This window comes from Cnephaeus nilssonii, assembly GCF_951640355.1.
Source record: "Cnephaeus nilssonii genome assembly, chromosome: 17".
Classification (NCBI taxonomy): Eukaryota; Metazoa; Chordata; class Mammalia; order Chiroptera; family Vespertilionidae; genus Cnephaeus; species Cnephaeus nilssonii.
The window spans coordinates 32445329-32506276 of NC_137088.1; the positions used below are offsets into that span (position 1 = coordinate 32445329).

At 53.2% G+C, this 60948-nt stretch overlaps 1 protein-coding gene across 1 annotated transcript; it reads left to right on the forward strand.

Moving 5' to 3' along the window:
* Positions 1 to 6252: 6252 nt before the first annotated feature.
* SPSB4 (splA/ryanodine receptor domain and SOCS box containing 4) lies at positions 6253 to 57072 on the forward strand (the record flags this gene model as incomplete). Its single annotated transcript, XM_079794617.1, has 2 exons — positions 6253 to 6946; positions 56945 to 57072. The coding sequence occupies 2 exons, from the start codon at positions 6253 to 6255 to the stop codon at positions 57070 to 57072; spliced, it is 822 nt and encodes a 273-aa protein (XP_079650743.1).
* Between the last annotated feature and the right edge of the window lie 3876 nt (positions 57073 to 60948).

The following is a 60948-nucleotide window of genomic DNA, read 5'->3' on the forward strand; positions in this document are numbered from 1 at the left end:
CTTTCTTCTCTCTTCCCTCTTACTCCTTCATCTCTCCCCCTCCCTCCACAGTAATGAATAGTAGCAAACCGGACACAGCACCTTGTTTGTTTGATTTCATCTATCGGTTGGATTTTCCATAGCAGTACCTTCTTTTCTACAGCTGCCTAGTATTTTCTTATATGGATTTGCCATAATTTATAGTCTTATCATTTACAGTCTTCAATGCAATAAAAGCAGAACTTCTTGCAAAAAAAATTATCCCGTCTTCATTTGGGGTTTCTCCCAATATTTTGCTATGACAAGCAATGCTGCATATTTATATATGTGACACATATAGTAATTTACATATACTTGTATTACATATTATATATTATATAATACATACATGGTGTATATAACATATACACACATATATGTATATATGAAGTTTTGCACATTTGAGAGCATATCTGAATAAATACTGGCAGTGGACTTGCTAGGTCAAGGGTATGTGCATTTGTAATTCTGAGAGAAGGTGCTAATTTGCCATTCACTGAGGTTATACCATTTAACCTTCCGTTTAGCAATGTAGGAACCTGCCTGCTTCTCCAGGAAAGTGTTGTCCAGCTTTTTGATCTTCACTAATACACCAAAAGGGCATTTCACTGTAGTTCTAGTTTGTTTCTCTTTTATTACGCATTTGGTAGAGAGATCATCTTTTCAAAGAAGCTGTTTTTTATGTGTGAACTGTTTGTAGTATCCTGTCACGTTTTGTATTGAGGTTGGTCTTCTCGGACTAATTTGTAGGAGTTTGTCATATTTATGATTTGTGTTGCACATATCTCCCCATTTTAAAACAAGTCTAACTTATTTTATGGGTGTTTTTTGCTATGCCATTTGGTTATTTCACATTTTCATTTCATATTTTATGTATTTGTGTCTTCCGCTCCTCTCTTTTAATGATTAAGTGGTTTACAAGGTTTATTATTTTATTTAGTCATAATGTCATGCATATGAAGTATATTTAGGCCCTAACTGGTTTGGCTCAGTGGATAGAGCATCGGCCTGGGGACTGAAGGGTCCCAGGTTCGATTCCGGTCAAGGGCATGTACCTTGGTTGCGGGCACATCCCCAGTAGGGAGTATGCAGGAGGCAGCTGATCCATGTTTCTCTCTCATCGATGTTTCTATCCCTCTCCCTTCCTCTCTGTAAAAAATCAATAAAATATATTTAAAAAAATAAAGTATATTTAGTAATATATGAACATGTTATTAAATTCTAGGTGAGATAACCTGAATAAAGTCCCATGATGCCAATTTTAAAAAAGAAAACTTACTAACATTTTATGGACAAGAAAGGAATAAAATGAAATACATCCAAATACTAACAATGTTTGTATCTGGTTAATGAGATAGAGTTGATTTCAAGTTTTTGTACATTTTTTTGGTATTATCTAAAATTTAGAAATTAATGTTTTTAGTAAATAGACTTTATTTAGACTAGATTTGGATTGATAGAAAAACTAAGTAGATGGTACAGAGAGTTCCATATACTCACACCCAGTGTCTGCTATTATTAACATCTTACATTAGTGTGCTACATTTATCACAACTAATGAGCCAGTATTGATTATTGTTATTAACTAAAGGCCATACTTCATTCAGATTTCCTTAGTTTTTGCCGAATGTCCTGTTTTGTTCCAGGATCTTATCCAGGACATCACATCATATTTGGTTGTTCTGTCTCCTTAGGCTCCTCTTGGCTGTGACTGTCTCTGATGGCCTTGACAGTTTGGAGGAGGACTAGTGGGGTGTTTTGATGGAATTTGTCCTATGTTTTTCTCATGATTAGACTCAGGGGTTTGTAGGACGACAACCATAGAGGTAATGTGTTACTTCATTACATCATATCAAGGGTACATACTCGTATTATCAACATGATAGATTAACAAAATAGATATAATGTAATAATAATATGATAATATAATATAGACTAAATGAGTAGATTAAGTGGTTTATATGTTTTATTGATTTGGTTTTTGTGGTACTGTATCCCCCTTTCCCCCCCGCCCCCCTCACCCCCCCCGCCAAAGAACCAGTGCTCAGATTGTTTGATTAGTTTTATTTTTTTCTATCTTATTATGCTTAATTCATGTATTCTTATGCTTTTTTATTTGCTAGTATAAGTAAAACAGGCATAATGGCCTCTGAGCACGATTTGAGTGAGATCCCACAGATTCTAATACATGGAATATTTATTATTCTTATTCTCTAGGTATTCTGCAATTTCTATCTAGATCTCTCTTTTTAAAATCTGAGTTGTTTAAAAGATAGTTTGTTTGTTTACTGCCATTTTACTGTTTATACCGTAGTCACATTTAAATTGGCAAAACTGCTCCATGACAGACAGGACAGAGACCTGTCACGCACAGAAAAATAAGGGGTGGTTTTCGGAAAGCTGGAGAAGCGCCGCAGTGACACAGGGCTGGCTGCAGCCGTCTGCCCGCAGCGCCGAGGGGCGCGCGTGGTCGGAAAGAAGGTGCTCGGGCAATAGTTGGCCTACTTCTGTTGGCCTGAGACCACTGCGGCCTCCTGGAATTTCCTAATACGCCTGGTAAGCCGGTCACTTGTAAATAACAGATATAAACAGAGGAGGGTGACTAAAGGAGCGTTTTTAAAAAGGTTCCATGTGGTAGAGTTTTGTGATCCATAATTTTGTGATTAATTTCTATTTTGCTTCTATGTTATCAGATTCTGTATTACTTCAGCTTTTTTGGCGAGGTTCTATTTGTGGCCTAAAATATGGGAATTTTTTTCGAAAGTATACATCAATTACAACCGTCTTATTAATTATGCAATTTTGGTTTTTCTGACTTTACCTAATGTGGTCTCTTGATCTTCATGAGCTAAAAGAGGTGAATGAAAATCACCTGCCTCTGCTGTGTATCTGTCTGTTCTTCCTTGTGTTTCCCGTTGCTATTGCTCTGAATTTTGGTGCTGTCATTTGGTGTGTTAGATCTTCAATTTTGGGTCATATTCATTATTATTATTATTATTTTAAAAACTGAAGTTTAGAGGAAGGGAGAGGGATAGAGAGTTAGAAACACTGATGAGAGAGAAACACCGATCAGCTGCCTCCTACACACCCTTTATTGGGGATGTGCCCGCAACCAAGGTACCTGCCCTTGACCGGAATCGAACCTGGGACCTTTCAGTCCGCAGGCCGACGCTCTATCCACTGAGCCAAACGGGTCAGGGCCATATTCATTATTATTATAAAGTGTTCTTCTTTGTCTCATTTGGAATCATTTATCCTGAATTCAACTTTACTTGACTATGTTAAGGTGATAGTGCCTGTTTAATTTGAGGTAGCACATACCTGCTATATATTTGCTCTTCCTTTATTTTCAAAATTGTCAAATCACTTTGCTTTGGGGATGTCTCTGGTAGGAAGCATCCTGTTGAGGGTTTTGTCTTGTTCCCCGATCTTAGGATCCTTTCTTTTTAGTAGTTTTCTTTTTAGTAGTTTTATGTCTTTTTGCTTCCATTGCTTTTTAAAACAAACCCTTTCATGGTATGGTTTTATTTTGTGTTGTGTTCCTTTTAAGAACTGGAAGGTTTGTATTTTTAGTTCTTTTGGAGGTAGCCTTTAGAACTACATAAAACGCATTAAAATTTTTTTAAAGACTAGACTAGTTGTCTCCCTTTTGAAAAAGTGATCATAAAATTAGTTTACAAATGTGATCATGATTTTCATGTGCTTTGTGCAGGTTTTTTTCTGGCGAGTTTTCTTGGTTTGCCATTTTTATTTTTTTTTCTGTTCTTTTCCTCCTTGATTCCTCCTCTAGCATCTTGGACTATATTGTGTGCTGGTTGCTCTTTGAAGGGGGCAAACCTTCTCAGATCAGCATTTGCAGGGGATGCAGGTAGAGGAGGTTCATGGGAGTATTCTAGGACAGCAGGGTCGCTCTCAGGTTCCTGGTAACTGTTCACAGGACGGTGGCAGTGATTTCTTTTAGCTTCTACCCAGACAGCAGAGACCTGCAGCTATAGCCTTCCCCCCATTCACGCCCCTCTCCCGCTCTGCCTCACCAACACACTGCTCCCTGTGAAGAGGGCTGGTCTGTGGTTTTCTTTGTTAGCCCTGTCCTCCTCCTTCCTCCTCTAACCCCCCGCCTCACACCGACCTTCCTATGAGAGCCCACCCCATCCCCAGGGGGTTGGCCTTGTGTTCACGTCCATGTTCCTGGGTGACCGGGGTGTCCCAGGCAGCTCCCATTGCCAGGCCACACGCCCTGTTCCCATTTTTTTCCTGGTTGGGAATCCTTGTTTTGTTTTGTTTTTTCCTTCAGGGAGTATCAGCCAAGAGCCATCAGGCAGCTTTATCCGAGCGTTGCAGCCACAGGTGGCTTGTGTAGGTGCTTCCTCACACCCCCTTGGATCCTCACCGCTTTTGGCAGCCCCTTGACTGTTTTTGGCAGCCTCTCCTTAGAAGTTGTGGCTCAGGTTACAACTGTGCTCTAGTTTTGCCGAAGATAGAATTTGCATTCCTGCGTCTCTTCCTCTTTTACTGTGGGTGATTTGGGATATCAAAAGGCGTACCTTTATCCTGCTAACTTAGAACAGTCTGGGGTGGTGAATTTTCCTTGCTATGTGTTCTGGTATTCCTCCAGATTCAACGTTAGCCAGAGCGCTCTGGATGGAGTCGGCGCGAGATGAAGCTGGGGTCTAACCATAGAAAGGAAAGGAAACGGGGGTTGAGAATAAAGTAGGAGGGTTAAAGGAGAAATCCACGGCATCTCTGCCTGTGCTGTGTGGCAGCAGGCGTCCCTCCCTCCCCGCCTGCACTCCGGCTGGGAGTCGTGCCCCTGTTTGGGTGGGAGGCCACGGCCCGCCAGAGCAAGGGATGAAAACCACCTGTCTCCTGGTCTGTCTCAGTGGGAGATTTTCTGAGCCCAGCAACTCTCAGGCCAGGGTGGGGAGGGCACATGCCCCTGCCCCGGACAGGCTGCAGGGCTCAGCTCCCCATCTCAACTCACGCCAGGGCCCATCCAAGCACCCTGGGTCTGGCTGGTCTCCTAGTGATGGTGGCCAAGTCCCCCTCCCTGAAAACTAGGATCCTGCCTCACAGGAGCTTTCCCAGAGTGAATGCTGTTGACAGCGTTTATATGCCCAAAGAAAGAGCTTGCCCCTCCAAAGGGAAAGCATTCACGTGGGATGCCCAGCGGATAGACCCAGAGAGGAAAGCCTGCCCACAGAGTCTCAGGCCAGCCCTTCATATTATTGTCTCTCGGACTCCCATGCCACCTGGAGGGAAGCATTTTATCTCCATTTTATAGATGAGGAAACTGGAGTCTCAGAGAGATGGAGGGATTTGGATGCAGTTCTGTTTGGGTCCAGAGCCTGGACACCAGCTCCCTTATCCCCCCGCTTCCTGCTCATCTTCCCATGGAGACCCCACCCCATCCTCAGGTGGCTGCCTTGTATCCATCTCCATGTCCCTGGGTGATTGTGCTGGATCCTCGCTCTGTATCTTACTTCTCAACACTGACTGTACTTCAGATGCTATGTAAGCTCCCCGGGGCAGCCAGGGACAGGAGATGAGGGGCCATCCATCGCCTCTGTGTCTCTGGCCCCCATGTCTTAGGCAGCTGTGCCCCCAGCCTTGGCACGGGGCGTGTCCTCTGGAATCAAAGGCACCTGGGCTCCTCTCCAGCCTCGGTGATCTTGGACAAGTCACTTAACTTCTCTGGGTTTCGTCCCTATTTCTAAAAGAAAACGACCTAGGATTGCGCCAAGTACAGACCATGGACGCTGAAGCCAGGTGGCCTGCGTTTGAGTCTTGGCTCAGCCCCTTCTTAGCTGTAGGACTTCGGTTACTTACTTACCCCGTCCGTCTCTTTTAGTTTTCTCATCTATAATTTGGGAGTCGTGTGTATGTCATGGGGAGGTTTAAGGATTAAATAAGCGAATAAATGTAAATCATTTAGAACAGTGTCTGGCATATGGCAAGTATTAGGTAAGTGCCAGATATATTAATTCATTATTATGAAGGCATGGTAAGGGCTCAGCCAAGGCATGGGCGTAAATGGCATCGATGCTGCTGTTATATAACCGGTGCCCTCTGCTTCCTTCCAGGAGCTTGGGCCCCTGCCCCAGCCCGGCAGAGGCTGTGGAGGTAGACCGTCCGGCAGCCTGGTCCCCAGGCCCCTGGCCCATCCCTGGCAGCGGGGAGCGGCAGGTCCCACGAGGTAGCGGCGGCCTGAGCCGGGGCCCCTCCTGGGAGTGAGCCATGGGCCAGAAGCTCTCGGGGAGCCTCAAGTCGGTGGAGGTTCGCGAGCCGGCGCTGCGGCCGGCCAAGCGGGAGCTGCGCGGAGCAGAGCCGGAGCGGCCGGCGCGGCTGGACCAGCTGCTGGACATGCCCGCGGCGGGGCCGGCGGTGCAGCTGCGGCACGCGTGGAACCCCGAGGACCGCTCGCTCAACGTCTTCGTCAAGGACGACGACCGGCTCACCTTCCACCGGCACCCGGTGGCCCAGAGCACCGACGGCATCCGCGGCAAGGTGGGCCACGCGCGCGGGCTGCACGCCTGGCAGATCCACTGGCCGGTGCGGCAGCGGGGCACCCACGCGGTGGTGGGCGTGGCCACGGCGCGGGCGCCCCTGCACTCGGTGGGCTACACGGCGCTGGTGGGCAGCGACGCCGAGTCGTGGGGCTGGGACCTGGGCCGCAGCCGCCTCTACCACGACGGCAAGAACCGGCCCGGCGTGGCCTACCCGGCCTTCCTGGAGCCCGAGGAGGCCTTCGCGCTGCCGGACTCGCTGCTCGTGGTGCTGGACATGGACGAGGGCACGCTCAGCTTCGTGGTGGACGGCCAGTACCTGGGCGTGGCCTTCCGCGGCCTCAAGGGCAAGAAGCTGTACCCGGTGGTGAGCGCCGTGTGGGGCCACTGTGAAGTCACCATGCGCTACATCAACGGCCTTGACCGTAAGTGCACCCCGAGTCTGCCTGACTCCGGGGGGGTGGGGTCGGCGAGGGAGGCTGGACGCAGGTGAGGCCCTGCCCTCCATCCGCACGTGGGGTGACCCCGCCGTGTGCAGAGTGTGATGAGAACGTGGACTCTCTGCGGACACGCTCTTGGGTTTGATTCTTGAACTCTCCTTTGCTGGCTGAGTGATCTCGCGCGGTGCCTCGGTTTCCCCAATGTTAGTAATTAGGGCTTAGGGCTGTGTTCTGTGTTGAAGATCGAATGAGGTAATGCCACAGGTGAAGGCATTAGTAGAGTGACTGGCACCTAATAAGGGCTGTGAGTGTGGATGCTGACTTGGAATCCTCGGGCCTGTATATAAAGGTTGTGCAAAATGAGGTCTCCCGGGTGCCCAGCCTCCTGCTCACAGCAGAAGGAGAGTGGCCAGGAGAAGGCACAGTCCCTGTACTTAAGTGCCGTGCGCAGAAGTTACTGATAAATAATAAGTAACGATCACAACTATCGTTTATTGACCACCTGCTGTATGCGGGGCTAAACACCCCAATTCCGGCTCTTCCTAGTGACCTGTCTGTTAAAGGGGCAGCCGTCTCTCCCCTCTGGCCGGTCAGCGTGGAGGAGAGCTGCACGTTGCGGAATCTTCTGGTTTTTCAAGAGGACCCAGAAATCTAGATTTTGTGTGAGCTATCCCGATCTTAAAGTTGGTCGCTGCTGAAAACAGCATGTGGGCCAACAAAACACCCTGGCAGGCTGCAGACGAGCCCGTAGGCTGCTGGGTTCGACCCCTAACGGTTCTAAGGTCTCCCTGCACTGAACGTACACAGTCATCCCTGCGAGGCCGCAGTCACAAACGTGGTTCCTGGTTTTAGGATGGCGTCACTCCTGGAGGCAGGGTGGCCTCTGGACAGCGGGGCACATGGATGTCTGTCCCATAACAATGCCAGGACCTTGTGGGCTCGCACACTCCTTGTCCAAACAGAGGTCCTGCCACACCCCTAAAAGCTCACCCCCCCCCCCCATAAAGCTCACAGAGGCGGGTGCTGAAAGCCAGAATTGCAGTTTTATTCGTTTTAAATGAGAGCCATAGTTGTCCCCATTTTAGAGATGAGAAAGCTGAAGAGTGGGGCTACAGAGAGCTGATACCAGGTCTCCCTGGGTGTGTGAGCCTCTGAAGCCCACTCTTTTTTTCATGCTTCCCCCATGAGTTGAGGGACTGAGGGTAACACTCAAGAAAAGCCAAGAACAAGGTTTCACTCAAGTAAGATTTATACTTAACGTGCAGGGTGGGTTGGCTTTTCAAGGGTTTCAAGCCAACAGACGTGGCTGGGATGCTCAGCTCCCTGGTGTAACCGGTGACATTCTTGCTCATATTTTGTTTTTCTAGTTGCTGGACTGAGATTGCCGTTGAATGGCACAGCGTTGTTCTGTTTGCTCTGATTAACTGGTTAAATCCAGGAGCAGATGAGTGTGTCCTGGGAAGGCTGGTTTAGTCATCCCAGTGCCTTGTGGAGAATGTTGGGACATGGTGACCAGGCACACGTCAGGGCTGAGAAAACCAGCACCAACAACACTCTGCTAAAATCAGAATTGGAAAACTTACTTGCCAGAATTGATCACTGGACTAGGCAGGTGGGCTTGGTGTACGGCTCTTGAGTCTGATCTGCCTTATTTCCAACCGCATCCGTAACGCTCGGTGCTTTTGTGTCTTTGGTGAGTCAGTCACCCTAATGCCTTGCGACTCATTTTACTCATCTGTAAATTGGGACAGTATCAGATCCTTTTCATAGCTACGGTGAGATCTGGTGTGGGGCTCCAATAATATGGTAGCTGGGATTAAAGGCTGACATTGATACCCTGTGGGAGCTACCTGAGCCGACAGTTGGGCCCCTGAGGTGGGCTTCCTCCTGGGCATTGATTCACCCTTGGGTATCATCTGGTGCTTGGTTTTCAGGTTCAAAGCTAAGGTGCTAGCAAGGTTGCAGCCAGTGGCTCTCCCACACATGATAGGATTGGAGCAATCTAGCCATGGTGTCCTCCTCGGTGTGCTGCTGGGGGTGGGGGTCTGCGTGGGGAAGAACAGTTGTGTTTGGGACATTTTGAACTCCTGGATCCTTCAGGTGACTAAAGAAACTCGAGACTGAAATTTGGAGTGTTCCATCCTCACACTGGCAGTGATTTTTTTTCAGGGTGGGCTGAAGCTGGAATGCCCATCCAGGACTCCAGGGGAGTCCAGGATGTCATGGGATGTGAGCCTATGGCGTCTCCCATTCGCTGACAGGATTGACTTGTCTGCTGTGCCACTGGCCTGTCCCCCCGATAGGGGTCATGTTCTCTGTCTCAGGCAGGGTATGCCTGCAGAAAGGGGAGCTCAGCTTCTCTGGGCTTCTAAAGGCCCATGGTCAGTGGGACAAGACCTGACTATGGGATGGGCCATCCAGGAGCTACTTGGGAAGGGACTCTGTGATGCCGATAGCTGGTGACCTGGGCTGAAGTCCACCTGTGGGTCCCTGGGCACTGGGAAGGGTTTGGCCCTCGGGAGTCGCTGGGCAGGGAAGGTGACCCAAGGTGGGATTCTGTAAACGAGAATCCTGAGCCCACAGTGGTCATGGAATGATGGCGGGTCCCCAAACTCAGACCCTCCCGGGATGTGGCCGCAGTTAGAGACAGGCTCAAGAGCAGAAAGGTGGGGCTGCTCTCTGGGGTTGTTTCCCCACAAGATCATGGGGCAGAACTCTGCCCAGGGCCCTCACAGAGCCCAGCGCCCACCAGGAGGCCAGGGACAATGATGACCTCCTCTCTCTGAACCCATTGATCTCCTTTGTAAAACGGGTATGACAAAGCTCGCCAGCACAGAGCAGGCGCACAGCGATTGGTGCTCACTGCTTTGATGAACTAGGTGAGCTGGGCCGGGTCCTGGGGTTCACTTATGGATGAAAACAGAAATGGCCTTGGTAGAGGCTTCTCCTCTAATGTGATTAAAGCAAGCTATCCCATTTTCTCAATTTTTGAATATTTATGACCGTAAAAGCAAGCCTTAGCAAGTGCTAACTGCATTGAACTCTGGAGCATGTGTTTGCTGAGGGAAGTGCTCTTTCCGTTGCAAATGCAGTTCTTCAGCTATGCCCTGGAGTGAAACCGCTCAGCACCTGGGGCTTGCTCTAAAGAGCTGCAGGCCTCTGGGGCCTCTGCTACCTGAGTGAGCTGAGAAAGGAAGCGAGGCCAGGCAAATGGGCAAGCTGTCTCCAGGTGACGGGGTCCAGGGCCCAAATAATGACAGCAGCAATAACGGATACGTATATAATAACAGCAAAAACTAATACAGTGCTTAGTCTGTGCTGGACTGTTATTCTAAGCACTTTACAAATTCTAACTCAGTCCTTGTGACAACTCTGTGGGCTAATACCTGTGTTATCATCTTTATTTTATGATGAAGAATGGAGGCACAGAGAGCTTGAGTAAGTTGCTCAAGGTCACACCGCTAGGAACTGGGGGAAGCAGGGTTCACCTTGGCAGGCTGGGCCAATGGGTCCCTGGTGGAGCTGTTTGCAGACAAGGCAGAAAGAGAGCAGACAGAAGAAGTTGCTTCAGGTGCAGCAAAGGGCGGGGACCCTTTCTTTTAGCTGTGAGTTTCGGGGAGGTCCTGAGATGCTGTCCCTGTGTTTCCTCCTCCCTCCCGGCACCCAAAGCTCTTGGCTCAGCACAGAGCTCCTCTGGGTGTTCCAAAAACGCTAGCTGCCTAAAGGCGGCCCCAGCAGTGGCCATGAATCGGGCATGCTTTGATTGCTGACGGGATAATGTCACTGAAAATGTCCCAACTGCTGTGAGGTTTGGCCCCTGGGATGGGCCAGGCCTTTGGAATCATCAGCTCTGGGCTGGTTTCAGGAATTGCTCCTGGGCTCATGCTCCTGGCTCCTCCTCCATGCTGGCTGCCAGGAGGGCTGACAGACTGGCTTTGTCTCCTGTCTTGGAGTTCTTGGGTGGTGCGTGGTACGTGAGTGACACAGGAAGTGGAGAGGAGACAAGCAGGCTTGGAGTCCTGAGCAGCTTTGATTTGGGGGTCACAATAATTATGCCTTTTAACAGATACCACCCATGTTCTGTGCCTTGGGCCAAGTATTGCACTCATTTTATTCTTTTTTCGTGTGTGTGTGTGTGTGTGTGTGTGTGTCACACAATAAACCTTGAGGCAAGGTGACTGTTATCATCCCCATTTTATAAAAGGAAACTGATTCTTGGAAAGTGAAGAATTTGCCTAAAGCCACACCGCCAGCAAGTAGCAGAGCTGTACTTAAACCCAGGTCATAACCGCTCCTGTGCCCGGCCCCGCGGCCTGGGCCAGCCCTGCTTCCATTCCGCCCACTGCGCAGGGCCTGATTCCACAGAGCAGGTGCTGGTGTCCCGGGCTGACTTTCTGAGGGTGGAGAGAGGGAACCGTAGGATCTCAGGCCTGACTGGCAGAGAGACTTGTCTGCCTGCATCGAGCCGGGGAAATTGTATTTCCAGACGTAGTTCCTAGATGGTTTAATTGATCTGCCAACAACTATTTATTGGCGCAATGGCTCAGCAGAGGAGGCTGGCGGCCAGCCAAGGTTCCCGGTATTGATGAAGGCCAGAGAGAGCTGTCTACCAGGATGACCACAAGGACACCATGCCCTCGCCAGAGCTTCCCTCCCAGTCTGCGCTGAACTCCTGACCTTCCTGCTCAGCTCCCCTGTGTCTCCTGGGTGGCGCGATCCTCACAACCCTGCTGACATCTGGACTCAGCTCCGCTTCCCTCCTAACCGGGTCCAGGCCTGGGCTCCCCGCCACCCCCTGCCCTATGATTCTGCCCTGAATCCAGCCCGCCCCCCAGCCCTCAGCCAGGGCTCTGTCCCCTGCACCCGCAATTCAGCACTGAGTTCTCCCCCTGTTCGCCCCATTCCCTCGCTTTCCATGTGGGTCTGCCTTCTTTCCCCAGATGGAGATGAAGTTGCTTGGGGCACAGAGGGTGACTCGGGAGGCATATGTGGGCAAGTGGACAGAGAGGGATTTAAAAATAGGATGCATTTACTTCTCAGAGGTAAACCATGTGCATGGCAGCACATTTAAACACTACCCAAGGGTAGCCAGTGAAATACCCCCACAACCCCCATAGCTCCCCAGTTCCTCTCCCTGCTGGCAACCACGGTTAGCAGTTGCTCATGTGTCCTGCCAGAATTTTATGACACAGACATTTTACACAAGTGTGATCACACTGCAAACATTGCTCTGCCTCTCATTTCCCCTCTTAATCCATCTTGGTGATTGTTTAATGTGATTGGCATGGAGCTGCTTCGTTCTTTGTTAACAGCTACATGGGTGTCCATGGTAGGGCTGTATTGTAATTTAATTATTCCATCCCCTATTTTTGGACATTAGACAGTTTCCAGACTTTGGGAATAAATTTTGATCTTGATTTGAATTCCATGTCTACCCCCTTCTGCCAAATCAACACCCTGGAGCCTTAGTTTTACCATCTGTGCAATGGGAATAATGATACGTACCTTGCAGAGTTGCTGTGGGTCTTAAAATCGATGCAGAAATGAAGCTTCTTCGGCATTACCAATCAGAGCATGCCCAGTGCCGAGCTCATCGTGGGCACCCGATGAATGCTTGTGAATGATTCCATTTCTAGTTTAAAATGCAGTAGAATAGCATCACTTTGTTATCAAGGAGGGTTTAAACACATGGTTGGACTCAGACCCTTTGAGGAGTATAATCCAGTCAGTCCTCACGTAAGGTGTACGTCAGCAGAGTAGGACTCCTGTGCCCCTGACCTGCCCAGAGGAGGCCACACTAAGTGTGTTCTGCTGCTGTTAGTGCTGTGGCTGCTCCTGCTGAAAGCGGCAGTTCTTTGAAGTGGAGACTGTATCCTTCTTGGCCAACCCCCACAGCACCCCTTGGAACAGAGTACATAGTAGGTGCTCAATAAATGCACATTCAGGTACTGGCCTCCCGTCCCTTGCACAGCTCTCTCTTTCCTGCATTGCAGCAAGACCTGAGCCACAGTTGGCTGGAGTAGAGGGGGCCTGGCTAGCAGCAGCTGCCGCCTTGAAAACCTGCCTCCTGAGTGACCCATTCCCACCTTGACTTGCGTGCCAGGCCGGGCACACCTGTCCCCACACCCAGGCCAAGCGGACGCTGCATTATGGTCCCTGCAATTCAATTCAGGATCTTGACATTCCAAGACAAAATGACTAGGCTGGTGCCTGATATATATAGTAGGTGTTGAGAAAGGTGGGTTTAAAAAAATGCCCATTATGACTTTCATAGCTCCCATAGATTGTAAAATTACTTAGTGTTGTTAAATGTGGAAACAATTACCGTTATTAAATTTGGGTCCACATTGTGAAATCTGAGGGATTTCACACCAGGGAGGATGTTGGTGTGGGAGGTTTTTGACCCTTTAGTGGCTATGATGGACATGCCATCTGAGGTTCAGAGGCCACTGTGAATGTGTTACAAATGAGCTGACAGTGCGTCGCCTTCACTCTGAGCCGTTTCAAAGTATCCGGCTTAATGCCGGGTTCAAGTGTTTTGTAGCTCCCGGTGGTGACTTGCCCGGTGAGTGTGTCAGCCAGGGTGTCCGAACAGGCAGTGTCCCCCCAGCTGTGCCCATGTGTGTTTGGGGGAGATGAGTGCTGAGGAGGTGGGTCTGAGGGCAGACTCTGCCTCCGAACAGATGTGTCTAGGCCGGGCTGCGGGCTGTCGGCTTCCGGACCTTTGGAAGAAAGAGAAGGGGAAAGAGGCCGTCTGTCTCCCGGTTTCAGGGGCTGGCAGGGCGGGGAGGGCCCCAGGCATCGGGGCTGGAACAGATGCGGTTCCTGCAGCCAATGCAAGGCCCTCACTTTACAGGTGGGCGCTGAATGGAGCAGGGAGCTGGGAGAACTTTTCCAAAGTTCCCTGCTGATTAAAAACATCCCCGGCCTCCGATCCCCCTTGAAAACACCTGGTCAGAAATGAGAGCGTGAGAATTCCGTGCAGTTTATAGGCCTGTCTTGAAGAACCCTGACACAAATGATGGAGGACATTGGAGTGCAGAAGGATTGGGGGGCGGGGGGGCTGAAGGGTTTCCTAGGGGGTGGCCTTGGGACGTGGGCAGGATTTAGATAGGTGCTCCTTCAGCCCCACGCACCCACACGAAGACCCTCTTTGGCTTCTCCATGCCTCCACATGCTCGAGGCCGTAGAACAATGAGGTTCAGCACATCAGAGACTGGAGATAACTGGTCTCTTCACTTACTCCTGGATGACCTGGGCCTAAGTTTCCTGCCTTCTCATACCTGCAAAGTGAGTATGGTGGTGGGACTCACCCCTAGGCCTGTCACCAGTGCTTCTCAAACCTCAATGTGCCTTGGAGTCAGCCGGGGGACGGGAGGGGGGGGGGTGGTGCGGTTCAGAGGGAGAGGTCTTGTTAAGTGCAGACTCTGACTCAGGAAAGCAGGGTGGGGTCCCAGGTTCTGCATTTCATCAGTTCCTAGGTGATGCCCATGATGCTGCCCGATGAAGGTGGGCAGAGGACCAGGCCACCACACTCGGTGGTGCCCCCTAGTCCCACGTTCCACCCGCCAAACCCCACTCTGATCCCGCAGCCACGTTAGTCTGCTTATCCCTCCGTGCCTTGGTCTGGGCTGACCTCTTTATTGGAAAGGGCCTCTTCCCCGTTCCAGCGAGGCCCGGCGTCGCCGAGCCTGGCTCTGCCACCGCCCCTCCTGGCTGGCTGACGTGAGGGCGGTTCCCGTGCCTTCGGCATCCATTCCCTTTCCCACCCAGCCCACTGCCCTCTTGTCCTACGACCACGTGACTCAGTCTATGTGTCCTGGAACCCAGGTCCTCACAGTTGCCAGCAAGGTCAACACAAGTCAATCCACACCATTATCCATGAATTTCCCACGAGGGCCACTTTGTTTGGGAAGGGATTATCGCCAATAGAGACAGCTCTTTGTTAAATATCATTGATTGAGCGCTTACAAAAGGCCAGACACCGCTCAGGGCTGCGGGCATCGTCCGATTTAAACCTCCACCAGCCAGTGCAAATGCTAGCCAGCTCCCTCTGCACATGAGCTCCCCTATCCCCCGCAGAGGAGGAGAAGGAGCTGTCTTCCCACTTCACACGCAAGGAGACTGAGGCCGAGGGCGATGAAGGGGCTGCTCACATGTGGCACATGCTTGGGAGGCAGCCATCTGCAGACTTGCACCCAGGCCTCAAACCCCAGTGCCCACGTCCCCAACCTCCACGCCACGCTTGTCACAGCGAGTGTTTACCGAAGCTAGCATTGGCAGGTCCCGTTTAAACACCCTTCAGTGCAGTATACAGTACAGTACAGCCAGGCTGCGTGCGCCCTCACCCTGCCGATTGGAATGGGTGCTGACGCTGATGGGTGCTGCTTGGGAAAGCCGTGGCTGGAGTCTGCCGCTTTGCAGGAGGGTGTTTAAACGACTGGGAGAGCGCGTGGCCTGCTGGTCAGGTGGCAAATGCCGAGGGCCGGGAAGCCAGCGGATCGCCCCAGTCTTGTCCCTTGGATGAGGTAAGGGGGCGGTTAGCGTGAGTTACGGCGTAGCCCAGACACTAATAAGGCTGCTTGTCTGCGGCCTTCCATAATTCAAGTTAAGGCTGTGCTGTTTAATAGCCCTTCTTCATCCGATCTTCCAGGACTCCGCGCCTCCTTAATGATTTATTTGCTTGGGATGAAATTAAGCCGAGACAGCGTGAGCTTGGAAAATACTGCCGTGCTGGCTTCCCACTTTTTTATCTTTGCTGGCAGCCGCTTCTATAAATAGAGCTGCCAGCCCTACTTTGTGACCCGACCGCTGGGAGCTCCGATGGGCACAGGCTTCCCTGTCACTGGCCCCTGAGACCACCCTTGATGGGGCACCTGCTGCCCCTCATCTCTCCCACCTCCAAGGCCAGTGACCCCACTGGGGTGCAGCGAGGGGCCAGAGCTGCCAGCAAAGACATTGTCGTCTCGGCTTAGAATCGTTTAAGGGGAAGCATTTGAGCTGAGCCATTTGGAGCCTCAGCCACGTTCCAGATGTTGGCCTACTTGTTGATGTTTCTTCCTCACAATGCATTTCACGAGGACGTCCCCGGGTGAGAGCCGCTGTGCTTCTGGTGTTTACTTAGGAGGGTGACCGCTCTCTGCCTGATGCCTGGGCCTCACTAGGAGGGGCACGTGGGGTCCCACGGGCGGCCGCCTCTGGAACGAGGGGCCAGAATCACAGCTGAGGGTCACTCACAGCGCTCACCCAGAGGCCAGGCGCCAAGAATGGGGTTGGGATGTTTAGTTGGGGCCCCTTTGGAAGTCCACATCCCAGAAGACTGAAGTTGCCTCAGGAAAGGGGGTGAGTGTAAGGTTGCGTGAGGACTGGGGTAGGCCCAGGAACGGGGGTGTGCCCAGGCACCCCATTGCTGCCTCAGCTGCACGTCTGTTCCACGGATGCCCCCCCCCCACTACTGTTTCTGACCTCTCCTGTGTGTTTTTTCTCTTCCCTCATAATGTGGGTGCCCTTTGGCTTTAGCTCAAGGTGGCCCTGACCCCAGCCCTGCGCCCTGATGGCTCCCTCCTCACTGTTGGCCGCACGGTGTTGTCCCAGGTCTTGTTTCAAGTCCTGAGAGCCGCTGATGGGCCCAGGGCTTCTCAGGTGCAGGCAGAGGTTCCCCTCCTCTGATTGGCTGCCTCTGGGTTGGGTCCTACCTGCTGGTCACTTAGCACACCCGCCTCTGTATCAGCATCCCTCAGGGAGAATGCGAAAAACACAGATGTTGGCTGTCTCTCACCTATTGAATGAGTGGGCCTTGGAGTGTGTGTGTGTGTGTGTGTGTGTGTGTGTGTGTGTGTGTGTGTGACAAGCTTCCCAGGTGATCATGTCATCAATCCAGCACCGGCCAGAAGTCGGCTGTTTGGCATACCTGGCTGGGAGGAGGCTGCTGGGTGGGTGGGTGCAAGGTCATGTGTTGGGAGGGGTAGGGGGGTGAGCAGTGATGTCCCGATTCCCAGGGACGGCTTGTGGGGAGTGCTCCCCAGGCAGCAGGGCTCAGGATCCCAGTCTGGACTGGGTCAGGCCTGGGGACCTGAGGACGGTGCTTGCAGCTCCGGTGCCAAGGAGACAGGCGCTCCGTCCGTGTGGCCTGTGTCAGTGCTGGGTGCTGGGTGCTGGGTTCGGAAAGGCCGCTTTGCCCCTTCGTTTCCTCCTGGAGCACCCCAGGGGGCCTCAGGAGGGACAGAAGCAATGCCCACAGTTAGTCCCTCGGCCAGGGCTCTGGGAGCCGTGTGTTCCTGTGTGTGCCACTTCTGTGCCCTCCCCCGAGATGGCGTAGGTGCAGTCGGGAGTCCCCTGAGTGGCTTCACTTTCCCCGCCCGTGAGGGCTAAACTATCCCTTTGCCCTTGTGTCCCGGCACCTGGCACGTGGTGGGCTCTCAGTCAGCGTCTATTGACTGAATGGCCGGTAACTAAGTCCACACAGCAGATGACCAAGCCCCCACCTTTGGGTGGAGGGCAGGCCCGGGGAAAGAGCACCCCCTTCCCACAGCCTCGGCACAGAACGGAAAGCGTGCGCATGCTTCTCACTGAAACTCCGGGGAAGGGACTCCTGAGAAGGTTCCAGCTAGCTAGAAACAGCACCTGGAAAGCAGGCGCACCCTGCCCTCAGCCACTAATTGGATCTGCGTGTAAAGGAGCCATTGCTTTTTCCACAGCCACACATGGTCCTGCGTAGGCAGTCTGCCCCTGGTGTGGGCAGGGACGGTGACATCAGCCATTTATCCTGTCACTCGGCGTTGGTGAAGGGCCCGCCTGCGCCGCCTGGGCCCGGAGCCACAGCCACGGTAGGAGGGGCTTCCCACCCGTCTGCCGGGCACTCGGTGGCCAGCTTCTGAACACCTCCTCTGGCCAGGCACTGGCGATGCTGCGATGACTATTCAGGGGGAGAGACAGACAGGAAAAAAACAAATGCCCTGGTAAAGTTAGATGTAGTTCAGTGTGATTTAAGAGAACAAAAGTGGAGGAAACGATGCAGAGTGTGGCTGAACTGCTGCCGTGGCCCCTTTCTGGGGAGGGGGCATGTGAGTGAGACCCACGTGAGAGCCGTGGGAAGATCCGGGGGGAGAGCACCAGCCAGCAAGGCGGGGCGTGGTGCAGGGCAGGCGAGGGCCGTGGGGCTCGGGGCGGGAGGGCCCGGCCTTGCCTTCCAGCCGTGAAATCAGCCACGTCACCGTTTTAGGAAAGTCATAAGCAGCCTTATTTTGGAGAAGCAATATGTGAAGTTTCTTTTCCACGGGGACAAGTCCCCGGTTTTACAGAGGACACGTTTGGGGGACTTTGGGGAGGGTGGCCTTCGACTGAGGCGGATATCGTCATTTCCGTTTGCACATGAGCTGGTTCGGGGGCCGTGCCCGGGCCGCCCTGCCAGTGGGAGAGCTGGTTTGAAGCCCATAGTTTATGTTTACACCTTGTCGTTGTTCCGGAAGCAGAACTCCAGGTGTGTGGATGTTGAAGCGCAGAGTGCCATGGTCTACCAAGAGCCCCCGGGCAGTCCAGCCTAGGGAAGGGGCCTCTACGGAGCGGGAGGGGGGCCCATGTGGTCTTGAGGAGTCCCCATCCCTCGCTGTTCTTTTGTAGCTGTTTTTTGTTTGTTTGTTTGTTTGTTTAAATATATCTTTATTGATCTCAGAGAGGAAGGGAGAGGGAGAGAGACAGGAACATCAATGATGAGAGAGAACCACTAACCCTCCCCCCAATACACGCCCCCCACCGAAGACCAAGCCCACATCCCCGGCACGTGCCTGGACCAGGAATTGAACCGTGACCTCCCAGTTCATAGGTCGATGCTCAACCACCGAGCCACCCACTGTCCACGGTGCTGTGGCTTCTCCACGTCTGGCTGTACCCTGGGAGGGGACCCCAGGCTGGTTCTGCTCAGGCGGGCTCTGCCCTCCCTTCTGTCCCCTGGCATGGCGGAGCCCCAAGGCTCGGACAGGCCTCTGCTGGCCTGGGCGCATGTCACGTCCCGGCGGGGCAAGCCACCCGGCAGGGACATGGTGGTTTGAGGGTTTTTGTTTCCCTTTTGACTGGCACGGGCAGCCTTCCTTGGCTCTTCAAGGCGTTTTGCCAAAATGGGTTGTTCAGATGTGTGAAGGTTGAAAAAGCATTCTCTACCTGAACTAATTGGATTTTACCCTGAGTCTGATTTGGGATGGAACAGAGGGAGGAAAAGAGATAAGTCCTAGAAGGAGACAACACTGGACTGGGAGCCAGGAAACCTGGCCACCAGCTATATGACCTTGGGTAAGCCACCTCCCCTCTCTGTGCCTCTGTTTCTCCATCAAAAGAAGGACAAGATGACCTCGAGGAGTCGCCATTATTCATTGGTATCAAATATTGAGAAACTGTCTGCATACCTGATTTGGGGGGACGAAAAACACTTTACACTGCTGCGCTGCCCAATACAGTAGCCATGTGGCTATTAACAGTTAAGTTTAAATTTATTAAAATTAAGCTAAGCCCGGCTGGCGTGGCTCAGTGGTTGAGCGTCGTTCTATGAACCAGGAGGTCACGGCTCGATTATTGGTCAGGGCACATGCCCAGGTTTCAGGCTCTGCCCCCAGTGTGGGGCGTGTAGGAGGCGGCTGATCAATGACTCTCTTATCATTGATGTTTCTCTCTCTCTCCCTCTCCCTCTCCCTTCCTCTCTGAAATCAATAAAAATATAGTTTTAAAAATTAAGCTAAAAATTCAGCTCTTCAGTTGCACTAGCCACACTCAAGTGCTCCCCAGCCACAGGCCCCCAGCATGAGGGGGTGGGTGCGGGAAGAAGATGCAGTGCAGATGCCCAGGCAACCTTACAGAAGGTCGGAGTTCCTGGGTGGGGAGAGCCATGAGGGGGGCAATGACAAGAGGTATGCCAGGAATTCAGAAGAAGGGGCCTGGGGGACAGGTGGGGCCAGGAGCCCTGCTGGAGGGAGAGGCAGCCTGTGGTGGAGACAACAGCCCAGAACACCCTGGTTCGGGTCGGGGAGCAGCAACGCGCTTCCTAGGTCCTTGGGTGAGGCCCTGAGCCCACTGGGTCTCTGTCTCCTCTGGTGAAAGGGGAGGAATAAGAAAGAGTGTTGTTATGGAGACGGACTAAATCAGGCCCTTGCAAGCCCTTTGCACATGGTACGGTCCGGATCATGTGAGAGGCTGTGGATGATGCATTTGACTTGTCATCATAGGCTGTCCGCAGCGTGATTGAAGGCACTGGGATTCCCTTCCTTCTCTCCACGTGGGCTCTTTGGGGAAGGCGACGAGTGTGTTCCTCCCGTGTCCCCCACAGCCCTGAACACGCACGTGGCTTTCTGTCCCTGCTGTGGAACCGCCGTGGGGCAGAGAGGCGCTGGCGGCCGCCTGCGGGGCCACGCTGGCTCTTTGCTTTCCTCCCGAGCCCACCGCCTTCCACCAGCGCGTCCTCATGCTCCTCCCTCCCTGTCCCTGACACATGTGTGTGTCTGGCTGGGTCTGGTTGTCATTTTCTGAACCCTTGGCCCATCTCAGGCTCCGACCCCCCGCCCCGCTGGTACATGTAAACAAATCAAGGGCAGAGGTCAAAGGCCAGGGCTGGGCTTTGCCAGCATCTCACGCGGGTGTGCGCTTGGCAGGAAGTAGCCTGGTGTCCAGTTTCATGATTCGGGTCCGTCCCCGGCTGAAATAGGCTTTCATCTGCATTCCTAGGTGACATTTCTGGCTGACTTGTTAGTGATGGATTGCCGGCTGCACACCAGCCATGGTTGGGTTCATTGCTCAGCTCCGGCTCTGGTGTTTCATGAAGTCCCCACCACAGATGTGCAGAACAGAGAGGGGAGTTTGAATGCCTCCAGAGCCATCTTTCCCACCCAAAATGGGTGTGCTTCCCAACAAAACTGTCGGTGAAGATAAGTCAGAGTAACCAGTTGTTGAACACCTCCCTGCCCCCAACGAAGGGCTTTATATATGCATATGCAATTCCATTAAACCCTTTGGAGTGGTTTGTGTTAATATCCCCATTTCATGGATGAAGACATTGAGGCCGTGAGAGGTTGCAGGGCCAGAACTGGAATTGGGACCCGAGTCTGTCTGATTCCCAGGTTCCAAGTCTCCCTTTCTTGGGCCTGGGGTCTTCCCTCTGCTGATGAGCTGCACCAGCACTTTACGCCCCTGAGATGCTTGAAGACCTGCTCTCCTTGCTCAGTCTTGGCGTGATGATCTGAACTTCTCTAGATGAGGGTTTAAGGCCAGGTTTTGCCGAGCTGTGTGACCTGGGCCGGCCACGGCACTCCCCTGAGACCCAGGCGCCTTCACCAGACAGTGGGCCACCTTACATATCCGAGGAGCTCGGTGCAGCGCCAGGCACATGGCTTCCCCTGCTTCTGTGGGGGGCCCGTGGGAACCGTGTGCCGTGGTTTCTCAGAGGAGACACTTGTCCCCACACTACCCAGTCCCACCACCCCTAGTAGAACCCTGGTGGTGGTCTCTCTCGGTCCCAGTCATGTCCAGGAGAAGACACAAGAAAGGCATCACCTCCTCCTGGCCCGACTTCTCCGCCTCCTGCCAGGAGAAAGGCCACACTGGCTCTGCCCAGGGAGGAGGGTCTTAGCTGTGCTTTTCTCCAGGCTGACCCGAGGGGATGTGCCCCTGTGTGGTCTCCCTCCCCGGGCCCAGCTGGCCCTGTAGCCCGCAGGCCAGCACCCCCATCTCTGCAGGCAGATCTCACCCCACACTTTTGCTTGTGCTGTGCCCCCTGCCTGAGGCCAGACCCACTCCTCCATCTGCCTAAAGCGATCCTTTCTCAAGGCTCAGAGAGATGCCAGCTTCGTTTTAAAAGTCCTCTTTGATCGTCTCGGTCCATGTTGACAGCTCTGGTCTGAGCTGCTGGAGCACCTTTGGGTGGATGGAGGGGATTTGGGGGTTTTTCAACACAAAAAGGAGGAAGGCACGGCCACCTTGTTAGTGACCAGTCCCCAGACAGCTCTCTCTGTGGCTCCTCCTCATCGGACTGTGGCACCTGCTTACCTCTCCCTCCTCTGAACTCCAGAAACTTCTGGAGGCCCTGAGGAGGGGAAAGACTCTGAGGTTAGGCAGAGAGCCGGGGTTTGAATCCCAGCTCCGCCCTTCCAGGCTGTGGGAATCTCTGGGCTCTCGCTGTGGTGTCATCAGCTGTAAAATGTGGCTCATAATGGCTGCGCTGGAGGGTGACAGAGAGAGGTCAGGGAGCCCGTCAGTGTGACAAGCCCCGTGCACGTCTCCAGCAGGGCCTCACTGCATGGAGCTCACGTGGATCCGTGTCTCCTCCCAGACTGCAGCCCGTGCTACCGCCCTGGGCGTGGTGCGCCATGAAGACTTCTTGGCTTTCTCAGTACTTGCTTTTGCGATGTTTCTCTATTAAAAGCAACCTGAGGCATTCCGAGGCTGAGAGCAAAAGCATGGTGCTTGCTCAGCTTCTGAGGGGCCCCTGCCTGGCCCCCTCTCCTCCTCCCCCACACCCCTGCCCTGGCCTCTCTGTGCCCTCCCCCATGCCGCCTGGGCGGCTACACAGGCCTATAAATCAAACCTGTCCCTAGAGACCTCTGACCCAAACCAGATGGCTATACAGCGCCAGCAGAGTAAGCTCAGTTTCCAACAATGCTTGACCCCTCCCCTGCCCGACCCGGGGCCTTGGAGCTCATTTAGACAGCTGCCCTGTCAATCACTACCAATTGGTGATCCAGCAGCTGGGGGCCATGACCTCTCAGAGATGCCTAGGGACTCTCTTGGAGACATTCTGTTAAGCCATATAAAGATCTCTTGAGGGTTTGTGGTGTCTGATTTCTGTGCCACAGGCAGTAGCCTGGCCCAATAGCCCAAGCTAGTGTGCTCTATGCTCCTGTCTACCACCACTTCCTCCAGGAAGCCTTCCCTGGCTACAGCTGCTGCTGGAGCTTTTGTAGCCTAGAATGTGTGACCCCTCCCGACACTCATTCATATGTTACTCATTCTTTCTACGGACATTCACGGTGCTACCTCCATCTGGGCCCACGGGGAAGCTTGGGCACTGCCCTTGCTACCAGGAGCTTCCCAAGATAGCTCTGGTTATAGATAATGACAGGAGAGGGTGATGGGGCTACAGCTGAGCAGGAGACAGAGAGCACCATGAAAACTCAGGAGGTAGATGCACTATAACCTTGTAATCCAAGGCAGCTTCCCCGGAGTCTTCCCACTTGAGCTGAGCCTTAAAGGAGGAGTGGTGTTTGCCAACTAGAGGAGGGGAGAGTGTGTTTCAGACAGAGGAACAGCATATAACAGGTACAGGCTTGGGGTGTGGAGCAGCTTGATAGTTTCAGGAGCCTGCAAATTGGACAGCGTGCTGGAAGTGCGCATGGGGAGTAAGTGGGTGTTAGGGGAATATCAGTATAAGTCTGGTCGGACTTTGTACAACCCCAAATCCCTAATACTATACAGGCTTAAACAAGAATAGAGGTTCGTGTCTCATTTAAGATCAGCCTGGAAGCAGGCAGTTCAGGGATATTGTGGGACCCCATGAGGTGCCCCAGACTCTTTCCACCTGCAGCTCTACTTTCCCAGCTTGTGACTTCCATTCCTAAAGGTACCTCGTGATCCGGAATGGCTGCCAGAGCTCCAGCCCTCGCATCCACATTCCAGGCAGTAGGATGAAAGCAGAGCTGAAGGAGGGCACACTGTCTCCCTTTAAAATGATGTCTCAGAAATACCATACTATGTTTCTGCTTACAGCTCATTGGCCAAAAGGTTATCACATACCACTCATAGCTGCAAGGAAGCTGAGACATGTAGTCCTAAGTGCTGCCTAGAATACTGTTCTACAAAGGATCCTGAGGCTTCACCTGGCCTCTGTGGGAAAGAACACTGAGCACAGTTAACAATGCCTTCCTTCTTTGTGGGCATGGAGCCAACAGCTGCGCTCGGAGTGTTTGCCATGCTGGTCTACAGCCAGAAGGTCCTCCCTCCAGGGATTCCCAAAGTGTTGGGTACAGTTCCTGCAAACAGTGTCAGGCACACGGCCAGCCACTCCCCAAAGCCCCAGCACCGAGCTGAATTCTAGGTGAAAGGTTTCTTGGTGTTCTGCCGTCTGATTTTGTTCTGATCTGTGGCCTCCTTAATGTGTCCGTTGCCCTTCTGCCAGTCCGGAGTCCGAAGAACAGTCCTTGCGGTTAAAGCATGGACTAGGACAAGAAAGAAATACAGTGTCACCAAGGTGGCTGCAGCCGCAGCTCCCAATGAGACCTTTTCCAGAATGCAATAATGCAGAAAGAATTTGAGGAAAGTCCTGAGCCGTTTTATTTTCACAGCTGGAAATGTATTGTCTCCTGGTTTAATTTCACACCTGCTGTGAAACAGGACGAGTACTATGTGCCTTGAGGGGTTGTTAAGAGGATCACAGGAAACAACAGAGGGCAAAGCAGGCATGAGACACCGAAGGGAGCGGTTAGGCTCTGACCTCCACTGCCTGGGTTCCAATCCTGGCTGTGCTGCTGATTGCTGTGTGACCTTGTGTATGCTACCAAACCTCTCTGTTCCTTTGTTTCCTTATCTGTGAAATGGGATAATAATAGTACCTACCTTGTAGGGCTATTGCAAGGCTCACCCACGTGATAATATACATAAAGAGCTTAGGACCCAGCGTCTGGTGTGTGCATGTTAAAGGTATTGGCTCTGAAGAGCAGGGGCTTGGGATCAGGAAGGCCTGGGCTAGGATTCTAGGGACGTTGCCCCTCTAGGACCTGGTTGCCGCATTTGTAAAAGAAGAATAATATGTCCCGCCTTGCAGAGTGAGGCTGCAGAGTGACACACAGGACACGCTCCGTACGTCAGAACTATGGGGAAGGTTACAATGATGATGCTGTGCCCCAGGCTCCGCTATTAGAGCCTTTACCTGATAAGAACACCATGGGGAAACCGAGGCAGGGGGACTTGCCCAAGGTCACACAGCTGGTGAAAAACAAAGCTGGGATCTGACCTCAACTGACCCAGAGCTTGTGAGTCCTGCGTGGGGACGTCGGTGCTGAAGCAGAGCAGACCCGGGTTTAGGAGGGGAAGGGCTGAGGGTGGAGATGGCCCAGAGCTTTGGGGACAGCCGCCCCGAGGTGACACGCAGCACCGAGGACCGGACTTCTGAGCTCTCGTGGTCAAATCTGCACACCGGACCCTGACCCTCACTCGGAGAATGAGCCCTCCAGGCCTGCCTCGAAGGAGGACCGTCCTCACGGGGCTCATGGGATAGGCCGTGTGCTCAGTCGTGTGGCTGTGGTGAGGGTGACAGACGCAGAGGTTGACAGGGCGGGGCTGAGACAGGCATGCAGCTCACAGCTGCGGGTTTTGGACTTCAGGCTACCATGGCTGTGGGAGCCACCAGGCGGGGGGGTGGGGGGGGGCTGGAGGAGCTGATGAAGCCACATCTGCAGAGGATGCCAGTTCGTGGAGGGTGGGAGGCACGGAGGACTTGGTGCAGACAAGACTGGAGGAGTGGGAGGCAGGCAGGCCACGCAGGGAGGTGACCCAGGAGGAGGGACCCAGCAGGAGGCAAAAAGTCCAGGGTGTGCTGGCGAAGCCCCCAGTTTTGGGGTCCCAGCACCGTCAGGCAGTGTGGCCGCTGCTTTGCACCCCGATCTTGTGTCCTGGGGAGCGGGCGTGATGTACCCGTTGTCCAGATGAGGAGGCAGACGCTCCAGAGGTGGCCCGGAGCCCAGTGCCTTCACGCCTCAGAGCCCTGCACTCCCCGAGCCGCCAAGGCCGACCTGGGGGGCGGGAGGGGGGAGGCAGAGGAGAGGGATGGTGAATGTCTCCAGCCGCAACCTGAGGAGTTGCTGTCTCTTCTGCAGAGGGGGTGGGTGGTGGGTCACTTCTGTGCTTACAACGTTAAGAGATAGACTTTTCTTTAGGAAGCAAATGTTTGGTTGTGCTCAGTGAGCAGGAAAATGGAAGTGACCTTGGAGCGAAGATTTAAAGCCCCAGTGGCCATTTAGGCAGCACCGTGCGTCATGGCTGGGACCCTGGTGTCAGTGATAAATGCACTGTGCGCCGTGGCGGGGAGCGGCCCACGGGGCCTCCCTGCTCTCGGAGTTCCAGCTGGACCCGAACCTCCTTCCCAGATCCGCCTTGGAAACCGTCCCTGCAGAGGCGGCTGGCACCAGCTTCAAGGGAAGGTGTCACCAGTGCTGTGTGGGGACACAAAGGGCACAAAGTCGATTCTGCTGCACAAATTCCCTCGGCAAAACAATGCCGCTCGGAGGCTGTGCCCGAGCAGGTGACCGAGGGCTATTTCCAGGTGGCAGGGAAGAGGTGACTGTTGGGCTTCCTTGTGCTTAATGTCCTTCCCAAACCGCCCACACAAAGGTGTCATTGTGAAAAGCCCAAGAGTCTCCGGCCATCCCTCTTTCCCAGCAGATTCTTGGGAACTGCATCCCCTCGCGCCCCCCCCCCCCACTCCACCCCCCCGCCCACCCCAGGTTTCAGAGCCGCTGTGGTGGACAGTCCCAGCCCGTTGTTCCCGCACTATGGTGGCATCCGCTCCCTCCCAGGACATTCCCTTGGGGGTACCCCTCAACCCCCTGCGGGGCAGGGCTCGGTGGATAAGTGCCCCACCTCCCCAGCCTCCAGTGGGACAGTTCTGAGGTGCGTTCTACACAGCTGGCCAGAGGGTCCCACAGAAATGAGCCCCAGTCACCCACAGTGTCGACTCATCAACGCACCCTTTCTTGTCTCACTCCCTTCCCTGTTTTACTCTCCCCCTCCCTCATTTTTATTTCCTGAGATCACCTGCCCCCAAAACTACCTGCACCCAAAGCCTTGTCTCAGGAGAACCCCCGTAAGACATGCCCGCTGTCACCACTTGCTTGCAGAGCCCCTCAGACCCGTTCCAGGCATACACAGGCACATCTGCATCCGCCTCTAACACTGATCACTAGATTCACATCTTGTTCCCTCTCTGCTTGTCGTATTCCATCCACACAATAAATTCACTGAGTAAGCAACAGCAACAAAAAGCCATGAACGGGTCCACACTATACTTACCCTCTGAAACCTCATCCTTCATGACTGAATGCCGGGTGCCAGTCGGTGCACCGAGGAGCCCTTCCAGCCTGCTTCCTGCTGCACCCCCCAAGGATGGGACTAACCCCAGCTAGAGGTATGACCCTCAAGGGAGGGGAGTGTGTGAGGAACCCTTGTCCTCGTCCAGCAGGCCAGTATTCAACTGTCCAAACAGGGGCCACGCCTTCTCCACCTCCCGCAGACCTGGGCTGGGTGTTTTGGCTGCAGAGATGGGCTGACAGGGTCCAGCTCATACATCCACCTCAGAAAAGGGACAGAGAGCACACAGGGGACACAGATCTGGGGTGAAGGACAGCTCTGCAGCGGAAGGGACCTCTGCCTGGAGGTACAGCCCGAAGGAGCAAGGCAGGCCCTGGGGGCAGTTTGAGCAAAGGCTGGGGGTGTGGCAGAGGGCATGGGGAGGGCGCGGAGGCGCGGAGGACATGAGCGGATATGGTGTTTCTACCCACTGAGCCTACCATTCGTTGATCTTGACTGCTTCTTTTATTGGAGACTTGCACAAACCTGTGTCTGCCAGCAGCCTCAGGGTCAGGAACCAGGTGAGATGATGGACAGTTGGACGCATTTAGTCGGAAGCCCTGGCCTTATTCCCTGGAGAATTTGCCAAAAGCCAGTTATCTTTGAAAAACCAATTTTCAGGGATTTCACAGAAATCTTGCCAGAATGTGTGGGTGTTGACAGCTCTGTCCCTAATTAGCTGGTGACCTTGAGAAAGTCACTTTAGAGCCTCCTTTGGAATTGCTTTTTGTTGCTTCCTTAAAGCAGCCGGTCAGACCTAGGTGTGTCTCCTTGTGAGGAGCGGGAATCCTCTTGGATGATGCTGGCCACCTCCCCCTTTTCTGCTTCTGCCCCCCTTCAGTCTACTTAGACATGTAGGGAAATACGAAGCAGAACAGTTCTCATTCATGTCCTCTCTCTTTCTCTTTCCCTCTCTTCTCCTCCCACCCCTCCTCTCTCCTCCACCTCCCAGATTGGAAATATACATTAGGGTCAGCACAGAATTTAAACCCCAAGTCTACCACCGTATGACCCTAGACAAGTAATTTTTTAAATTCACTTATTCTGCACATGTTAATTGAGCATCTACTATGTGCCAAGCACTATTGCATACACAGCAGGGACAAAACAGACAAAAATCCCTGTCCTTATGAAGCGTATACTTTAGTAGGTGGAGGTAGATAACCATTCAATACACAGATAATAAAAGGTTAGCTAATGGTAAGTGCTATAGAGAAAAATAAAGTACTGAAGGGGCTAGAGTGAGTTGGAAGAAGCTGGAATTTGCAGATTTAAATAAGGTGTTGAGGAAGGTTTTGAGAAAGTGACATTTGAGCAAAGAACTTGAAAGGAGAGGGAACGAGCAAGGTGGGTGTGTCTGGAAAGAGCTATCCAGGCAGAAGTCACAGCGAGTGCAGAGGCCCTGAGGCTCATGGAACCCGTGGGCAAAGGGAAGAGGAGCCGGGGTGAAGCCACAGAGGAACTGAGCCTGGGGGTAGGCAGGTCAAGTATGACGTCTGGCTTTGTCTCTGAGCGACATGAAGAGTCTATGGGTCCGGGAAGAGGAGTGACGACTTGCGTCGGGTTTTAGCAGAGTTGCTTTAACTGTGGTCTTGGGAATAAGTTGTAAAGGAGCAGGGAGGTCAGTTAGGAGGCTGTTTTCATGCCGGTGGCTTGGATCAGCATGGTAGCAGTCAACGTGATGAGAAGTATATATTCTGAAAGACCAGCAGGATTTGCTGTGGTCGGGGGAGAGAAAGAGAAGAGTCAAAGAGTCAAGGATGATCTCCAGGTTTGAGGCTCAGCAACCGGAAGGATGGAGGTGCCATTAACCGAGATGGGCAGGTCTGATGGTGATGGGAACTTGACCTTGGATCTGCGAAGGCTGACAGGGCCATCGGGCATGCAGGAGGAGGTGCTGCGTGGGCAGCTGGGTAAGGGGTGCCGAGGAGAGGTGCAGCATCCAGAAGATCTTGACAACCGGGATACAAGCCCTTGGGCACTATAATGCTTAGAAACCAAGCCTCAGTCTCTCCTTCTAAAATGGGGATTAAAAACCATAACCACCTCAGAAGGGCTGTTGTGGAGATTATGTGAGATAGTGCATAATAAGAAACAGCACAGAGTGAGATACCATAAACACGAGTTGTTGGTAACGATAGAAATTATTGTCTCAACAAACATAGTGCCTCTTACTTACAAGTGCTTTTCAGCGTTTACATCTACTTGCTATTATTTTTGACCATCTAAAGTGTCCTGAGCAGCCCTGGCTGGGTGGCTCAGCTGGTTGGAGCATCGTCCCATACACCAAAAGGTTGGGGGTTCATTTCCCGGTCACGGCACAAACCTTGTGTGTTTGGTCTTGGTTGGGGTGCATATGGGAGGCAACCCATCGATGTTTCTCTCTCAACATGCTTATTCTGCTAGCCCCGTGGTCGGCAAACTGCAGCTCGAGAGCCACATGCGGCTCTTTGGCCCCTTGAGTGGGGCTCTTCCACAAAATACCACGGCCTGGGTGAGTCTATTGTGAAGAAGTGGCATTAGAAGAAGTTTAAGTTTAAAAAATTTGGCTCTCGAAAGAAATTTCAATCGTTGTACTGTTGATACTTGGCTCTGTTGACTAATGAGTTTGCCGACCACTGTGCTAGACTAACTGAGGTGTAACTTAATTCATCAGAACGTTTGATCTTAGGTGACGCAGGAGGCCCAGAGCGGTTAAGCGGGGCTCTAGGCCCACAGTGGATCAGTCACAGCTGCAGAAACTTGCGCGGCTCCAGAGCCGCCTTAGCACCGTGCCTGCTGGAGAGGGGCTGTGCCGGCTGCCAGGCCCGGCTGTGCTTCCCTCCTCCCACACCGATGCTTGTCACACACACAGAGATATGTTTATGCGCATCTCAACCTCTGCAAGAGGCTCAGATGGAAGCCCTGGTCGTCCTTACCAGCGGGGTATGAGGAGCCATGTGCCCCTTCCCCAGCTTCCCGGAGCCTGAACCAGGCCTCGCTGAACTCTTGGCAACCCGCCCCCTCTCCTGATACCACGTAAACCTCCTTGCAGTTTCCTCTTCTGGGAAGTGGGTACCAGCAGGGTCGTCGTTTCCCCCTCAGGAGGCCAGGAGGCTCTATGGGGGGTGTCCATAGGACAGCCCACCAGGTGCCCAGCGCACAGCCCACGTTTAACAAATGCCACCCTGGCCGGGCCTGGTTCCCTTTGTTCAGTGGTAGCTGGGCATGCTCACTCTGTTTCTAGAACAATATTTGCGGCAGCCTCGCTCTGGGGGCCAGTCGGAGGACGGTAGTCACTCTGCCTGGACGCAGCTCCATCCTGCTCTTCCTCCTCTGGCTCCCACAGCAGCCCTCTCCATGCTGCCCGGGCATCGCCACCCCCTCCTCCCTCCACCCTGGGCCTGGCGGGCCCTGCACCTCTAGCCCGGCACTGTGGGGGAAGGGAGCCGCGGCAGAGGGGCGGAGGGGCCTGGGCACAGGCATGTGCCCGGTGCCAGGTGTGAGGGTGATGTGGCAGCCCCCGCGCCCCTGGAGAGGGTGGTTTCTGCCAGCTGCGGAGTCTGCGGAGGGCATGTTCGGGAAGGGATTTCCGGGCTACTCTGAGGCGGAAAATTTGAGGCTGTAAGCTCCTCAACAGCTGTGTCCTCTGTATTGTTTGGGCCTCTGCCTGGAGCGCCATGGCTACGGGATGAATACAAATGCATAATGGAAGAGGCTGTCCTGGGGCTCAGAACAGACTATTCATTCCTCGCTCCCCCACCTGCTCCCTTCCCGCTCCCCTGGGGCTCTGCTGGGACTTGATGTTGTCAAAACTCATATAAATCCTAATGTCATCTGGCTCTGCTGTCAGCAGGCCCCAGACATTTCCACTGCTCTCTGTGCGAGGAATGGTGGGGAGGGCCGTGCCTGCCCAAACTTCCCGGGAAGCAGTTGGGACCTGGAACACAGGGACGGCTCAGAACGCGGCGTGCCTTGCCCCCTGGAACATTTTAGGTAATCTGCCCCAGTGCTTTCTGCGTGAGTGGCTGGGCCTCTTCTCAACCCCCCACATGTTCTCTGAGACAGCAAGTGCAGCCACGGAGAAATGTATAGCGAGGGGGACAATGGGGCTAAGCAGGGTGGGGCTGGCGCTGCGGGCAGAGGGACTCCCCAAGAGAAAAAGGACCAGGAACCAGATGTGGTGTCATTTGAGATCTGGGGTCCAAAGTGGGGAGCAGTGAGGATATGCCTGTGAGCAGGTCTGGGCTGAGTCCGGGCCCGGATTCAGGAAGCCGGGAGCCCATGGATGGGGCAGACACAGCCCCCAAGCCAGAAGCTTCTTCTAAGCTCCCCCGGGGAAGCAGAGCCAAACCTGGGATGTGGTGACTACCCAGGGCCACAGGTAGAAGCAATGAAAGAGGGGCATAGAGAGCAGGTGATTTTAGTGACCAGGAAGAGGTAGATTGGATGATGGACAGCCAGGGCCCTCTAACACAGGTTCTGGTGGGACCCCGCTTCCTGTTCTCTGGACCCCATGCTTCTTTGGATGCTCATGGTAGTTTTAGCTAACTGGGCAGCCAGCTCACATATCCAGTCTCAGGGAGCTTGTAACTCTCCTTCACTGAACATGCTGCCAGCCCTGCTCTCCCTGGCCTGCCAGCTGGATTTATGTCCAAGGCCGTAAAAGAGGACTTTACAGGAATTACCGGTGGGTTCCACCTTTTTGCATTATGGCAGATTTCCTAGAGTATGGAGGGTATTTGGTTTTCTAATTCCATACTCTGTATTATCTCTTTTTTAGCTTGTGCTGCTTAACATGTTAAAATATACACCGTCCTGCACTAATTATAATGAGGGTATAATTGAGAGTTGAATTGTGCTAAGTTGCAATTGACTTCTTGATGTAATGCTCTTTTATTTGGAGTAGATAGTGAATTAAACATGTATTAATTTTGCAAACTTGCCCCTGCCCCAGTCATTTTTGAACCAATGAATTCATGCCAGGTCTCCAACATTTTTTGAGGCCCTTAAAAAAATGTGTAGTCCGGAGCCTCGTGCCTGGCGTGCCCCAGGGTTGAAACAGCCCGGCATCTCCCGCTCTCCTGGTCAGCGGCATCCGCGTCCTGGCTGACCTTCCTGTCTCTGGGCCCCCTGTCCTCACCCTGGCATCTTTGGTCCGTGGCTTCCAGATTCATCCCTCTCAGACACCATTTCTTCCGGCTCCACCCTTTCCTGACCATCTGTGCTATGGCAGGAACCAGGCCAGGCCACTCGGCCTGCAGGGCGGCCTCGCCATCACCAGCTTCCAGCCCCATGTGGCCTAGCGTCCCTCTGTCCTCACACAGGCCGTCCCTGAAGTCAGGCCGGGCCTTTGTTGGCCCTGGAACCCATCTTCACCATTGTCCCTGCTCCGACTCACCCTGAGAACGGGAAGAGCCTCAGTAATTCTGTCCCGGGCTTTCCAACAACAGAGACCGTGTTCCCGAGCCTGCCCACGTGATTGAAGCTCATTCCCTTCCGTGGGAATAGCTCCTGAGGCCTCTTCCCTTTGACTTTCCGCTGGTCTCTCGGAGGAGGAGACTGGCCTCCCCTCTGTTAAGTGAGGAGGGGTGGGCTCAGAGATCTGAAGGTAGTGCTATTTGGGAGGAGGGACCCGGGGGAGAGCTGGGATGTAGCTGATGCCACAGGACAGAAGGCCTCTGATTGGGTGGCAGTGTGGTAATAACCAATAGTTAAAATCATTGTAAAATAGAAAATAATAACATATTGTTGATAATAATAGTGACCTTCCAATGAGTACCCACTGTACGGGGACCCTGTTCTGAGCACTTGACACCCATTACCTTAATTCTCACAGGAGTCACGTGAAATAAAAACAGGCATCTGGGACCACACAGGCCGGCAGGACAGCCCAGGCCCATCTGGTTCTCAATCGGGGCCCCTTCTTCTCCATCGGACCGTTACCTTACGGAGGAGCAGGTACTCGCCGGTTCTGGGAGAAGCGCAGCATTCCTTTGCTCCATCCGTCTAGACCTTCCCCAAGTGGTTTTAATTACCGCCGTGCTAGGATTGAAAAGCTGTTTTCATAGCCAGTAGGACAGTGCCCGGCGCATTGCTCTTTATTTTTAGTATTTTCCCATTTCTTCTCTTGTGTGTACTTTTCCAGGTAAACTTAATCACCTTGGTAAGGTGCCCCCAAAATCCTGTTGGTGTTTTAATTGGGATCATACTGCATTTATAGATTATGTTATGGGATAATGGATAGTTTTGAGTTATTAAGTACTCCAACCCAAGCATAAAATATGTCTTTCCATTATTCAAGTCTTCTGTTATGCACCTTAGTATGATTTCAATTTTTACTCTTACAAGTCTCACAGTGTCTTGTCATGTTTATTCCTAGGCATGCCATCTTTGTTGTTGTTGTTGTTATGGGGAGAATCCTATCCCCCATTGTATCCCCTACCTTGTTACACGCCTGGAGGGAAGCTGCTGGTGTTGGGTTGCCAGTAATTTTCTGCCTCAGCGCACTTTTATTTCTCTGGAAGGTTCTCTTTGGATTCTCCTGGGTGGCCTCGGTGTGCAGTCATCGTCTGCAGGTGAGGACAGTGTTGCCTGCTTTCTCCTCTCTGGTTGTTTGGCCAGTACTTCCAGAACAGTGATAAGTAGTGGTGGCATAATATAATTTTTAATGACTAAATACTGTGTCACCATTTGGTTATGTCATAATCCAATGAACCCGCCTCTGTTTTGTACATTTAGATTGTTTCCGATTTTCCCCTTTTATAAACAGCATTGCCGTGGATGCGCTTGCTTTTGCCTGCTGCCCCCGTTCCCTACCTCAGCATGGCAGGTTGTTAGGAGTAGAATAACGGGTCGGGGAATGTGAAGTGTGTTTGAGATTGCTGGTACCAAATGCCAATGGATTTTCCAGAAATGGTTTCTCCAGTTAATTAAGGTAACATGTATATTTTACAGTTTGGCGCCCTGGAAAGGGGGCAACAAAGGTTTGGCTAATGCCTTGCAGCAGCTCAGGATTGGGGGACCCTTCCTTCGTGGGGGGGGGGGCGGGTTTATATTGAGTGAGCTTGGTTGTTGGTCTTGTTGGGAAGGTATTTTATTGTGAACTCGGATGTAATTAAGAACAAGAGACTGTGGCATCAGAATGGGCTGGTGCTGAGGTTGAGCCTGGCCTCATGGGCTCACCGTACCTGAACGTCTATCACCATAGCCCATGTGTATCTTCCTCTGAGAACCCCCTTGGTTAGAGGCCACTGTAAACCACACAACCATCAGACATGCGCCCAGGCCCAGGCCCAGGCCCAGAAGCCACGCGTCTGGGGCAGTGGCTGTGGTCAGCCACACAGCGGCCGCGTGGTCGCCTCCTGTGGCTCCGATGGCTCTGCCTCTCTGTGCCGCCTTCTGCTCACGTCTCTCTCTCTATGTAGTGCTTCTCCAGGGGTGTCCTTGGGGATCCTGTCCGCCCGGCTACATAGTAGTCACTGCCGGGCCACGTCTTATTCCTCCCCAGGAGCCCTCATCTTTCCTTACAGGAAGTAAACAGAGTGTTATTATGGGTTGAATTGTGTTCCCCTAAAATTCATATGTTGAAGTCCTAACCTCCAGTACCTCAGAATATGACCTTATTTGGAAGTAAGATGTAATAACATGTAGTAAGTTAAGATGAGGTCATTAGAGGGGGCTCTGATCCAATACGATGACTGTCCTTATGAAAAGGGGAGATTGGGACACAGAGGCACCGACGCTGGGAGAACACCGTGTGAAGGCAGAGGTCAGGGTGAGGTGTCTGCAGGCTGAGGACCGCCAGAGACTGCCAGCAAACCCCCCCCCCCCCCCCCCCCCCAGCGAGGGGAGAGCACGGAACAGGCTCCCTCCCGGTGGGAGGAGCCAACCCTGCCGCACCTTGATCTTGGACGTCTAGCCTCCAGAACTGGGAGACAAAGCATTGCTGTTGCTTAGGCCACCGAGTCTGCGGCGCTTTGAAATGGCAGCACCGGCTGACCTGGCCAGAGGGTCAAGGCTCATGTGCTCCATAATAGAAAGCCATGGCCCCAGAGTGTGTGCTCAGAATGACCCGTCGAGATGGCATGAACAGGTGAGGAGGCCAGGGGTGAGGAGGGGCATGAGGGAAGAGAGCCTGTAGACTGGGCACCCGCGGTCCCAGGACTTGGCAGCCCTGGGTGCAGGCCTGGAGTCCTGAGAGAGAAGGCAAGGGTACCCTCTGCACCCCAAGCACTAACCACACAGTAGCCTTGAGGGAAGGCTTTTGCATAAACCCTCCAAGGAGTCCCGTGAAGTGGTCAGAGGCCCCCTCTCCAGGGCCCGAGCCACGTGGCTGCTGCTCTGGGGATGGAGATCCACAGCGACCACGCAGGGAATGCAACTTCCCTGGGACCCATCGTGCTTCCTTCTTTCTTTTTAAAAAAATATATTTTATTGATTTCAGAGAGGAAGGGAGAGGGGGAGAGAGAGAGAGAAACATCAGTGATGAGAGGGAATCATTGATCAGCTGCCTCCTGCACACCCCACACTGGGGATCAAGCCTGCAACCCAGGCATGTGGCCTAACTGGGAATTGAACCGTGACCTCCTGGTTCATAGGTCAATGCTCAACCTCTGAGCCATGCCAGCCAGGGCCATTGTGCTTGTTTCTTCAGGGAGACAGAGGGCTGGCTTCGCACGACACCCGCAGCTCTGCCAGTGCAGCAGGACAGGTGGGACTTGTCGTCCATGAATGGCACTGCCATCCAGACCTTCCAAGGCTGGCGGTGCAGGAGGTGCCTGTGGAGAAGGTGGGGACCTTAGAGCCCGATGCCGTCCCCTGGAGACTGCCACACCTCAGCAAGCTGGCCCTGCGTGCTCTAGCGGCCTGGACTGGCCCGCGTGCCTGAGCGCCGCCTTCCCTTCCTCCCTGGCCGCTGCAGTCCCTGCCGGGAGGCGGGGGAAGGCCCCACTGCAGACTCCGGGTCTGCCTGGGCCAGAGGCTGGAAACCTTGTTTCCCTGGCAGCATCTCATCTGGAGCTCGGAGGACCTCTGCCCAGCACCTCCCTCTGCAGCTGGGCAGAGACTTTGGGGTTGGCCACCAGAGGTAAAGCCCAGCTCTGCCACAGCTCCTTCTGTAACCTTGGCCGAGTTAGTCACACTCTCTGAGCCTCCAGCTTCTCATCTGTAAAATGGAGGTAACTCCCACCTGTCAGGTTCTCCTGAGGATTAAATAACGTAATGGATGTGCCTGCCCAGCATGGTGCTGGCACCCAGAAGTGGTCACGGCCAGGTAGCTCTGATGGCTCCCTGCAAAAACATTCCCGCGATGATGGACACCTAGGTCCTTCCCACCTAATGAGTATCTCCCCCTTCCCTAGGCTGAACGACAGTGATATGAGGTGGGTTGAGGACGCGTGCCCATCTTAAATTAATCGTAATAGAACCTGCACTATTCATTTCCACTCACCAGCCTCGCTCACTGGAGACTTTTTAGAATTTCCCGAAAGCGTCTCAGAGGGATGCTTGTAAATTCGATGAGCTCCGTTGCAGGCAGGCCCCCCTCAAGGGCTCTCCCCTGTGACTGCTTCTCCACCACACGTTCAGTGCCTTCCCGGTTGTGCAGGGTTGTGCAGCGCAGGGCCTCCTGATTCCCAGGTAGATTATCCGCAATTCTAATGGCTTGTTTGTTTGAATGATTCATTCACCCCTTCACCGAAGAGCAGGAAGTACTTAGAAAGATGTATCTGGCAGAAAAAGCAAGAAATCAGAGTGATGAGAGGGCTGAGGACCCGGAGGCAGCTTGCCACGGCTGGTGTTGGAGAGGAGGCCATAGTGACTGACTCACTGAGTAAAATTGCACTGACCATGCACTATGTGCCCGGCCCTGTGCTAGGGGCTGGAGATAAGGCAGTGAGCAAGGCAGCCAGGAACCCAGCCCAGAGAACTCATCTCTGAGCAGGGAGACACGTTACAACCGATCACGGAAATTACCCCCTGGTCACATGGTGCGGGTGGCACACCAGGGAGGCAGGGGGTGCTGGGAGAGTGCATGAAGAGGGTCTGGTCTTCCTGGGAGTCAGAGAAGGCAAATCTAGGGCACCTCTAAGCTTAGAGGAGGAATTGCCTAGCAAGGTGTCTGTTGTGGGGCAGGAGTGAAGAAAAAGGTATTCCAGGCAGAAGGAATGGCATGTGCAAAGGCTCTGAGGTGAGAAGGAGTCTTGTCCAATTTAAGAACTGAAATAGCAGGTGGCACACATGGAGGGGGGCAGGAAACAAAGCTGGGGAGACAGATAAGGTCTCACAAAGGTTGGAGGAAGCCAGCAGGAAGTAAAGCTTTGTGTGTATAAGAAGTGTGAGTGAGGAAGATTTGGCGTGAGGGTGAGATTACAAACGCATTAACAGTGCCCAAGGCCAGGTGCCCAAGTGAGATGCCTCCTGGTCCAGGGGCTGCCTGAGGAAAGCATCCCTGGGAGGCGGACACTGCTGGGCAGGACTCATCAAGCCTCAGGGCAGCCAGGCTACCCCACCTGTGGGTCAGAGGCTACCCCTCGGCCTCCACCTCCCACCTGGGCTCCAGGCCTTTCTTCCTGCCGTCCCTGAATACTGATTGGCTGTGCAGTCACCATGCCAGCTCTTTGTTCAGCCCCTCAGTTCCCAGGCCTTAAAAGAGGATTTACTGCAGCCCAAACCAGCTATGGTAACTTACAAGAAATGGGTCCTAAGTAGCCATGCGATTCTGTGTGCTACATAAAGTTGTCTGACATCTCTTATTTCCCGAGAACCAGAGATCAGACTATTTGCAATGAGGCTTTAGCAATCCCCACCCATCCCAAAGGTGCATCCTCTGGAGACAGCAGCTGCCAGCAACCTGGAGCCACACCCCTCTGAGCCGGCGATGAGGCTGAGCCGCTCCATTGCAGGCCCAGGAGGCCCCTCTTTCACGACACAATTCATTCTAAAGCAACAACTGGTAACGGTGCTCTAGGGTGAGCCACATCCTGGCCACGCATTGCCCAAAACGAGTCATCTGGATCTTATTGCTGAGCCAGGCGGGGTCACACACAGGGTGGGGACCGTGGGGCCTACTCATCACCCCAAGGACCCATCAGCATAGAAAGTTATTTGGCACCTCAGCTCCACACACCCCGAGAATGAATGAAAAGATTCACTCAGGGCCTTGAAAGGAACCCGATTTCTGTTTTGAAGTTCAGAAAATATCTCAGATACTATTTACTGTTCATACCTTACTTGAATTTACCTGGGCGTGGTCATCTTCCTCCCACTGCTTTCGCCGAGTAGAAACAGCAAACGAGAGTGGGGGCCGGGGCGGGGGGCGGGGGGAGGCCAGAGGCAAGCACGCCAGCTGCAGCCCCGCAGCAGGGACCACTCTCCCCACGCAGGGCACAGGACAGCGGCAGCCAGCCAGCGCTCTGCAGCACAGCAGTCGGCTGTTCATTAAGGCACATCAGTCTGGGCCATTCGGCAAAGGGGCACGCAGCCCCCACAGGAGCCGGCAGAACACAGTCAGTACCAAAAGTGGCATTGCCTTTTCTAGTCCTGAATCTTCAAAAATGGATTCCATTATGGGTAGGGTGATTGGTTTAAGATGAGGGCATAGTATCATTTCACAATATAAGCGGATATCAAATCACTCTGGTGCACCTTAAACGTACATGGTTTTATATGTCAATAAAACTGAAAAAAAAATTAAATTAAAAAAAAAAAGATGAGGGCATAAAGCATTTTAGAAACAATTTCACCCAAAGAGATCAAACTAAAAGTGGGTTATACTTAACAGGATAATTTTCCAGAAAGAGTCACTGATGTTGAAAAAGCTCTTTCTCAACGTTTCAAATAAATGAGGTGTCAGTGAAATAAGTAACCTCAGCATTAATAAAAAGGCACCCCAAGGAGGGTGTGATTAATTATGTGAGCAGGGGCCCAGGCAGTGGGTGCCGTCAGCTCATGGAAGGGTGTGTCCCTGCGTGTGCAGAGCCACCGAGGGGTGGGCTGAGGAGGACCTTGGGCGGGGCTGGGAGGGGTAGGACCGGGCTCGATGGGGAAGACTGGGAATGGTGCTGTTCCAGGCAGGAGGAATGGCAGGAGCAAAGGCAGGGAGGCCGGAAAGCACTTGAGTCCGGCAAGAAGGAAGTTTGTGGGTGGATTCCTGCCGGGGCCAGACTGTGACCCGGATACCCTACAGACATCTCCTGGGTGGCTGTGCTGACCAGTCCACAGGAGCTTCTTTGAGGGCCTCCCAGGCATGGCCCCGAGGCTCCCTCTGCGGGGCCGATGACCAGGTTGTTTTGGCAGCTCGGGCCCTGGACGTGTGTGGGAGGGGATGGCCTGGTGCGGCCGAGAGGCTCCCAGGCCTCGTGGACTGCGCACAGCTGGCCCGTGTCAGGCGGGCATCGGTGTCTGCAGACCTCGCTGCCCAGATCTGGGCAGGGCCGCCCATCACAAGTGAGCCTTTGTGGCCCCGGTCTACGAAACCAGCCAAATATTTTCCCTGTCACTTTATGAGGTGCTAGCTCTGCCCATTCAAGCTGGGGAAAATAAAGCGTCACATAATTTGTTCCGTTCGAGTTGAGGAGGTTTGAAGTTAAGGGAATTCTGTGCCCCGGGGGAGGCCTGTCAGCCCGAGGGGGAGGGTGTTCCCAGGGTCCCCCCTCTGGGGGAGATGTGGGCAACATCCAAGCCGGGGCAGATTTTACAGATGCAGAGAATGAGGCCCTGAGCCTGGAAAGGCAGCCCGTGAAAGAGTGCGAAATGAGGAGACCCAGTTCCCTGAGAATCTTTAGCACTTTCAGGGACCTGTTAGCCCCCTGTTCGCAGGTGAGGCGAGGCCAGGGAGCTCACAGAGAAAGGGGAAGAGGAATTCTCCAGCAGAACTGACAAGGCAGAGAGGATTCTGGCCGGGGTGCGTGGTGGGGAGCTTTATGGGGTCAGCAAGTGGTTAGTCATGGACGCACTGTGATTTATGGCTTCCCAGTGAGTTCCCCAAACCCCTTCTTCCTGCCGACGGCCTATCATTTGAGAAGTAGACCTGCTTCCCGTTGCCTCTAGTAATGTGTCGTTTATTGAGCAGTTGCTTATACTGTTTCACTAGGTAGCACATTTATTTCTTCACCCGAGATGCATTGAACACCTCCTGTGTGCTAGTCCCTAAGGATGTAACCATGACATTCTCCTTCACAACAGCCCTATATCGAGTATCAGTGAACCCATTGGTACAGGTGGATACGTTGAGCTCCTAGAGAAATAGCTTGCCAAAGACATCCAGCTAATTCATGGCAGGGCTGCATTCACCCCCTCATAGGCAGGGTTAGAAAGAGGCAAATAATTAGGAAAGAGACAGTGTAAATAACCCCAATTATAATTCTTTGATTTATCTTCAAAGTTATATTTAAATAAATCATAATTTTATATGTAAATTATCTTTTGAGAGGAATAAAGATACATTTCCTTAAAAGTCAATCCATTGGCCACAACCTCAGTCCCACACCGCATGCAGTGACTCCACATCGCCACCTGGTGGCAGAGCTTCTGCATAGCAAGGGAGAGAGATTGAAAAGAGAAACGCAGGCTTAACCAGAGGACTGCTGTGGGCCCCTGGAGGGAATCCATGTTGGAAGTGAGAATCGGGGACGCTGGTCTGTTCGCTGCCCTAGACTGGCCGCACTGCCAGTATGCCAGGCACGTCAGCTCTCTGAGCGAGTGGCAGGCCCTGGCTTCCGCAGCGTCTGCGTGGACAGGCATTTCTGGAGCTCCCTTCTAACCTAACACCCCCTGACTGTTGTCATTCTTAGGTTGCAGTGAACTTCCATACACCAGGGTGTCTCCACCAGGAATTACTTCTGATCAGACTTCAAGAACTCAAGTTCAGGGTCTAGAGACGTCCAAGCACAGAGGGGTGGTTTATTAGTTGTATTCTCTTGTGTAAGAAACAGGAAATCTTAGCCAAAACGCCTACATTGATAAAAGGGATTTATGGAATTTTTTCACTAACTAGTCCTGGGGTGAATCTGGCTTGAGCCTCACCTATATCCAGGATTCAAACACTATTGCCAGGATCTGGTTTCTCTCTCTCTGCATTTCTCAGCTTTTTCGTCCTTTGTGTCTCGTGGTGCCTGAAGGGTACCTAATAGGGCCGTAGGTTCCCATACTGTCAACCTACATGAAAATAAAGACTGTTTCCACACTGAACCCTAGGTCTCCCCTCCCACAGAGCATCCCACAGAAGGCCCTCTGACACACATTAAGGATGGGGACCCCTGGGGTCTTCTTTCTCAGGCCCAGCGTGACTGTGAGGAGCCCTGGGCCTCCCCCTTCCCTGCTTAGCCATGAGGACTCAGCATGCTTGCACCAGCCGCATCCAGCACAAGTTCTAGACTGCATTCTGATTGGGCCCACTTGGGTGACATACCCACCCCTGAACGTGGCTGCCGGATTGGAAAGTGCTGATTGGCTCAGCCCCTGTCACAGGCTCCACCCCTGGAGCTGAGATGGGGCAGTCTCTGGGATAAACACCCTCCCCAAGGGAATTAGAGGCAAAGGATGCTGGGAGCGAAACCATCAGAAATCCATTAGTAACTAACATAAGGGTTAATAGACTGAAAGTTTACAAGCGATTGACCTTTCGGATCAATCAGGGTGATAAGGCTGTCCTGATCACAGCCTCACTTTATTCAGTCTGGAAAGTTCATTCAGTAGCAGAGGGGAGGGGTTGGGTGTAATCTGTGTCCTGTCCTCCCCACACGCCATCCACAGGGGGCAGTCTGGCTGCAGACACACTTCAATAGTGACCTCAATTCAGAGACCTGAAGGAGAGAGATTTCCTTAGGTTTCTGGGTTTACCCATGGGAGTGTGTCTTACACGTAAATATCATCCTGTAACCACTGGGGCCTCCCTACATTCCCTCCTCTGGTCTCTGACCTTCACTTGGGATTTTATTTGTTTATCTAGAGTGGACTTCTCTCACTGTCCGGCCCTGCTTGGGTTGATATTTAAAATTCCAGATAGATTGTCCAAATGGGCAGGGCCTTAGGGACTCTGGTCCAAGCCCCTCATGCTGTGGATGGGGACCAGCAAGGGTCAGGGTCTTGCCGAGGTCCCAAAGCCTGGCAGCCCCTTCCCAGGGGTGCCTCATTCCCATGGGATTCCCGAGCTAGCAGGCAGGAAGGCAGCCCAGGTGAAGGCCCCGAAGGTACCTTCGTGGTGAACAGTCCACAGAACGCATTCTCCATAGTCAGGCCGAGCAGCAGGGCAGGCCCCTCACTGCGTCCGTTGCTGGTGCAGCCCTTCCTACTAGTATTGAGCTCAGGCTAAAGTTAAAAACGGACTTTCCCGGCATATTCACATGAGGCTGAGGCAGCAGGTGGTATGAGAGCAGAGACTTGAATTTCAGCAGATGCACCGCAAGGGACTCGTCTGGAACGGATGCTCTGTGTGTGTGTGTGGTCCTTCGGGGAGGCAGAGCGTTGTGCCGAGCAGCACTGTGTGCTAGGACCTGGTGAACACCCTGGAGTCCCACCTGGGCCCCGCCTCAGATTGCTCCTAGTTGATTGGGGGAGCCACACAATGAGGTAAGCATTAATAAAGGGCCAGAGGGAGTGAGGCAGGAGTGCAGTGGGGAGAGTAACAGGTGTTTGGGGCAGCTGTGGCACCAGGCAAGTGTTCCCAGAAGAAGGGATATTGGAGTTTAACTTAAAGATGTTACTAGATGGAAAAGGCCAGGAAAGGCATTTCCGGGGCGGGTACAGCCTGTGCAAAGGCACGGGGGCTTCCAGACACACAGCCAAGCTCAGGAGACGGCAAGAAGTTCAGGGGGCACATGGGCAGAGTCCTCGGCGAAGAGACCAGTTCATAGAGGGTGACCCGTTGGTGTAGTAGGTCGTTTATTCCTTCATTAAAACCTGGGCCTTTTGAAGTCCAGTATTTGTTAAATTTAGGTCGCATTGATGTGAAATACATTCATAAGCTTAATTAAAACACGACAGTGACAAGTCTCCTGCCCACCCTGTTCCCAGCCACCCCACCCAGAGACAGCAGATGCTGTCAGATTCTTGCGTTTTCTTCTAAGATATTTTCTGCAAACACACCCACGGCAGCATTCCCCTCACGCCCTGACGTGCGCCTTGCTCTCCTCACTTTCTGTGTCTTGGGGGTGACTCGGAACATGGAGGGCTTCTCCGTTCTTCCCGGCAGTGGTGGGGTCCAGTTGTCGAGCCCCAGCTGTGCATGAAGAGCTTAGAGACTCCCCCCCCCCCGCCCCTCCTTTTACAGTGGAATAGACCAGAGGCCCAGAGAAGGTGGGAGCCCACCAAGGTCTCCTCGCTGGCCAGTGACCAAGCCAGGACTCAAGCTCCGATCTGCTGCCTCTCACATCTACCCAAGGCCAGCCGGCCCACTGCCTTGCCTCGGCAGCCCTTGGTTGGGAAAGGAGATGGATGAGGCTGCCATTTTTTGCAGCCGCTACAGGCTGCAGTCTGCTCATCCACCAGCCTCTTGATGTGATCCCAGACTTCCCGGGAACCTTTCCCAGTGATCCCACCCTCTCCCCCTTCTCTTTCCTCCTCCTCAGCTTCCTCCTCCCCACCTTTGCCCTGTGTCTAACCTCAGCCCCATCCCTATCCCAGCAACTGGTCACTATGACAACGAGGGCCTTCCAGGTATTTTATTTGGAGCCCCAATTAAGCAGGGCAGACTATAGGCTGGGAGCCTGCAGGGAAGTGTTTTATGGCCTGTGAGAGCCCAGGTGCTATTTATAGCTCCCTAATCAGTGTTGCTAAATGGGGTCTTAATGCAAGTTCTGTGGCAACTGAACATTTTCATCTCTGAGAGTCTCCTCCCCGAAGCCCCACTCCCTCCATCTGTCCGCCTGCGCAGCCCCCGCTTAGCAGCCCTTCCGGGGAAACGGGGCTTCCTCTGTGCTCAGCAGCTGTCTGCAGGCTGCCTGGCTCTCCTGACCGTGGGCCCTCTGCAGTCCTGCCTTTGGGGATATTTGGACCACGCTGTCACGTCCGTCAGGAACCTGGGATCCTCAGGTTTGGGATTCTGTCCCCAACCTCCCACCATCTTTCTCAGCCTCTTCATCAAAACCAGAGTGAGATGAGCGACATGAATGACTGAATGCAAACATTCACATTTTTGTGGATTTTGGAAAATCCTTTCCACTAATACCACGTAGGCCAACGATCAGTTTCACGCATTGAAACAGAGCAGCTTAACTATTACCCCTTTTCCTTACAGCTGGGAAATTCTGGCTGAGAATGGGAGAGGGAATTAACTAATGTCTGTTGCCAGGCGCTAGTTAATGTTGGACCTTCACATATGCCTCCTCACTCAGTCTTCACATGACTTGTTTTATAGAGAAAGAGCCTATGTCAGTCAGCATAGGGCAGGTCTTGCTGCAGTAACAGACAAGCCCCAAATGGCACTAGCTTCAAACACGTTTGTTTTTGCCCTTGCTGCATGCCTATTGCTGGTCAACAGAAGGCCCGATTGTGCAAGGTTTGTGTCCACATTTCAGGTCCAGGGCAGAAGGAGCAGTCCCCAGTGGTCACTAATGGAAAATAAAAGGCAGTAATACACATACCGGCTCCTAAACTTCCAGTTGAAGTGACACATGTCACTTCCACTGACATTTCTCCGGCCAAAGTAAGTCTCATGGCCACATCTACCTTCAAGTGAGTGGGGAAGGGTAAGCTGATCCTGTGCCCGGTGTGTGAGAGCTGGGATATTTGAGAAGAGTTCTAATGACCTCCACAGAAGCTGAGGGCCTCGGGGGTGGAGATTTGCCCAAATCCCACAGCTCCTAAGTGGCAGAGCAGGGATTAGAACGTTCAGCTGTTTCCCACAGAAATCTGTGCTCTTTCCCCGTGTAACGACGTGGTTATAGACACGGGCTTTGAAGACGGACTTCTGGCTTGAATCCCATCTCCAGGATGACCCTCACTAGGCAAGTCACTTAACCCGTCAGCGTCGTCTCTCTGTAAAATGAAGATTCTCGTGTAGGACTGTGTTCTGAAAACCAAAACTTTATTCCTAAATTTGAGCCAAACTCATTTGGCAGCCACACTCAACCTGAACTGGTGTATTGCTATTTATAGTCATTTCTTATTTCACTCGGTATGAATATTCATGGGTTTCACTATAGAAATAGGAAGGTGTTTGATTGCAGGCGCTGCCTCGGACCACTGGGATGTTATGCAATATATATATATATATATGGCATATGCAGCCAAATTGCTAAGCTCTGGAATTCTCTGAATTCTGAAACAGTCTGGCCCCAGGGACTGTGGCTCTGTAGCATCTCTCTCACGGGCTTGTAGTGAGGATGGAGGGAAATGATGTGTCAGAGATTTGGGGCCCAGGGCCCAGCATGTAGTACGTGGCTATTTGAGGTCCCTAGATAGGACTGATGAGGCAGGAAAGAGGCGTGGGCTCGGGAGAGATTGCCATGAGAGCGGAGTCCGACGCACGAGAAAGTGGAATGCTCCGGTTTGCACATAACTGAAATCAGCATCTCTCTCTGCTTCCTGGTCAGTACAGGTTCCTTAGGGCCTCAGACATCCGTGAGTGTTGTTTGTGGAATGATTCTCTCACCGCCAATAGGATGTTTGTGAAGGTCCTCGGAAAAGACAGCATGCTTTGGAAACCTAAGTTGTTCTCACACGTTTAGTTTAAAAGCAAGAGAGGGAGCGCTTCCCAGGCTGGATGCTGAGAACCGCACGGGAGACCTCAGGGAGAGAGTGGGTCTTCGCCAGGTTCTGGGTTTTGCACAGAGTTATGGGGATCGCAGCTAGAGTTGGCCACGGCGCCGAAGCACGGTGAGCAGGTGCCTGGATTTGGTGGAGCCATGTCTCTGTGGTTGGGTCAGATTCTGGCAGATTCTGAGGATGGGCTGCCCCCAAGTGGGGTGGCAGGTGCCGACTTGCCATAAAGGTGGCAGGTGAGATTCACTCCGAAACAGAAGTGGCAGTGGCAGCCCACGGCTGTGTCTGGGCCTGGGAGTATTTTATTTGGCCACACTAAATTAAAGTAACCTGGACAGCACATACAAATCTTTGAGTCCTGGCCTTTTTTTGGGAAAGAGCAGGACATCTGTAACACAGGCCCACCTTCCTGCTTGGAGCTGAGTGGCGGCCCCCTCTGCATGTCCTGTGGGGACCACAGACCCCACCCTCTCCCTTTGCCCACTGCTTACACCTGCTCCTTGATAGTTACTCAGGTGACCTGCCCAGCCCCGAGGCATTGGAGTCTGCAGCCTCTGGTCTAAAGTCCAAACGTATTTGTGATTACTAGAAGTTATTTTCATTCATGCACTGATCATTAACTTTTTTAAAAAATATATCTTTTTATTGATTTCAGAGAGGAAGGGAGAGGAAGAGAGAGCTGGAAACATCAATGATGAGAGAGAATCATTGTTTGGCTGCCTCCTGCACAATCCTCCCCCCGCCACACACACACACACACACACACACACTGGGGATGAAGCCCACAACCTTGACATGTGCCCTGACTGGGAATCGAACCGTGACCTCCCAGTTTATAGGCCAATGCTCAACCACTGAGCCACACCGGCCATGCTGATCATTAACTTTTTAAAAAGTCTCCTAAAGCAAGGAACTATTTGCCTTGAAACTAGAAGTCGAACTAGAGCAGTAGTTCTAGAAATAGCTAGCTATTTCTCTGTGGCGTGGCTCTTTCCACGCTGAAAAACCTGTATTTGCAGACCTCCTCAGTTACCACTTCTCTGGAGGCACTCTCCCCCTCCTCCAGAGCGATCCGTGAGCACAGCCTCCTCTTGAGCCTAACGGGGTCTCTTTGACTGAAGCTACTCTGTTGAGAAAACCTGGCAGACTCCATCCAAGAATTCCGTTTACTTATCAGTTTTGCTTAACTTAAGAAAAACAAGCTTCCAGCACCCTCCTCTGGGCCTGGTCTGAGCTCACACTTGGAAAGGTCAAACAAACACAATAAATCCATTAGAAAGCCTTCATATTAAACCCCAGGGGCTCGTGCTACTTAGCAAGAGGCTAACCTGGTGACGTTCCCCAAGTGGAAGGAAGTGTGCCTGACCTTGGCTATGTGCTGGGAACCAGGAGTCAGCCGTGCCCGTCAGCCCCGATGGGTGGGAAGAGCCCGGCGAGGGCTGCATTAGCAGCGGAGCCTGGTGGTTGGGCCTGGAGGGAGAAGACCCCCTCACACGGTCTGCATTGGCTTCCTTCTCCTCTCCAAACGCTTCAGGCCAAATGCCCGTCAGGACCAGGTGGGTGGGACGACCCAGTAGTCACTGTCCCCCACTAGGCAGGGTCCTTCGTCGGGGCCACCTCACGGCTTGGCTTACCTGCGAGCCCATGGCAGGGCTTTGCTGGGTCAGGGGCCCACCTCCAGTGCCCTCAGGGGCCTCAGTACACAGGGGTGAGCCAGCACCAGCACATGGAGCCAGGCTGCGGGGCAGGGCCTGGGGCACCGGGACCGAGTGACAGATGAGTGGGGCTGGGGAAGGTTTCCTGTGCAGCGACGGTCACCCCGCCTCCCCAGGAAAGTCTGGCAACAGAGGGTGGGTCCTGAGCCAGGCTGCCCGAGTTCCAGTGTCATTTTTACCCCTTCGATTTGGTAATAGAGTTACTTAACTTCTCTGTGCCCCGGTTCCTCAGTCTGTAAACGGGCATGCATATCAGTAGCTACCTCATCGGGTCGCAGTGAGAAGCACAGACAGTGAAGTGCTTAGAGCATCTCCTGACGTGGGAGGTGCTGTGTGAGTCCTTGCTGCGACTCTTCCCATTATAACTTGTTATTATTGCCGAGGCGCCCAGTGAGGCCACCAACGTGGACTTTGAAAATATGCCAACATTTATGGGTTTCCTCATGCTCCTGCTTCTGATGAAAAGATTGGAAGGAACACTCTGAAACGGAGCAGAGGCTGACGGACAGGGCTGGAGCTGGGACCCCACAGAACAGGACTCGGATCCGGCTCCCTGACCCGCTGCTCTGCCCCTCTCGGACCTCTGGGCGGAGTTACCTGTGGCTATGGACACAGAGGCGTCCCACCTGGTGTCCTGCCCTCAGCTCCGCACCAGCTGCCTCTGCGTTCACTTTGTCCTGAAGGACTGACTGCGCTGAAACAACAGTTGTCATGTATTGATCGCCCCCCTGTGCCAGGTGGGTACCTGGCCTCTGGCCCTCGTCTCATCCTGGCACGTTCCCCGAGGATGCGGCCAGAAGGCATCTCCAGGTCTCACTGCCGCCGGCTGCTGCCCCTGGCCCGCAATGCTGTCCCCTGAGCAGCCTAAGCGCTCAGGCAAGGGTGACTCCATTCCTATTTATTAACGAGAGTTTAACTCTCACCCATCTTCTAGCCACGCTCTTGTTTGAGGCAAATTGAGACCAACTTTTCTCATTTACTTTCTCTCCCTCTCTCTCTCTCTCTCTCTCTCTCTCTCTCTCTCTCTCTCTCTCTCACACACACACACACACACACACACACAAGCTGAACCTCTGATACACAGAATTGGGCTAAACATAACCCTTGGTTGTGATATAGTCCCACAGTTGGTGCCATGCATAGCCCCTAATTTGCTATTGATGTGTTTCCTTCTTTACAATTCAGCGTCACCATGACTCCACCCCTGAGCCCGAGGACCAGTCATAGACAGTGAGGTACCTCTGTGCTCCTCCCTCCTCATCCCTGCCAACCCCCACCCTCTGCTCAAGACCACCACGCCTCTGAAGTTCCTGTTTACTTTTCCTTTGCTTGTTTCCTTATCGATTTTCCACATATAGATGTGTGTCTAAACAATGCCGTGCTTAGTTCTAGTTGTTCTAGAATTTTCCAGTTTGTCTATTCCTGTGCCAGTACCACACTGTGTTCATTGCTGTGGCTTTAAGTAGGTCTTGCTCTCTGGTAGGCAAGTCCTGTGGCCCCACACCCCTTATTCTTCTTCTTTAGAAGGGGATGTGCCACGAGGAATGGGGGTCCCATCCCTGAGGGCCTGCCCCTGCCCTGGGTGGGACGAGCACCGACTGTCTGCAGGGCTGTCTGCTCCCACCCCTGTCTCCCCATGTCCCGTGTGCTTCCTTCAGCATCCGCACGGAGCCAGGCTGTCCCCATGGCTGCAGAGGCAGAGAAACTTGTCCCGTGGTGCAGGGTGCACGCCAGCTGGAGGCCCCTCCCTGAGGTTCTCATGTGACTAGGGGCTGCCCTCGTCCAGCCATCATGCAGCCAGCAGGATGGGCTCCAAGCTGAAAACAGTCGGGTTTTCTGGGAAATGTTTCAGCTGAGTCAGGAGCACCTTCCACCAGACGGAGGAACCGGCGCAGTGTTTCTAATTCTGCCCGCTGCCGGGACCTCGCTGGAGGGCTCTCCAGCTGCCGTTGCCTCTGTAGAGACGGTGCTCACTGGAGCCGGTGCCCCTCTCCCAGCCCCAGCCCCAGCCCCATGATGTCAAGGCAGAGCCACAAGGGCTGGTTGGCAAGGACAAGAGCCAGTCTCCAGGGACGAGACCACACCAGCTGCTGGGAAGGATTCCATAGCACCTCGGGGCAGTCAGGGATTTGTTGCAGGTCGGGGGCAGGGAAACCACATTTCCTGAACTGAAAATAAGATGATGATGTCTGAACACCACGGGATGTTTCCAGCTGGGGTTGTTCCACAGCCTTCTCCCGCACCACCTCCTCCAGGAAGCCCACCTGGCCTTTGCCACAAACTTGGGAGCCACAACCCTGGGTCTCTAAGGCTCAGCTTGTAGGGGGCAGCTATAGGATTAAGCCTCTGGACTGACCTGTGGCAGGGCCACAAACAAGTCCCAGCCTGGAGGGCAGAACTCTCTTAGCATAATTAAGCCTGACCTTGTAGCCCTCGCTAATTCCTTCCTAAGTAGCTAATGGGCTATGGGAGGTACAGCAAGTGTTGCCAAAACAAGAACATTTGTATACATGTTAATCTACCCTTGTTTTAATGAGACTATAAAATAAAGCTTCGGCTTGCAGGCTGGACTTTTCTGTGTCCTCATCCAAGCATGGGAGATCCGCTCTGTCTGTCTTCTTTAATCCTTCACCACCCCTCCTCAGGTTCACCCTTGGCCGTGCTGGGGCAGCAGATATAAATATTTCTCTTTTCCATGACCAGCACACCTAGAGAGCTGACAGGAGTCCTGAGTAGGGGCGATGGGGGATTGAGAAAATGAAAGAGACAGACACAAAGACAGTAGGGAAAGCTGGGACCAGGTGGGACAGCTGTCCTCTGATGGAGAGACAGGGACCCAGAGCCAATACAGCATTTATTTTATAGAGTAAGATATCAGGAAGTTTTACTAAAGTTTAAGAGAAAATATGTGCATTCTTGTGGCTTCTTTGTAATCATCACTTCTGGGTGGGCCCAGATAATTGTGTTTGTTCCTGGTGCCTGGCTGGATTTAGATAATGAAATCCACCCCTTGGCACCTGAACTAAAGGTCAGACTGACAACACACCTGCCTGTGGCAAGGTATGTTTCCAGGGCATGGCTCTGCTAGGCACCACTGGATTCAGACGACAATCAGCTCAGGGGCCTTTCCCAGGTGCTCTCTACATCAGCTAACATTTATATCACTGGCTTGCCATCTACTTTTCATGGACATGTTAACCTAATCTGTGATTTCTGCTCTGCCAAGTGTCAGCTGGTGGCCAGGACCCTGCGTCTTTTCTGCCGAGCCACTTGCCACACTGCAGCTCTGAGGTCCTGGGAAAGCAGGCAGGCCGCTCTGCCAGCTGTTGGCCTAGGCTGGCCTGAACCAGGGCCGCCAGCTCCTTAGCCACTTTCCACTCAGCTGTGTGGCTGGTTTGAGGAAAGGAGGCCCGGAAACGGAACCAAATAGAGATAACCTAAACTCAAGAGGCTGCTGTTCCCACTTGTCCAGGCCCCAGCCCTGCTCCCTCAGCCACTCACTGGCCACCCCGTCATGCCTACCTGCCCCAGGCCCTGTGTCTCTGGGAATAGTGGGTTGTTCAGCTGGGTGAAGAGGGAAGGTGGAGAAAAGGAATGCTGATGGATTGAGCAAAAAGAGAGGGCTCTGAAGTCTAGAGGTTTCTGTGATGGGAAATAGGGTCACAGTGGGGGTGGCTGATCCGGTGGTCAGAGACTAAAACACTAGAAAGGGCATTTGGGGGTGATGTTGACATCCATGTGTGGCCCAGAGAGTGGGTCACTGGGGGGGCGGGGGGTGGGAGGAGAGTGTCTGGAGGATGAGGCAGTCTACAGCCAGGAGCCTGAGTGATAAGAGGGTGTGTCTGTGGAGGATTCTGTCCAGAGGTCGAGGCAGGTATGGTGGAAAGGGGGCCTGGGAGGCCAGGCCAGAGCCCTGGCAAACCAGGATCAGAGCTCAGTAGACAGCAGCAGTGAGGAGAGAGAGAGGACTGAGCCGAGTGGTGTGAGCTGTGGAGGGGCTGGGATTTCTCACAAGCAGATGGAGGCGCCTTGTATGTGGCAAAAGGAAGCAAGGAGTCCGGCCCCACCTCCCTCAGAAGCCCGCCTGGCACGTGCCACAAGCGTGGGATCCACAGCCGGGGAGCACAAACAGCCCAGAGAAGGTGGAAGGAAGGGCAATGGTGTCCTGGGAGAGAATGTGCGGTTCCGTTAAGGCGGGATGTGGAGGGAGCTCTCAGAGACGTGGGAGTGCAGTAGGCACAGTGGGAGATGTGAGTGGTGGGGAAGCTGAGGGCTAGAGTCAGAGGTGAGGAGGCACAGAGCGTTGTGTGTGGGGGAGTGGGTGGGGGTGGGGGGTGGGAGGGCTTTAGAGAAATGAAGGCCACTGTGAGGAGGCTCTTCCAAGCATCAAGACCTAATGGATCTTCCCATCATTCAGCGTCCTTCCTTCAGTCTGAGTTCCACAGACTCTCCCCTTTCTCGGGATTCCTTTTTCATTTTGCTGGAGTGCCCCCTCGAGTAACTTTCAGACTGGGCAGGTAGAGGCTCTTCTTTCACTAGACACATCTGACAGTGGAGCTGCTGTTTGACCTGCAGCAGCGTAACTCCCTCTCTGCTGGGAGCACCTGGAAGTCTTTGGCTGAGAATATTTTGCTGGACACACTCTCCTGTTGGGCACTGGGTCAAGGGAGCTCCGGGCAGCCAGTCCCTCTGCGGGGGTGCAGGGCTCACTCACGCAGCGTTCAGCTTCTCCACTGCACTCAGCACTGGCCGGGGCCTCCGGAGGCCGCCCGCCTCATTCAGAGAGCAGCCCAGGCAAGGCATTACAGCTCTGTAAGGCACTACCCTGGTGTTTGCTCCAGGCCCAGATGCCTTTGCTGCTGGAGCTTGGGGCTTCTCCAGGGCCCCTTTGGTGAGAGCTGTGTTCACCCCTGGGGAGTAGGGCTACCTGTCCTCTGCTTGGTATCTCTACCCTCCTATCCCATCCCGACGTCTAGCCTGCTGACTGCCTTTCCTGCTTCACAGCACTGTTCTCAGGGCCTTCACACACACACACACACACACACACACACACACACACACACACACGCACACGCGCGCGCACACACACACGCACACGCGCGCACACACACGCACATGCACATCTCTTCAGGGACAGGCTGGGTGGGAGGGGCACAGCCCCCCCCAGTTCAGGTGGCATTTTCCAGCACTCCCTGTTCTGGGTTCTACCCTTTGGAGATTCCGCATGTCCCTGCCTGGCAGGGTGGCTAGGGAAGGCCATGCCTTATTTGGACTGTTTGGCTGTGTAGGGCTCCTGAGCATGTGAAGTGACTTGCTCACTCTCAATCCCTGGGAAACATGAGGCCCCACCTGGGCTCTGGGGACGACCTGGGCCAATGACACTTGTCGGCACAGAGTTCATCTGAAGATGCTGCTGTGTCCCCCCTATCGTCACCACCCTCTTTGCTGGAAAATGGGGAGGCTTGTTAAGAGAAAACTCCAAATGCTTTCTAGACGTGAGCCGAGGTCTCTGTTGGCCATGCCAGGCCCAACAGGTACAGGGATGCTGTAGTTGAGAGGTGAGGGGGTGATGATACACGTGTCCGTTTGTGTAGTTACCTCAGTGGGTTGACACCTGCCAGGTGCAGGCCGAGGGCAGAGGAGCCAAGTCACTGGGGAGGAGGAAGCACTTGATTTGGGTCCTGAAAGAGGAGGCAGGCCCGGCAGGCCCGGCAGGCCGTGCAGGGCAGGGAGTTCCAGCTGAAGGAGCTGCATGAGAGGCCCAGAGGCCAGCAGACAATTCCGTCCTCAGACACCGAAGCCACGGGCTGTGGATAAGTGACTAGCGATGTGTCTGACACATAGAGTGTGTGTGCATGCCCATATGTGTGTCTTCTCGTTTCTTTTCCTGAAAACAACAACAGTGCCCGGTCTACTTAAGTTCCGATTTCAGGGCTGTTGCTCAAACCTTCCTCCATCTGCTGATCATTGTCTGCAACTGTTGCAGAAGAATTGCACCTCCTAACTTTAAAATGTTGATATTTTTTCCAAAATATAAATGCAGGGATGGAGGTAGGGTGGGGACTCATGTCTTAGCATCTCTCCACTGCATGCAGAGGAGACTAGGAGGGACCCAGGGAAGCAGCTGAAGCTACCAATCCCTGTGCCAAGATCTCCTCATTCCTGTCACAGTCATAGACCTTCATAGCCCGATAGCTAACTCCCCCGTTTTACTGCCTGAAAAACAGAGTCCTGGGAAGTAATGTGGCTTACTTGGGGCCGTGCAGGGGGATGGTGATGGAGAAACGTGGAAAATGCAGGACACTGGAGAACTTTGGAAATGATCGCCTGGTGATATTTTTAACACAGAACCAGACATCCAGCTCCGGCTCCAATAAATCTTCAACCAGAGCATAGCATTGTCGACAATTAGTATGATGTACCGAGGCATTTTTGAACCACAAATAAGCAAATTATTACTATTTTTAAACGTACTTCTTAGGCTCATGGCATGAAATAAGAGAATGCCTTCAAGGAAAGGAGCATGCTCTGTCTTGCCATAGTCACAATGCATGATGGAGGCCTTGCTCTCCCCACTCCACAGATGAGAAAAACATGGCTCCAGGAACGTGAGCCAGCTCTCTGACCCACTGGTGGTGGGAGCAGGAGCCAGGATTCCAAGCCAGCCCCCCTCTTCCTACTTTGCCCTCCCTGGCTTGTGTTGTATCCACACTCGACCAGCAGGGAGCTGAATGAAGCACTCTGGACTCAGTGATTCATTGTTTTACAGTGAATTTGTTCTTGACATTTATGCAGAAAGTGGACTCATCTCAGGTGAGTAAGCTTGATGATTTTTACAAACGGAACGCACTGGCAGAAATCAAACCAAATCAAGGGGAACAATACCAGCCCCCCAGGAGCTCCATCCTGCCGTACCCCCTTCCAATCACTGCTCCCCCCACGTCACCACTGCCTAACTTCATCCCTCTGTGTGTTTGGACTTGGTACAGATAAAGTCACACAAAATGTACTTTTCTTTCATTCATACTTATGTTTGAGAGATTCGTCCATATTTGTGCATGCAATTGTGGTTCCTTCATTTTCATGGTGGATTAGTATTTGACTCTGTGAAGATACACATTTATATAGACATCCCACTGTTGGTGGATAGTAAAGTTGTTGTTTGCAGTTGGTTACCTCCAGGAGTATTCGTGTATGTGCATTTGGGTGAACATGTGTACACCCGGGAGTAAAATTGCAGGCCATAAGTTCAGCTTTAGGAGATGCCTCCAGTTTTCCCAAGTGTGCGTGCCAGTTTACCCGCCCACCTTCAGCATTATGAGAATTCCAGTTGCTCCACATCCTCACCAACACTTGCTATTGTCTTGTTCTCATTTTAGCCATCCTGGTTGGCATCTCGGAGAGTCACAGTATAGTGTTAATTTGTATGTCCCTGGTGGCTCAGGAAGTAGAACCCATCTTCATATATTTATTGGCCATTTGGATATTCACTTTTGCAAACAATGATTCTTTTTAAATTTTATCTTTAGTCAGAAAGCATTTCTGAGAATGCCTCTCATCACTCTGTTGATCATTTTGTTAACGGAAGAAACATTCAAACCTGTGAGGAATTTTTTTCTGAGTTTATCTTAGCCAAACTGTCAACAATTGCCAGGAAGCAGAATCTCAATGGACTGAGATAATGCTCCTGAGAATGGCCGTTTTGCACCTTGTTTTTCACATTACAGTCAAAAGAGGAGACATAAGTGGGTTACACAAAATCCACGGGTGATGGTTTAGGGAGGAGGGAGGAAGCAAAGCGGGGAAACCTCTGGGATTGGATAAAAAGTAAAATGATAGACACTTCTTTTACTTAGCTGGGCACAGGGTCGTTAACAGTCAACGATTAACTCAATGACAATGAGGGGATTTGTGGTCTCCACAGAGCAGTGCCTGTGCTTTGAGGGGCCCAGAAAAAGGAAAATTACTTTGACATTCCAAGTTATCATAGATAGAAAAAGACAATAGGCCCAGTTAAAGTAAAGATTAACCTTTATCAGGGGAAATTCCGGCCTAGGACATGACCACTCACCATAAATTGCTTTTTCATTTTAAAAGTCTTCATTTCAGACCATCCTTTGTGGTTACTTTAGGTCTCTAGGTCTGCAAGGCCGCCAGGCAGGCCTTCCCTGAGCCAGTCAGATTAGCATTGTGGCCCCTTTCGCCCACCATTTCTAAACCTTGATATTTGACAGCTCTGAGGCGGAGGAGCTGGAGGGAGGGCCCGGCGATGCTGGCGTCCTCCGAGCTGGAAGCTCCGCAGCGGCACCAGGGCTTTCTCTGTGCACTGGGGGTTGCCGTGCGGTCATGGGAATCAGGAGAGAGGATTGATATTTCACACTGAGATCTAAAGAGGTGCTCTGAACTGCAGCCCCTCCTTTCCCTCTGCCTTTGGAGTTTGGGCTCTGGGTTGATTTCAGTGATTGCAGAGGAGTGAAGATAAAAGGCCACCTTCCCGTCTGTTCAGCCCCTAATTAGGCAGGGAGCACACAGGGAGCCGAGGGTGCTGATAAGGCTGCATCTGGGGCACTGAGGACCTAGTATGTGCCTAGAGCATTAACGTGATTAAGAAAGCTTTTAAGCTTTGACAATGATTATCAAACTTTAACAGCTCAATTTTTCCCCCTAATATAAAATGCAAGCCCATCTCCCATCAGAAAAGGAACTGCTTGTCTGCCAGCCAGAGCCTCTCCTGCTAACAGTCCTCCCGAGCTCTGCCTCACCAGGGCAACCAAACAAAGGCCTGGGCATGCGGGAGAAAGCCAGACTTGGTGTTTACGTAACCTACTATATGCTGAGCGCTGTGCTAAGTTCTCTACACTTTCTAACTCATTTAACTCTCACCACACGCCTCTTGTCCATTAAAACATGCCCTGTTCTCGGGGAGTTTACAGGACAGGAGAGGAGGGAGCCAGGACAGAAGGGCTGCCGGGTCAGAGCAATTTGTTTCAGTAGCTTCCAGCAGCTACAGAGGAGGTGCCCGGAGCAGCAAGTCCGTTCATTCATTGAACCGGTGATCACTGGGTCATCCCGGTAACAGGCTCAGCTGGGGCCTGGGACAGATGAGTCAGGGTCACGTCCTTTAGGAAGTTCACAGTCTCCTTGTCACTAATTCATCGTTAAGTGAATGAAACGGAAAATCCTTGCTGTTTGTCTGAATGGAGGAAGAGGGCACGTCCGGTCGGGGTGGTGCTCGGGGCCAACAGGCCCTGAGCAGGGACCGACGCTTCGCGAGCTCGCTCCCGCGGCGTTCTGTGGCCCGGGCAAGGCACTGTGCACCTGTCAGGTCCTCCCATCCCCGCCGCAAACCTGCGAACTGTTGCTTCGCTTTACCGATGGGCCAGCGGTGCACAGCGGGTAGGTGGGCGGTGCACAGAGGGTTGGTGGGAGGACAGGTGGGGAGAAGGTGCGAGAAGGCACTGGCGAGACTCTAACCTGCTTCCCTCTCTTGCAGCCGAGCCCCTGCCGCTGATGGACCTGTGCCGGAGATCCATCCGCCTGGCCCTGGGCCGCCAGCGCCTGCCGGACATCGGCTCCCTGCCTCTGCCTCAGTCTCTCAAAAACTACCTGCAGTACCAGTGAGCAGGGCTGGGGGCGCTGACGGGCAGCCGCGGGCATGCCGCGGGCCCGGCCTCTCATTTCACGGGCGAGCGCACAGAACATTCAGGAAGGGGTCTTTCTCACCCCGCTCCCCCAGAACTTTGTTCTTTGACAGGCCAGTACGCATTCCCAGCTGTAAAAATGAATGTCTGTTGCCAACAGTATTGGCTGCCTGCGAAGCAGCTCTCCCAAGTCCCGACACCGCCTTGCAAGCCGCGAAGCACCCGGGGCCTCTGCCCGCCCGCCCACTGGACTCCGCAGCCACGGATCGGATCGGATCGGATCGGATCGGATTGATCTGAGAGCCTGTTTCCATATTCAAGAGAATGAATAAAACATTGGGGCAGGAGACTCTCTGTGGTGTGCCCGGAGCAGACAGGGCCAGCGGGGGGAGAAACTGCCCCTGAATAATGAATGCTGACAGCAGCCACCGGGTCCCCTCTGGGCCCTCACCCCTTGTAGGGCAGCCCGATGCTTTAGGACTCTGCCCCTGGGAAAGGGGTGCCCGAAGGCAGAGCTGGCAAGTGGCCCGAGCAGTGTTTAGCCGCCTTGTGGCTTACCTCTTTGAAAGTCGTTTACTTACCTGTGTCAACTGCCTTCCTGCCCCCCCTACCCCCACCCCCTGCACCCTCCCCCTTTGCCCCAGGCACCTCTTATTCAGGGAAGCTGAGTCTCACGAATTCACCCCAGGGACAGAGTGTTTCTTTATTATTATTTTAAGTAGCAGGTGCATTTTCAGAGAGGAGTATGAGGAGTGAGGGCAGTTCTTAGTCCAAAGGTGCTAATGGGGGGGGGGGGGTAGGGGGCATTGCAACCCCCTGGTGGATGATGCCCGGGGAGACTTCCGGGGGTGCCGGGGGTCTCTAGGCAACCATCCACTCAGGATGCAGCCTGGTTGCCACAAAGCTTTATTGGAGCAAATTATTTTTTCACTTTAGGAGACTTGTACGAGCTTGTTCGTTTCAAATGTGTGTGTGACGTGCTGTGTATTTATCAGCGTGGGGCCCGTGGGGGCCGCCTTGTATATGGAAGGGTGGACGTGGGAGGCACCTTCTTTGCCTGCTCCAAGCCCGGCCCCCTCCCAGAAGGATGCTGCTGCTGAGACCGCCTCCTCTGGGCACCCCGCGAGTGTTTGCGAGCGCTCTGCCCAGACTCATTTTTAACTGGAAATTGTCCCAGCAGTGGAATCTCAGAGCCCCAGACGGCACTGCCGCCCCCACTTTAATGTGAATTTGACTGATGAATGAGGAACGTTTCTAATAAAGTGTGTCATTCAGTCCTTCAGCTGTTTATTCATGCTCTTGGGGTGGGGGTGGGGGGGCCTTCTTCTGTCAACCTGGCTGGTCTTCCCCAGACACTCAGAGGCAGGAATGAGATTCCCTCTCCCTGCTGTTCTCGTCTCTTCTGTCTTGTCCCCACTTGAGCCCAAACTCTAGCCATTTGACAAAGGCCTGCCCTGGAAGAGAACTGAGCCCGGGCCCTGGGCCCATGGGAAGCTGGCCGTGCTGGTGGAAAAACAGGGGAAGCTCCCGAGGCCAGGGCTGTGATGTCCGAAGGGCAGCTCTGCAGGGGACACAGGGCCAAGCAGGGCAAACCCTAAAGACAACCATTTCAGAGTAGGCCCCATGGTGGGGCTGGATGTGACTTTGGAAGTGACCTCGTCCCCAAGGAGCCGTGCAGATTGCTGAAGCGTTAGTGTGTGGCTTAGCCAGGCTCAAGGCCGGAAGGAGCCAATCCAGACTGAGGGACAGGGCAGGACTGGCACAACTTCCACTCAGCCGTGCGGCCCACCAACCAGCACTGTGCCAAGAGAATGAGTACCGAGGACCCAGCAGTCATGCAGATATGCCCCGTCCCCGGGGGGGAGACAGTACAGCCTGATAAAATGAGAGGAAGCTCACATGGGCCTGCGCGGAAGGCTTCCTGGAGGAAGAGGCACCCTCCACACCTGCTTCTTTAGGGAAGACCACTTAGGTGAGGGCAGACCCAAAGAACCAGCCATGCTGCATGCCGCCAGGGGCCATGTTCTCCCACCCTGCTGACCTGGGCTGGAGGCTGGGCTCAGCCGCTGGGTGGGTCCTTCCTTTAGGTTGTGGGAAGCAGCTTCCTGCAGAGGCCTGGCCTCAGGCTTAGGGGGCAAGAGCCCTGGTGTGAGTCCCACGGCACCGCATCGGGACATCCCCTAGTCAACCTCTCTCATGGGCTTTCACTGCCTGGGTCTGGGTCAAGTCTTCGGAGTTGGACTCTCTGGACCAGCAGTTACCAACCTTTCGGACCTCATGGACCACTGGTTGGCGACCGCTGCTCTAGACTATAACCATAACACACATCAGAGGGTAATAAATACACACACACACACACCCCAAACCTGGGAGGGTTCAGGGGGAGTCTGCTAGTTCTGGAATTGACTGTGAAGTATCTCACAGCCTTAGACACCGAGAAGTCCACAGTCCCCCAGATCTCTGCCTGAACACCACAATTGTCTGTGTCTCTGGTTAAACAGTGAACTCCCACAAGACAAGGACCAGGATTCCAGGGTCCTCTTTTATGAGCCGGCTGACAGGGTGAGACAAGCCCGGGTGCACATTAAAATCCCGTAAGGACATCTGTAAAAAGCCCAGTGCCCAGGCCCTCCCCCAGACCAATTAAAGGCCGCCCTCCGGAGGTGGGGCCCAGCGTGGTAGCTCCCCAGGTGATTCTAATGGGCAGCCCCGCGGGATGAGCTGCTTAATTAAGTCACGCCAGTGGGGACGCAGTTGCTGTTGGTGAGAATGTACATTCCAGGCCAGTGAAAGCCGCCCCAGCCCACCCAGCATTCCCAGAGAAGGGCGGGTTCTGAATGGCAGTTGTCACCGGCGCGATTAAGTCCAAAGCCAGGGAGCCCTTCCTTCCTTCCTTCCGTGATGCCGAACCGGTTTCTCTCCCAACCGGGGGAGGAAGGGCCGGCCGCTTCGGCCCTGATGCTGCACAATTCTTGACTAATTGGTTCCTGACCTGTGAGGCCAGTGGTGTGTTGGGAATTTCCCAGAAAGCATTGTCTTAATCCATCAGAATAACCTAGACTGGTAAGTACAGAGCAGACTGCAAATGGTTTGCCCTTGAATGTCCTGTTCTGAATAGAAGTTGAGATAGTGAGACCTGACTACCGGAATGGTTTGGTCCCTGGTATTTCCAAACCCTGCTTCCTTAAGTAAGATGGTGGATTTGGAGGCTCCCCCAACCCCTTCTCTGATGGGTTTTGGGAGTAGAGAAGCCAGTGACAAGCCAGCCCTGGCTTGACAACTGTCCTCACCTTTGTCGACCCAACAAATAGGGCTCTTTTCCTAGAAGCAGCCCTGGTGTTGGTTGAGCGCCCAGCCCAGTCAGCGGCTGTGGGAGAAGCAAGGTAAGCATTTCCCACTCTTCTAACCAGCATGGAGGCCTCAGTAATGCTGTCTGTGCCTGGGTATTTTTCCATCCAGGGAAGAAAATACGCTAATGATTTGCTGCACAGGGATGCCATTTGAAGGAAATAATTGCCTTTCAGCCATCGTTTTAAGCCAGAAAATGGCTCTGTACCAGGATTGTGCCCGACCCAAGGGGTATTTCTCTCCTGCTGCCAGTATGAGCATCGGGGCCCCGAGGAGCGAAGGCACAGCAGAAGCAATGCATACAGGTGAGAAGGGCTGAGAGTGTGAGAGGAACGTTGACCAGTCTCAGGTGATGGAGGCAAGCTGTATGGAGAAAGGGTGCAATGAGGAAGGATGGGGGTCCTGTAAGCCACACAAGAATAAAGGCTTGGTCTGGGTCAGAATCCAGGAGGAAACAGCCAGCCTGCTCAAAATGGGGGCTGAGGAGAGTTTAATAAAGGGGCTATGG